This window comes from Phaseolus vulgaris, chromosome 10, assembly GCF_000499845.2.
Source record: "Phaseolus vulgaris cultivar G19833 chromosome 10, P. vulgaris v2.0, whole genome shotgun sequence".
Taxonomy (NCBI): Eukaryota; Viridiplantae; Streptophyta; class Magnoliopsida; order Fabales; family Fabaceae; genus Phaseolus; species Phaseolus vulgaris.
In genome coordinates this window covers 40,520,370-40,592,458 of record NC_023750.2, presented here as the reverse complement: position 1 = coordinate 40,592,458, position 72,089 = coordinate 40,520,370, and the positions used below count along the sequence as shown (strand labels likewise).

The 72,089-nt window shown below is 28.7% G+C and overlaps 7 protein-coding genes across 7 annotated transcripts in view; 2 read left to right on the top strand and 5 right to left on the bottom strand.

Annotated features, from left to right (window-relative positions):
* Window positions 1–235, bottom strand: part of LOC137818657 (GDSL esterase/lipase 5-like) — a 5,171-nt gene extending 4,936 nt beyond the window's left edge. The window contains exon 1 of the mRNA XM_068622205.1: window positions 1–235. This exon is cut by the window's left edge and continues 277 nt beyond it. The gene's annotated coding sequence lies outside the window, so the exon portion shown is untranslated.
* Window positions 236–1,570: 1,335 nt separating this feature from the next.
* Window positions 1,571–2,363, bottom strand: LOC137818063 (uncharacterized mitochondrial protein AtMg00810-like). The gene is made up of 2 exons (XM_068621285.1): window positions 2,294–2,363; window positions 1,571–2,154 (listed from the first exon to the last, which is right to left on the bottom strand). Exons 1-2 carry the CDS (start codon window positions 2,361–2,363, stop codon window positions 1,571–1,573), a joined length of 654 nt encoding a protein of 217 aa, XP_068477386.1.
* A 10,889-nt stretch (window positions 2,364–13,252) lies between these two features.
* LOC137818581 (ethylene-responsive transcription factor RAP2-12-like) lies at window positions 13,253–16,527 on the bottom strand. Its single transcript, XM_068622093.1, has 3 exons — window positions 15,846–16,527; window positions 13,623–14,542; window positions 13,253–13,506 (listed from the first exon to the last, which is right to left on the bottom strand). Exons 1-2 carry the CDS (start codon window positions 16,117–16,119, stop codon window positions 13,662–13,664), a joined length of 1,155 nt encoding a protein of 384 aa, XP_068478194.1. The 5' UTR covers window positions 16,120–16,527; the 3' UTR covers window positions 13,253–13,506; window positions 13,623–13,661.
* Window positions 16,528–30,454: 13,927 nt separating this feature from the next.
* On the top strand, window positions 30,455–31,480 carry LOC137818062 (uncharacterized). Its single transcript, XM_068621284.1, has 3 exons — window positions 30,455–30,664; window positions 30,786–31,030; window positions 31,243–31,480. Exons 1-3 carry the CDS (start codon window positions 30,455–30,457, stop codon window positions 31,478–31,480), a joined length of 693 nt encoding a protein of 230 aa, XP_068477385.1.
* A 7,758-nt stretch (window positions 31,481–39,238) lies between these two features.
* LOC137818061 (E3 ubiquitin-protein ligase RSL1-like) lies at window positions 39,239–46,007 on the top strand. Its single transcript, XM_068621283.1, has 2 exons — window positions 39,239–39,891; window positions 45,941–46,007. Exons 1-2 carry the CDS (start codon window positions 39,239–39,241, stop codon window positions 46,005–46,007), a joined length of 720 nt encoding a protein of 239 aa, XP_068477384.1.
* A 3,815-nt stretch (window positions 46,008–49,822) lies between these two features.
* On the bottom strand, window positions 49,823–52,800 carry LOC137818321 (subtilisin-like protease SBT1.5). Its single transcript, XM_068621666.1, has one exon. It carries the CDS (start codon window positions 52,521–52,523, stop codon window positions 50,178–50,180), a length of 2,346 nt encoding a protein of 781 aa, XP_068477767.1. The 5' UTR covers window positions 52,524–52,800; the 3' UTR covers window positions 49,823–50,177.
* Window positions 52,801–55,454: 2,654 nt separating this feature from the next.
* LOC137818060 (agamous-like MADS-box protein AGL29) lies at window positions 55,455–58,732 on the bottom strand. The gene is made up of 4 exons (XM_068621281.1): window positions 58,010–58,732; window positions 56,069–56,094; window positions 55,927–55,956; window positions 55,455–55,530 (listed from the first exon to the last, which is right to left on the bottom strand). The coding sequence occupies exons 1-4, from the start codon at window positions 58,556–58,558 to the stop codon at window positions 55,455–55,457; spliced, it is 681 nt and encodes a 226-aa protein (XP_068477382.1). The 5' UTR covers window positions 58,559–58,732.
* Window positions 58,733–72,089: the final 13,357 nt, after the last annotated feature.

The following is a 72,089-nucleotide window of genomic DNA, read 5'->3' as shown; positions in this document are numbered from 1 at the left end:
GTTGACAAGTATATATATAACTATGATGACTTGATCCAACACTGAAGGACAATGATTTTTGGTAGAGAACAAACATAACTTGAAATCTTTTTCTTAGTGTAAACAACTATTTTATGTGTACATGTTGTTGGATTTGGCTTGGTCAACGTATCTTGATGATGCTATCAAAATGAGAGACATAATATGAAGTTTCCACTTGCACACAAATTCCAGATTCAAATCCATTCCTTGTAAGCCGGCAAATAAAAAACATCTTGCTTATTCCATTATCACTTTAAATGAAAATTCAAAACGTCTTCTTATTTAAATAGAATCATTTTTTCTTTAAATTGTAAATTTTTTATAAAATTTTAAATTAAAACTAAAATGAAAGAAACACTAAATCCTCCGCAGAGAATATTGGTTCGATAGTTCTAATTATAGTAGACTTTAAATAACTCAAATTTAACTGTATATATCACTATATTTTCACCATTAATTAGAAACAATTTGTTTTATTGTAATTTTTTCTTAAATTCTTATCATCTAACTTAATTTTATAAAACTTGTTTATTCAATAAAATTTATATTTATTTATATATTATAAAATATTTTTATTTGATTGATTCATGAAATTTCTAATAAAAACACATTATATTTATTTTATTTGGAGAGTAGATAGAAAGTTGGAATGATTAAAATTTGAATATTAGATGGAGAGAGTGAGTGTTTGATGGCAGTGGCATTGCTATATTGTCACATCAGTGTCTTACATTTCTGACAAAAATGGTGCATCCATGATGAAGGTGGCGCCACCTTCTTGGACTCTAACTCTTCAGAGATGCTCAATCATTTCTTAGCTAACATTATTATACAACATGTCAAATCCACTCTCTAATGCCTTCACCATCTTCATCTTAATGTTAATGCCACATTCTAAAAACAACCAAATGCCAAAAGTTAATATACACTCTACTTTCTCTAAAGAATTTCTTTTCTTTCTTTCTTTGGTATATTTTATAAATAAGAGAGCATTCTATATATAGGCATAGGCATTATTACATATTTTTTAAACAAAAAATAATAAAATTTTATTATCATCTTAAAACTTCACTAACAACATAATAAAATCTCACTCATAATTTTTAGTCTTTCATCTATTCAAACTCTCATTATTTTATTTTTTATTAACTTTTAAATTTAAAAACCACAAAATAGCATTTAAAGTTTATTCAACAAAACTTTTCCATAAACTTAAATGTTTCTATCATTCATCATGTCAATCATCTTCTTGTATCTTTTGAAAAGTACTTTTGGTAGCGGTTTTGTGAAGATATATGTAACTTGATCGTGACTTATCACATGCACCAATTTCACACTTCCTTTCTTCACATGATTACGAATAAAGTGAAAACAAACGTGGATCTGTTTGCTTCTTTCATGGTTCGCCGAGTTCTTTGCTAACTCAATTGTTGATTTGTTGTCAACTTGAATCATGGTTGCACCTAGTTGCTTTAGCTCCATCTTGCTCAACAAGTTTCTAAGTCATATCGCATGACATACACACCAAGATGCTGCCACATATTCAACTTCACACATCGATAGCGTCACGATCGGTTGCTTCTTTAAGCCAAGAAAATGTTGTCTTGCCCATAAAGAATACATATCCCGATGTACTTTTCCGATCATCTATGTCTCCACGCCAATCGTTGTCAGAGTAATCAATCAACTTGTAGTCCTCTGCTTTCGAGTAGAACAAGTCGAGTGATACAGTACCTTGGATGTACTGTAAGACTCGTTTCAACGCCTTCCAATGTGAGTCAACTGGCTCCTCCATGAATCGATTTATAATGCCGACACTTAATGAAAGGTATGACCTTGTGCATGTGAGATAGCAGATGCTTCCTAACAAACTCTGGTATTTCCTCACATCAACACGTTCTCCTCCATCGAACTTCGAGAGTTTTGCACCTGGTTCCATTGATACTGGGTTGCAATTTGCCATCTTATACTTCTTCAAAATCTCTTTTGCATATGTCTCCTGTGATACAAAAATACCCGTCTCTTTTTGTCTAACCTCCAAACCAAGGAAAAACTTCATCAATCTAAAATCTGCCATCTCAAATTCTTGTTTCATTGTGTCCTTAAAATCATCAATATTCTCATTATTGTTACCTATAAAAATGAGATCATTAACATAAAGAGCAACAAATATCATGTTACCTCCACTCTTCTTTGCGTAAAAAGCATGCTTGTAAGGACATTGCTTGAACCCGTTCTCCTTGAAATATGTATTGATACGAGTATTCCATGCCCGCGGTGCTTGCTTCAACCCGAAGTGCCTTCTTCAATTTTAGCACCTTCTTCTCTTCTCCAATTTTCATGTACTTAGGTGGTTGTTGATGACTTTCTACGACAAGTGCATCGCGTTGTCCGAAGTAATAATTTGTCCCTAAGAACAGATATCGATCCCACAAGGAACAATTGACTATTCAAGTACAATATTCGCTAAATATAAAACAGAACAATAAAAAGTTGGTTTGAAGATTGTTATAATGGCAAGAATTAACAAGAAAACAAATCAAAGAGTAATTGCTTAAATTGGAAAATAAGGATTAAGTTTCATCAATTTTACTCTTATGTATTTTGATTAGCATGTTAACATTATGCTCTTTGATTGAAATTGATGTCCGTATAAAAGTCATTTACACTACAAGAAAATCATGAAATAGAAACCAATTTTAGATACAAAAAAATAATTAGTTGCTATAGTGACTAAATTAGAGACCATTATAGAGACTACAAAATTTTTGGTTTTCTAAATTAGTTTCTATTATTGTTAAATGGTTTTTAAATTGGTATCTAATTAACAACCAAGGTTTTTGCTACCAAATTTAAAAACTAAATAATTGGTAGTTAAAACCTTAGTAGATAATTAGATACCAATTTAGAAACCATTTAACAATAATAGAAACTAATTTAGAAACCAATTTTTTTTTAGTTTCTAAAATGATCTCTAATTTAGTTACTATAACAACTAATTATTTTTTGTCTCTAAAATTGGTTTCTATTTCATGTTTTTTTTTGTAGTGTTATATCGATTCCTCGCATATAAATTTTTTAAAAATGTTCCCTAAATATCGATCTTTCGCATATTTATAAGAACAACTTAGGATCAAGCTCAGACGTTAATAGCAATTAACATTTCAAGTCTATTTCTAACACTAAAATTATTTAAGTATTGTTGTTTAGGTAAAAACTCTAAAAATACTTCCTAGTCAGATTTAAGATCCTCAAACATGTCACAAATATTTAAAAACAAAACAACAATACCAATAATCAATCAAGAAGAACACCCAAAGAGTAGAATTAGCCACGCATACTTCTAGCACATTTCCATTCTCCCAATTGGTTACAATTCACTCAAATGGTGTTTTCCTCTCAATTTGGCAATTATTTTATATGTAAATTAACAATTAATACTCATAAGTGCCTTTATTTTAATATAAAATATTATGAAAATTAGGCACTTATCACTCTCCCCAACTTAGAGTCTTGTTTGTCCTCAAGCAAAGTAAATGAATATATTTGATTTTAAATAGCAAAACACTTAGTTCACTAAACAACATATCAGATTAGAAAAACTTATGATGCTTTCAAATTCAAATATAGAAAAATATAGACACAATCAACTTTCAGGATCAAATCAAAACAAATAAATGACAATTCATCAAGGAATTTCTTCTTATATGCTCAGAGGTAAGTGTTTCTCTTTATTTTCACTGAATCATAATAAACCACAGTTGCTTTTCATTTCATCTTCAAATCACAAACATATTAGAAACATGAATCTTGAGGTCTTTTCCAGTGTTGTAACGAGGTTGAACTTCCAAATTTTTTTTTTTTTTCACATAACAAAATGCACATATTAAAGAAGAAGAACATACATACAATCAAATTATAGAGAACATATATGTTATTTAATCACCATTTTCTTTTGAGTTCACACTTTTCCTCATTTTCTTTCTATCTTTTAATGATCAATATTTGTTTTTTTTTTTAATTAATAAGAATAGATTCTTCCTATTTTCAACTTTTTGAGCTTTCAAAATTAAAACCACTATTCTCTTCTCTATATTTATTGCACCTATGTTCTCCTTCTTTAAACATGCTAAAGGGTAGGAAAATATATCATCAAAGGTTAGGGTGAAATAATAACAAAAAATTATTGACTCAAAGGGATATATAACAATTTAAAGTCTAATAAAATAAAGGTTGGCTATTTGGCCCTGGGTTACTAATTAACACAAACAAATGAATGTCTCAATCATCTTCATGCTCTTTTATGATATAATAAAAATAAAAATTAAGCAACCACAACCATCAATTCATCATAAAAGGGATTTCATTTGAATGCTTCAGTTATCATATCAGGTCGCTTTCATTAACCGTGGTAACGATATTTGACCCGTCACATTTACCATTGACTCTTGATACCAAATTGTAAAAGCAATCAAATGCCAAAGTTAACACACATTTTGTTCTCTCTAAAGAATCCCTCTTATTCTCTTTCTCTATTGTATTTCTTTTTTGTGATACATCTTACAACTGAGAGAGCACCCTATATATAGGTATTAGCACGCTCTTCTAAAATAGAAAATAATAAAATCTTATTATGGCCTTAAAATCCCACTAACAACATAATAAAATCTCACCCATAACTCTTGGTCTTTCATCTATCCAAACTCTCATTCTTTTATTTTCCATTAACTTCTAAATTTAAAACCCACAAAATAACATTTATGGATTTTGGTTTAGTCTTCCATATTTACTTGTATTTCCTTTTTTTTTTCTTTAATAATTTTTTTTCATATAGTGACAGATGATTGTTGATACTTAAGGTATGAGTTTAGTCGAAATGTCAAATTTTATGAGTTTAGTCGAAATGTCAAATTTGATAATGATGTCTAACATGAGAATTTTATTATTTTTCTTAAGTTATCCTAATTTAAAAAAAAAATCCAATTAAATAGAAACAAATATGAATAAGTGTAATATAATTTTTTAAAATTTTATATATATATTCACATACTTATAATTGTTTTAAATTAATAAAACACTCATACTTAGGACCCACAAATTAATAAAGATTATTAACGATAGTATATAATAAAGAAAACTAACTACTATGATATCAGTGGTGACAACATTTATATAAAATATACATTTTCTAAAATAATAAAATATAATAGTGATAATATTAATTATAAGAGATATTTATAATTAAATTTTAATTTCAATAAGTTTTTTTTTTCTTTTATCTTAACATTAGTGTAAAAATGGGAAATAAATTATATTATATTAATGGTAGTGGAACCATGTTAAACATAAATAGTGATATTTTTTTCTTAATTATTTGGCATGCATATTACATGAGCTTTTGTTATCAATGTTGAATTAATATCCACTAGTTACTCATTTATTGTCAAGTTTATAAATTTTGTTTTTTACATTGTAATTATAGTTTTAGTAGTTATATTTTATAGTACTGAATAGAATTTTGATTGATATTATGCACATAATTTTTATTATAAATAAAATAATGCAAGTTTTATAATCACTTTATTTTAAAAAAATATAACGAAAAAACTTGAAAAAAATAATGATGTAAAAAAGACTTTGAGAAATTATTATTGGATTATATATCTCAGTATGGAAAAATTTGAGTGGGTCAATTAGTATTATGCAAGTGAGATTTAGGATAAATATTAAATAATATTATTTTATTAAAAAAACTTCGTGCATCAATTTTGGTCAACAATGTCCTCTTATTATGTATATCTCAATTCACAAGTGATATAGAAGATTGATTTTAAAATTTAATCAATATTATATGCAAGATATTTTATTCACAACTAATGTGGAAATTTTATATTTCTTTTTAAGTCAACTACGGAAGTTACGTTTCTGAAACCAATTTCCAATTATTTTTGTTTGTAGAGTTTTAAAAAATTCCAACTCGAATTCAAAAATGATTTTTTTTTCAAGTATTAAAGTAAGATGAAAGTAAAAATAACATCGAAATTCAGATTCAGTGCCTGAAAGACAACAAAAAATCTTTGACTAAGAAAAAAAAAATGCTTTATGACTAAATTTGTAATAACATGCATCCAAAATAACATCATTATTTTAATTTTAAAGTGAAAAAAAAAATGTATAGATGCGCAGGTAAAATGTCTTCAACAAATTGTATGTTTTTAATTTATGATTAATTTACTATTTAAATTAATTAAAAATAAAAATAGCACTACTTAAAAGTATACTATTTTTTATAAAATAAAAATATTATATAAACAAGTATATTTATTAAGTAAGGCTTGGATTAAAAATTATCTGTTCACCTTCGAAAGGGGTTAATTTTTTCTACAAATATTCGAACTAGGTTATAACTAATTGTTAAACGCATCCTAATAATTCACTAGGTGTACATTCTTTAGTATATTTAAATATATTTTTTAATTCTCATAAAATTAACATGTTTTGATTTTAGTTTTTATATTTTTCTATTACTTATTTCTCTAAAATTTTAACTTTTTATTTTCTTTAAAATCTGATTTTTTTAATTATTATTTTAACCTCTTCAAAGTATGCAATGATCACTTTTTATTTTGTGGGTTTCTTTTAAGGTAAACAAATAATATTTATTTTATAAATTTAAAAATAATTTAATATTAATATTGTATCATATATATATAACCTATGATAAAAAAAATACTATTTTTTATTTAAGGGATGGTTTTTGTTCGTTATGCTGAAGTGGTGAATCTCTTAAGAAAATCACTCTAATTCATGGCATGGGTTCTTCAAAATTAGATAGCCTTTTTCCGTTTATGTTCACCTCTTTAATGTTTGAAAATATTTTATCTTGAGTTGGTAGATATATTCGTTAAACTTTCTTAAGAATATTATTATTTTTATTTTCTAAAGAAAATGCTAAAAAAATATTTATTTTCGATTTAGTTTCATAAGCTATGAATATTCATGAAAATTATCTAAAAAGACCTTATAAGCCTATTTATAAATCTGATCCAACTAAGCTCATAGGCTGAAAGGTTACTCAACTAAGATAAGCCCATTTCTTATGTCCATTCACGACAAATTCTCCTTGCACCTCCATTGCTTCATCTTGCACTTCCATATAATTATTAATTATCAAATGTACCCTTTTTTTTAAAATGAATACTAGATTAGTCAATCCGAAAGTTCAAACTAGATCCAAGATTGTATACCGAATTGGTCAATCCAGTTTGTAAATTTAAAACACAAATCAAATTGTATAATATGACTACACAATCCTAAATTAAATTTGAGGTTCTGAATTGACCAATCCAGTATTCATTTAAAAATTATTCATGACGATCATCAAAAATTGATTAGCAATGGCATATATAGATGTATTTGTCATCCAAGGTATCGTGGGTTCCTCATTTGGTTTGTGAAGTTGATGTTGTTGGTGGTGTTGGCGTGTGGGGTTTCTTAGGAAGACTGGTCGAGGGGAAAGCAAAGATCGCCAACATGAAGATGAACAAGGACAAGTAAGATCTAGGGTGATTCTTGGGGAAGGATCATAATCGGAGGGTGAGGAAGGAGTGGAGAGAGGAGGAGGAGAAAGAGGTGGCGTTCGTGGAAATGGTGTAGGCGCAACAACAACTAGTGTATGGAATCAAGTACTACCTCAAGATATCAACAATGCAAAGTGATGGAAAACATTCAAGAACATTCAATTCTATTGTGGTCGTCAAGCCATGACTTCGATCCACACAACTTCTCAACTTTACTCGTTTCCCACCATAAAAAAAGGCGACTCCATCAACAATAAAACTTGTTAAATAAAAATACTATGTAGTATTAGCATACTTGTTTTAAATGAATACCGAATTAGCCAATTCAGAACCTTAAACCAAATTCACGAATTGTAGAGTACAATTTGTATTTTAAATTTATAAATCGGATTGTACAATTTAATAGGGATGATAATGCAGGTTGGTCCGTCCGCATAGAATAGACAGACTCATTTTATTGGCTTGTCCCGCATAAGGGTTGACCAACATAAAAAATACTTTTTTAAAAAAAATTAATAAAATATAAATTTTGAATAAATTTAATTTTTTTACTTAGATGAATTAGGTAAATGGTCTCACAATATTATTCTCACGATACGTGCATAATAAAATATGAGTAAAATTTTCAAAATGTGAAATTTAGAGACTCATAGAATTATAAAATCTCAAAGTTAAAATTTGTGTTTCAAATTGTACAATATTTCAGATTACACAATCAAAAATACAAATTTGTATTTTAGATCATAGAGTTTTAAATGAATAATTTTAGAATTTTTTAGAATATGAGTTTGCATGGAAAAAAAAACTTTTAACCCACCCTATCCCACACTTGACCTACTTAAACTACAAGTTATACAAGACAGACATAAGCGAATCAATGAATTAAAATAGACAACCTACCTCGCATTTTTCTCAATGAACCACATGCTGATTCACATTCCCTACTCTGCTTTGTCATCCCAACAATCTAATACACAATCCCAATTTCAGTTTAGGCCCAATTGATCATTTGAAAAATCAATTACATTTATTATTTAAAATTGATATGGAAGAACGATGAGGTGAAGGCAGAATTTGCCTCCATTCACTCATCCAAAATATTTAAACCTAAATAATTATGTTTGACCAAAAAATAAATAAAATATGAGTATAAGTTTCAAGCATGTCAGGATCAGGATCACATGCAATTTATTTTGAACACTTTTTTTTTTTTTAATTTTCAAGGGTTGAGGAAATTCAATCACTCTTGTCACTCTGATGTTTTCCAACGTCACTGTGATTTTATTTAAGGAATATTGTCATATTTGAACTTTGAACGTGACTTTCATGGCGTATAATTCAACGCATTCCAAACAGTGTGCAATTTTTCCCATTCTGAAAAATTACTAACATTATTATCAAACGTCATTATAGGGTTAATGTATTCTTTTATGCTATTTCTTTCTTTCTTTCTTATTTATCCAACATATACCTTTAAAGTAATACATTACTCGGTTAATTTGGTTTCAAGAATCTATCCCAAATACAATTATCTATTAAATCTTTGTTTGATCTATTAAATCTATAGAATTATGTATTAAATCTTCGTTTGACCTATTAAATCTTTGTTTGATAAAGAGTGAAAAAGAAAAGGAAAAAAAAGGAAGAGAAAGAAAGTGAGAATTTAAATTAGAAGAAAAAAAGAGTATTTTTTTAAATAATGATGATTGATTTAAAATAATAAAATATAATTTATAATTAAATATTTTAATTGATTACTGATGCATTGTTTCTTTAATACAAAAAATAACAGTTGTATCTTGGTCAAGCAAGATAGTTTTAGGAAATAAGATTAACTAAGGGAGAGAAAGTCATTTAAGAGAAATTTATTTGTATCTACAGGTACAGGTAGTGATGATGATTTATATGTTATTAATTATATGTTTAAAATATATAATTAATGTAATATTAGAATTTTAAGTATTAATTTGATTTCACATTAAGTAATAATGAGTCTAAAAGAAAAATATAAGAAAAAGAAGGCTCGCATACCTCTTTTGTTGATTTTGAGTTGAAGTAATGTGTTAACTTTCTTTTATAAAATATTTATGACTAAAATTTTTTGACATTTTTCATAAGGAAAACCTAATAAATAATGCAATGAATGTGGATTAAGCACGTGAGTGATAAAATTATATATTGTTAGAATTTATTGTATCTAAAGTTTTTTTTATAAGAAATTTTAGGTAAATGTGTTTAGTTATAATAAAAACGATGGTATAAAAATAATACCATTATTCCGTATGCTAATATAGTTCCACGTCGTTCAGGAATTGAGGCCAAACGCAGTTTATATATTTCCTCCTCCCTTCACCCTTTGAAGGGCTTTTTAAGGACAAAATTGTGACCTCCAAAACGGACAATACCTCAGATGAGATGATTGACCCTAACAATGTTGTCCAGTGGAAGTCAGAACAATGGCAATGTAGAAAATACATGTTTGGTAATGTATATTAATATATATATATATATATATATATATATATATATTACTACCTAATTCTGTAAATAATATGTGACGTTACACAAATCATCTTCTGTCTTTCTTCTACCATTATTAGATCATAAGTGGAAAAAAAATGAACATATTGAAATTCATATTTATAATAATATTATTATTATTAGATTTTTCATGGCTTGTAGCTATCCATGTTAGCTGGAGCAAGGTCATAGACCAGCTTCACAAACTTTTCAATGCTTTTCACCAAAACAACAAATTTCATAGCCGCCCTCAAACAAACTACCCAAATGGGGAAACACCTACTCCTAGCTGCAGGGTAAAACTGTAAATAAACCCCTACCACAAAACAGAAACAAAATAGTTGCAATTTTTACATGTAACCACTATAGTTCATTTTGTTAGTCATAAAATGTTTTCTGTAACCTTTTTGCATTCCATTTATTTATAGCTTAAAAATTAATTAATTTATTAAAATATTATATCTATATAACTCTCTGTCTTATATAAAACCTACCTTTTAATTTTAACAATCTCATTGTATCACATCAACACTTTTTAAATAAGAGTTTTTCTATAGATTTCTTTTAATTATATATTTTAAATATTAAATGAAGGATAATTTAAAAAATTTCAAAACTGAATTAGGTGCAAGTCACAATTGGTAAAGTGGAGAATAAATTTGCCTTAAAAAATAATAATTTTTGGAATAGTTAGTTTGATATAGTTGTAAATATTGTGATATATAAGAAAAAGATGTGGATATGAATCGTTTTATTGATTTTGGTGAGTTGACAGGTGTGTGAAGGAGGAGAAAGGGTCTGAAATTATATTGTGTTGGAAAGGCACACACATGAGTGACAAGAACATGGTGGTACGCAATCGAAGCATGATAGGTTCTGCAATCCCAAAATAACATGATGTCGTATTGTATGTGACCTAATCCCGGTAACACGAGTAAACATAATGTTGGCTTTCCGATCACTTTCTCACGTGCTCCCTGCAACTTTATCCACTAAGGATACATTATAAATTAAGAATTAATTTTTTTTTATAATATATGAAGTTCGAACAATTTTTTTAATGACATGTTCGTGTTGTATAGTGTATGTGTTATATAACTAATAATATAAAGTTAATTTTTTTATTTAAATTTTAAATTATTTAGATATAAATATTTGTAATAAAAAGGTTATAAAAATAAGTTTTATAAAATAATTGTTAGTTTTTTTAAATATTTTTTTTAAATAATTATTTTTTTATTATGGATGGATGAAATGAAATTTTAAATTGAATAAATTTTATATATAAAATACATTTTTATACTATAAATATTTAAATGATTTAAAAATTTTAAAAAATAAAATAATTTTTGTGTTATAGAATAAAGATGAAAAATATATTTATTCTTGAATTTCATTATTAATTTAATATAATATGTATCTCAATGCATAATACATCATGATATTATGTTATGAAAGAAAGGAACGGGAAAATATATTTTAAAAACTAATATGCTAATATTTTCTTTTTCATAGAAACAATACCTTATAAATAATGTGTCTATTTTAGATATTAAGTTGGATATTAATATTTAACATATATTTTTTTTATAAAAAAATAAATACTGATAAAATATTTGTCTCATTTTAAAATTAAAAGAAAACAAGAATCTAATTCATTAATGAAAAATTTAAATTAAAAAAAATACTATATTAACATTATAATAAAAATACTCACTTTACCAAATTTGTTTTTTTTAGGAAACACAGTTGAGTATCATAAATTAAGGAAAAAAATATGCCACGCTAATAAATTTAAGAAATTATCAGTACCATAACACTAAGCTACACCTGTAAATAATTTTAAAATAAAAATATTTAATAATTTAAAATTTAAATTACGAAATAATAATAATAAAATAACGTGACACAAGCTTAGAAAATTCGCTATTTTGATTTAAATTACTTAAAAAATACATAAACAGTAAAGTATAAAAATATATTCTATACAAACCATTGTAGAAGGAATATATAAAATACTTCTCACACATAAAAGAAATTATCAGGAATATATTAAAATATAAGTTATATTAATTAAACTATATGTTGAAAAGAAAGGAAATTTATTAAAAATATTAAAATAAGTAGTAAATGCAATGAAAAAATTAAAACAAATCATAAATGTCAAATGAGGGTATGGAAACAAATAATAAATGCTATGAAAATATTAAAACACTAAACAAATGCTGTGCACTTTTTAAAACAGAGAATAAACGCTGCAAATAACATTAAAAAATAATTTAATTTTCTCTATGCTTTACCAAGATAGAACAAACTTTGACTGATAAAAAGAAAAACCTTTGACTTGTGACAAATCTTAGTTTAAGTGCTTTCGGCTGCCAACCCTTTGACAGATGACAATGTTGAATAGATTAAAAAATAGTTTAGATTTATTTTCTTAAATATTTTTTTTTCAAAAAAACCTTCGAAATTTTAATTAAAGAATATGTATTTTTTTTTTTAATAATAATGACATTGTTGTTACTTGAGGTGTTAGTCTAGCTGAAATATGTAAAATTGCGATGCTTTGTTATTATTTGAAGTGTTAGTCTAGCAGAAATGTTAAGTTGCATAATGATACCTAACATAAAAATGCATAATGATGCCTAACATAAAAAATTTTATAAAAAAAAATTACATCTAAATTGTGCCCATTATTATTAAAATACAAATAAATTTTTAAACTGTGACCTCAAGAAAACATAGAAATTGCTCAAAAACTACTTGGCAATAGTCTTACACTTTGATATGAAATAATCAAAATTGAAGAAATTATTATATAAACAGTGTGATTTATGTAGACCAAGTTTGTAATTTGTGAATGTCAAAACTAATAGCTAAAAAACTTTGTTTCATTACAGATAATTACCCTGTTCAACTCAAATTACTGAATGTTCCAATGCAATTCTTAGATTCAAAAGATCTTTAGAAAATGGCAAGCCTAACACACTTGACCAGTAAAACTTTCTTCACACCTAACTTTTCAAAAAATTCCATAAAAAAATGTAACCAAACCAGAAAAGTAGAAAGATATGAAATCATCCACCAAACAAAGCAATGAAAAAAATGGTAGTCTGAAATCACAATCGAAGTGCCAGAATGAAACCAAGAAAGTTAATATAATAACTATATCAGCAGTCAAGATTGTATCCCAGGCCATATATAACATAAATCCTTATGGACATCAAGCAGAAAATCCCCAGAAAACGAGGTTTTTGAGTTCACAAAGGATACCTAAAAACCTATAGAGACCTATACTGCATTAGCTACAAGAGAATAAACGATACATGTCTTTAAGCAGGTTATACTTGCTGTGACTCCATCACCAACACCACGACCACGATTCCTGAAACCAATACACAATCAATAAAAATCAACATTCAGAAACATGCAGGGATGGTTCCACCAAGAGGGGAACAGAAACTACATTAAAAAAACCAGAGGCAGCATGAAAAAAACTACCTTGTAGCTTTATTTACATAATTGGAGAGACAATGTTGCTCAGAAAACACCTGCCATTGATGGCAGGTCGTCGAAGCTCCAAAGGTTCAAAGGGTTTCCAGCATCCTGAGTTGCATCAGTGCCGAGCAGAGATGCCAATGAAGCTTCAGTCCAGCTTCCATCAAACAAAGGGGTCTCAAAGAACTTCAACTGGGATTCGATGTCTGCAAGCTCCTCAGAAAGTGTCTTTGCAGAATCATCTTGGACAGATAGCATGTCCTGAGTGTCGTTCCTCTGAATCTGATCAGCACCCTGCACAAACTGAGATTCACCCTCCAGAGGAGCAGAAAGCATGGATGAGATTTCAGGAGTCTTTGAGACTTGTTCACCCCATCCAAGGTCAGAATAATCAAATGAGTTGCTCGAATGCTCGGAACTGAAATAAGCAATAACATCAGCAGATGGAGTAACAGGTGAGAGCTGAACTCCGTTTCCAGTGAATGGACCAGGGTTCACATACTGGTTTACCAGTGGCTTCTGTTCAACCTGATCCACAGAGCTGTAGTAGTCCTCCAGATAGTCACCAAAGTTGAACATCTGGTTCATTTTCGGCTTCACCGAGTTGAGTTTTCCCTTCAATGGCTGAGCCTCTGGATTCACCTTGAGGCGTTTTGAAGAAGCAGCTGAAGGCTCATCAGGGAAATTCACCTTGGCTTTCTTCCCACGAATCCTCCTTGCCTCAGTATCATAAGCTCTTGCAGCTTCTTCAGCAGTGCTGAAAGTTCCAAGCCAAACCCGGACCCCTTTTCTTGGGTCACGGATCTCAGCAGCCCATTTTCCCCATGGACGCTGGCGAATTCCTCTATATTGGTTCTTCCTCTTTCTCTTGGCACTCTCCTCAGCTTGCCCCTTTGATTCCACAGAATTTACAGTTGATGATGCTTCAATACAAATGCAAATAACATAAATAATACCGCAAACACAATAGATATGAAGTATCATTAGAAAAAATAGATCACATACCAAAAACACACATATACAAAGATTTGCATCTATTTTCCCATTTCTACCAAAACTATTCGGATCTATTAGACAACATCACAAGGTAAAATAATGGAGAAATCCTAACAAGGGCTACAACAAAGCAGAAGTATAAGAACTAGCAATACTAAATGAAATGCCAAAATTGGATCAACTGATGAACAATTAATGAAACAGATAGTAGCAGAATATCAGGATCCTCGATTTCTTTTTCTGATCGATATATAGACTTGTCTCCTTTAGATCAGACCTAACATTTAGAAATGCAGTAGGTTAGTGAAACAATTTTTCTCCATCCTATGCAAATTTATAGCACCCACACTAGGGTCAACCATATGTGTAGACGATTGTGCCCACAAAGAATAGTTGAATTTAAAGCATACTTTTCAAACACAAAATCAATCCCAAAGGCACTTGCAAATGAATTCCTGCACTGATCTAGTCAATGATCCTTAGCTATGCTTAAAAACACCTAGTCAAAGCCAAAGGAAACAATATTTTTCCTACATTTTTTATCATCCAGAAGAAAAACCCCCTAAAAGATAACTACCCAGCTCATAAAAGTTTTATAACAAGGTGGAGTGCAAAATTCAACTTCACCGAAATAACAAAATTATCATCAAGAGCCCTAAAGAAATTGCACCTTGGTATGATGAGATGATTAAACAAGCAACTGAAACCAACTCTAATTGGATCTCAACAATCATATCCCGATACATGCGGCTCTAAAGTCAATTGATGTAATCCCCAAATTTCATCCACAGTGCATAGACACAACAAGCCCCAAAATAATTACAAAGAATGTTCCCTTGATTTTTACAAATAAATTCCATAAAGCAAATGCATCTCTTCAACGCTTACAAGATCCAGAACGATTTCAATAAAATTCCCCATACCAGGTCAACTCCAAAAACAGAACTACCGGAAGAATAAAAACAAAACAGAAAATGACATCCCAGAAAACCATACATCAAAAGCATTTTTTATGTTAAAAAAAATCCATTTCTTCGACAGTTTTTTGTTTCAGAAACGGCACAAACATGAAAAACTCATAACTTTTCCATCACTCGACAACCAAAAGAAACCCAAAGCACCGAAGCAAGGAATGTATGTCAGAACCGAAACAACAACTCCAGATTAAAAATAAACAACAAAAAAAAAACACCACCAAAAACTCAAAGGATGATAATCAAGTAAAGTTACCACGAGAGAGAGACTTAGAAGTCTTGTTGGGGCGTGTAAAGCCAAAGGGCTTCTTCACACCAATCACCATCAAGTCCTCCTCGTCCTCATCATCATCATCCTCGATTTCAGAGTCATCCTTGAATTCTCTGAACCCCGCCTCAAAATCATCGTCCAGCAGCGGCTTCGAGAACCGCTTCCTCAAATTCGGCCACAGGATGTCGGCGGTGACGCGTCGGGACCGGCCGGCCGGCCCCGCCGGAATGAAGTCGGAGATAATCGCACCCCCACACATCTCAGATCCTTGCTCTTTCGGTGAAAGTTTGAGACTTTCTTGTACCCAATGGAAAATTATTCGAGAAAAGCCAAAGCTTTGGCTCAATCAATGGAAAGTAACAATGGTTGTTGTGTCTTTCTTCAGGGTCTTGTATAATTGAGTTTGGTGTGAGGTGGTGGGAGCTGTATAGTAGTATATATACACAAAAAAATATGATTTTTTTTCTGAGTTGTGGGCAGTGTGACCGTTTTGCCCTGACAGTGGTAGCAGGTGATTTCTCTTGTGTGGAAAGGTAAACGGTAAGGTTGATGTTTTTACTGGCAGTGCTGTCAGCATTGTTCACGCGCGTGGAGTACACGTGCCAGCACAAGTTCCTCTTGCAGTTTATTACATTAGGCCACGAGGAAGATGAAAAAATTGTAAAGTAAAAAACACAAATGGATTACTTATGATTACATGTTGCATAAGACTTTTTTTGGTAGTGAACAATTAGCAGTTACGTGTGCCCAATGCATGCTTGGGATAGGAAAATGGTTGGTGAGTGATGAAGAGAATTCTCGTGATATAGATAGAAGAGATATTATTTTGTATAGATATTAAATGCAAGCAGCTTATGGTGTAATAAATTTCATAAAGTTGTTAATTATATATTGAAATATCTATTAGATATTAGGATATTTTATATAATATAAATAGATGTAAAACTAAATTATATATTGATTTTATATGATTAAATTAGATTTAAAGTTATTTTTTAATATAAAGTTTATCTTAATAAGAGTTTATTGTTAGACTTATAAGGTCATCAACTGTTATTGGAACACCATAACATATAGTTTCACACACGAGTGTTGGTAAGTCTCGACGTGAGAGAAGTGCGTTGTCACATCAACTAGAAATAAAAATATTTTATAGTATATAAGTGAATGTATCTTATAAGCCGCTTTTATAAGGTTAAATTAGGTTTAATAAAGTCTACTTCTTAATATAATATACAGTCATTTAGAGTCTATCCTAATGAGATTTGATTAGACTTATCGTGTCATTCACTATCAGATCATCCATAATATAGTACGAGTTGACATGTCTCAGTGTAAGGGGTGTATTGAAAATCTTACATTAATTAATTAATGATAAAACATTTGACAACTATTCAAATTTTATAAACTATTTTGTAAAATTGAGTTACACTTAAAGTTTAGTTATCATCTATCCATATTAAATCATCTATCCATATTAAATGACTTTTACAAAATATAAATTGTAAATATTTTAACGTTTAAATTAATAAAGAAATGAAGTTGAAAGTGAAAATGAATAATATAGTTCTTATAAATCTATATCTTATTATGATCATCTAAATTTTCATGATGAAAAAAATGAAGACAATATATGCATTTATTGTGTCTATCGATTTATTGGTTTATTTGGGTATAGTTATTTATGATATTTAAATTTCAGTGGCGTGATAATCTTTACTTGGATTGTTTACACCTATCTAAATTCTCATTATAGCAAAATGATTAGAAATCATTTTATTTTGTAACTCCCTTTGTTGTTAAATAACCATTTCTAAGCTTGTTGTAATAATAAATTCGAATTTTATTATGTGTAGACATAACTATTTCCAAGGTTTTCAATCATATTATGCAATTTTTTATGACAGTAAATTGATTTGAAATAATTTTATTCTTTAATTCTCCGTTGACAATCTTGTGATGTCTTTTAGATAAATTCGGTTGAGAGTTGGTAACCATACATATCTTGTAATAATAACATGATTTAAATTATAGATTCCTTAGTGTGCTTTAAATTAGAACAAAAAAGTACATATATACATTATTAAAAAGGAATAATACAAAATTAAACAAGACTTTAATTTAATGAAGAGACTTGATCTACTACAATTCAAATTTTCCTTGCAAAAGTTGTTTATTAATGTCTCAAATAGAACTATATATCCGAAGAAATATGCATGTAAAAATATTTTAAAAATATCAAAATAATATGTGAGTAATACTTAAGAAGGTAAAATATTATAGAAAAACTTTGCAATATTTTTTTAAAAGTTTATGGGTCTCAATTTTATCGTTTCTTTGTTTTTTTTTCTTTTTCTTTTTTTAACAAACTGCCTCTTTCTCTTTTTTTATATATTTTTCTTTCTCAGTTTTTTTTTTCCTTTGAACTTGACAATGGTTTGAAAGGTGAAAATAAGTATGGTTAACTATTCTGAGTAATTTTTGTTTTTATTGAGTATAAAAATGTATTTTAAACTTTTTAGGAGGGTTGATTTGGTCAAAATTAGTTTTGGTTGAGTTTTAGAATTTTCTATAAAATTTGTTAATTTCTATATATCTCACTTGAGCATAGAGCTTTCGCTCAAGCAATGTTCAATTAATGGTTTTAACCTTTAGAGCAAAAGATTATCGTTTGATTGATCAGTTGAATGCATGAATGATAACTATTTCAATTAAGTTAGGAGCCAAAACTTAAGTGAGGGAGACACACTGGTTACCCTTTCTTATTTGGAAGCTCATCACTTAAGTGGTGGTTGATCACTCAAGTGGCAATTGATCATTAAAGTAATGAAGTTTTGTAGGTTTAGATGGGTCTTTAGTTTTTGTTTTCTAGAGTTATATAATTGTATATCGTTCAAGCATTACTTTGAAACTCAAACAATGTAAAATTTATCGCACTTTGTTTTAATTTAAATTACCATCTAAGTGTTGACAAGACGTTTCAAGCTTTTGCCCAATCAACATAACACAACTAGAGTGGGGAGACTTGAATGGCATATTTTCATGTGTTTTTTAGTAAGTCACTCAAACAACCTACCTTTGCTCCAATGACATTTTTATAGTCTATGAAATTATTTAGTTCAATATTATTCATCTAATATTATTATGATATATGATTGTTTTTTATGTTATATTGATGATTATGAATTCAGTTAAGATCATAAAGTTGTAATCATATGAGAACCATTATTTGAATGTGTGTATTAAGTACTAACACTCATGTTTAACAAATATATTTTGACTTCACCAAAAGTCTAAATCAAGTGGTGAGAAAGATAGAGAGTTTATCACACATCTATAATATATGTATGTATTTAGATATTATATATCTTAAACTTACTATAACTTATGAAGTCGAGATATGTAAATTTAAGAAACTTAGAATGACTCAAATGTTAACATAATTTTTTTAAAACATGTCATTTAAATTTCCTACTATATATTCCATCAACACTTGTATTTATATATTATTCTATTATTAAAGTTATGAAACAATATAATTAATGTATTATTATAGTTATATATATATATTTATATATTGATGAGATTAATTTATCAATAATTATCTTCTATTTAGTACTTTTTAATTTTCTTGTTTCATGTTTGAAAACTTTAATAAATATACTTAGTATATGATAATGCATATATAAGAGTGAAACCTAACATAAACTAGTATTAAAATATATAGTTATTCATAAATCAATGTACATATTTTATTTTAAAAATAAGATTAATTTTACGATATTTCGTCTTTGAGTAACACTATGTCATGATATATACATGATAATTATAGTTATATGAAGTATTAGCCTTGGTTCAAATTCTCTCATAATTGCATGTAAGGTTATAAATCTAATCAAATAAATAAAAAACACAAATCAATCCAAAAAAATTAAAAAGAAAAATTAAAAAGTTGAATTTGTATAAATTTGACAACATATGTCCATTATTAAGTGAAGTCTATAACTTGCAAATTCCTTTGTCTCTTATGGATGTGCTACACAAAATAAAGAAAGCTTAAAAAACTATTCATGAAAAAAAAGGGAATAAAAACCACATGCATGAATCTTGATAAAAAAAAAAATGAACCTACTTAGTTTGTCAATTATTAAATAACAATAATAAAAAAACTCATAAACTTCCAATAGGTGTTTAATCAGCTCAGCTACACAAACTGAACAATTATATCCAACATATATTTTATTGATATTTCAACTAAAGAGGGTAAGAATGAAATAAAAAATATCAAATTCTAATACATTCATAGAAATAATATACAAGTCACTAAAAAAATATGATAATTTTAAATTATATTTTATCTTATAAAAACAATTTTATTAAAGGATAATTAATTCAAACCGAACTGATTACAAATAAATGTAATGTTTGAGTTAAATATTTTTTTCCCTCAAATCAATATGGAAACACCTTTGCATGCATTGGGTAAAATATTTTTTATCGACGTGCTTTAAAATAATGTTATAAATAGAGATATTCTTATAATGGTTCATCTTTGACTATGTTGGAAAATGTTTATTTTCAGACATTATTTATTTAGGTGAATTTTAGGAGTTAAAATAATTAGTGGATTAAGGATTTTTTATATGAAATAATAAATTTATTAATAGGAAAAAATGAAAATACTCTCTCATGTAGATTAAAAATTAAATTATTTATATTTTAAATATAATTAATTTGTAAATATTCAAAATGTATTTTATTTTATATAATTAATTTTTTATCATAACATAATTATTATAATATAATGTATATTTAATTTTCTCACTTTTGTATTATAAAAAATTAAAAAAATGTACAAAAAAATTACAAAACGGCGTGATAAATTTTTTTGCATAAACATGCTTATAAGTTTTTCGGCTAGTTAAAAATAAAAAATAAATACAAATAATTAAAGTAAAAAGAAATAACTATTTTAATAAATTCATATTTTTAAAAATCTTTAGTAAACAAACAGTTAATAACACGGTTAAGATTAAGACCCTTGAGTTGAACGTGGTAGATTGGTTACCTACAACCTACTGTTTCGGTAAGAGACCAGTTTTACCTTTACCTAGTCATGTTGAAAAGAATAAAAATAATAAAAACGTTTAAAGGGCAATTTTGTAATTTAACCTTACAGTTATTACATCATAGGACCTTATAGTTGATCTATTGTTTTCTAGAAAGCCAATGCTTAAAGAAGTATGACTTTTAATATATAAATATTTTTATATTGTGTGAATTTATTAGAGGTATTATTTTAATACAATTACTATATAATTAATAAAGTACTTTTTCAGACACGCTTTAATTAATATTTCCATTTTTTATGCTATGACTTTATTACAAGTATTAATTTAATGTATAAATTTTATATAGTGAATTAATTACTATAATTTATTAGAGGTGTTATTTTAATATGGTCATTGTAAAATTAAATGCAGTACTACTTTTTAGTACATTATTAATAAATATTTCAATTTTTATAAAAAAAGTTAATTAATATTTAAGAACCGTGATAAATGTTTCGTTTATGTTCTTTTTTCGCACTCTGCACAATAAATGGTAAATGGTGTATTAAAAAAATGTATGCATTCTGTAATTGGTAATTTAAAATAATTTTAATGTTTTTTTACGTTCAATATTATCTCATGTTTAAGAGTGAGACAAAAGATAATTTATATATATCTTTCTTTTTAATCATCCGAGTTTGTTTATTTTTATGGATGTAGTATTCATAAGTAAAAATGTAAAAATATATCCATAATTTTGTAGAAAAGAGATGGAAAAAATATAAGTGTGAACAACAAATCTCTTCTTCTTTTAAAAAAGAAAACCAAAGAAAAAACATAATTGAATTTTTTTCAAATTTGCCCATTTTTATTTAGGATTGTACATTTGTTTTTTACATTTTTCATTAATAAAAAGTAGACTTCATTACAAATATTAGTTATTAAATAAGTTTAAAATATTTTAATAAAATGAAATAATAATAACTAATAATAAAATAAATTTGTAATAAAAAAATATATATTTATTTATAATAAATAAATTATATAATAATAATCATTATTGTAAATATAATAATACTATTTACATTTAATACAAAAGGATTTTTCAATTAGAATTTTTAAATTTATGAATATTTAAATTATTTATTTCTATATAACAACTTGCAATTTTTACATATATTCCAAATTTTACATGTAAAATATTTCTGGTCAAATAACTCGTATTTCATTCAAATTAATTTTTCAACTATATTAGAATATACTAGTAGTAAATTCATTTAAATTTAGACAAAAAAATACCTAATATTTGATTATTCTATTTTTTAAAAGATAAATTTGTAATTTTAAATTTTATATTATTAAAAAAAATAAAATACCTTCATAATCATCATATGACACAAATTCACTCTCACATATTCCAATCAAAACATACTAATTTTCTTCACATTTTCCTCTCAAATCTTCCCAAATTGACTTTCTCAAATTTCTCATACTTTCCTGTCTCAATTCAAACACAACCTTAAGAAGAGAATTGTGACAAAACTCCAAACACTAAAGCAATTAACAAATAATTTTTTCTTTTTCTAAAACTATATATAAAATAGAATATGAATAATAACATTTTTAATAATAAAAATACCAAATTTTCTCCTTTTCATTTAGGAAAAATATTACATATAATTCTTTAAGTACTTTTCTTAGTGTTATTCTTTAATTAAAATTATAGTTTTATGTTGACTTTTAATACAAATAGTCGAAAATTTAATTTCAATTACAATAAATCTTAAAAAAGCAATACAATAAAAATGTCCAGATTTTATCTTTCATTTAAGAGAAGAAAATAACATTCATTGAACTTGCCATAGACGGCTAGCTTCAATGTTGAGATTGTACTTTTGTATTTATAATTTTCTCATCTGTGTAATAGACATATGCTAAAAAAACATTCACTTTAATTTATTAAATACATTTAATCATTTTTAAAGATAAAAAGTTTTATCCTTCTTATATAATAAATATTTTTAGAAAAATAACTTTTTTATCTTTTTAAAAAGTCACTGTATATGCCAGTCGAAAAATAAATTATTTTATAGTTTAGGAATCTCACTCTTTCGTACAAATGTTTCATATTTACGTTGGAGAATATGGTATATATAAAATTGTAATGTAATTATTTTAAAAGTCAAATAAAAGATTAATTTTAATTAATTGATAGTTTAAATATTTATAGTAATTGTATATTTTCTTTGTACTCAAATATAATTTAAATTAACTAATTTTATGTCAAACAAAAAATTTAATTAATACTATTTAATTTTATTTAAAATATGTATGTTTCTTTAATGTTTTGTTTGAATTATAGAGTAGTTTTGAGGGAGAGAGAAATGACTGATTTGAGGGGAAAATAAGAGGAAAATAAAGTTATTTGAATTATGATAATTAAAATAAAAATGAAAGGAAATGAAAAGAAAATTTATGCAAGTCTGTGTGAGTGAGGTAATAAATATGATTAAAATTTTAATTTTATTAAATTAATTAAAAAAGTAAGATTAATTTTTTTTAATGTGTTTTAAAAATAATGGAAAAAGAAATAGATTCTTATTTCAATGTGATTTTACAAATTACAATTCAATGAGCATACACCATACACGTCTAAACAGAAATCAATAAATTATTGATTATTTTATACATTACACATAAATAATCTATTAACACATACATAAATAAGTCATAATCGATTATCCATGCATAATTATTACACATAAAATTTATGTATAATCAATTATTCTTTATGTAGCACAGACACTGACGCAGACACAGATATCGACACGGACACAAATACGCAGATACGTAAAATCTCTAAAATATAGGACATGGAGACACATATTTATATATTATATAATTATGAATTATATAAATTGACAATAAATATTGATGTGCACAAGTATATTTCAGATTATTTTTTGGAGCAGAAAGATGTTTTTTCATGACTGCTTCACAATGATTTGTTTTTTATTTTTATAATCATAATAACAATTTATACAATAAAATTTGAATTTTGTAAAAATTAATGTATTTTTCCTTTTTAAAATTGTGGTAGAACTATACTATAATTGTCAGAAATCTAACAAATATTTTTTAAATTAGACACTTCACAGATACGTGTCCTACAAGTGTCATACGAGTATCTGATACATTGAACACCAACACGTCATTTAAGAGGAGTGTCCGAACTTCCTAAATTATTCTTCTTACATATTTGATTGTGATTGTTTCACATTTTTTTTACCTTAAGTCACAGTCATATAACCAACAATATTTAAATGTTCGCTTAAATGTAAGTTTTATTTACCTTTGAATTAAAACATATATAAAAACATTACCTATTTGTTTTAAGAAGATTCTTTTAAAACATAAATATTTATAGGCAACGGTTAAAAAGTGTTGATGCTTTTAGACATTTTTTTTTTAAATTGTGGGTATTTTAAATAACATGTTATACTACATATGAAATTGTCGTCATCTTAAAAGTTATAGCACACATGGTGTTGACTCCCCCAAACCACAAAGAACTCAACCCTAACATACATGATAAACTGTTATACCATATTAAAATATAAATATAAATTTAATTAATTCTCACAAAATAAAAAAAAACCAACTTAATAAAAATGACCATATTTATATATTATAAATTAATCTAATATCCAAACTCAGTAAAATAAAGATATACAATGTTTACAAAATATAACAATGACCATGTTAATAAGTTAACAGTGGACTTAAAAGATAAGAATTAAAAAAAGAGAGTTAAAAGTATGAATTTTTTTATTGAGTATCGAGTTAAACAATCCGAATTTACTGGGCTTAAAATTTATTTAAATCATATTGTAGACTATGTTAAACTTTTAACAAAATAATGATGTGTGGTAGAAAAAATTTAAATCTAACAAAGTTAAAATGTATATTTTATAAAATTAGTATCAAAATAATGCTTTTTAACATGTTATTCCGTTAGAAACCAAAACTTACTCCATAAAAATTCGTGTATAACTAAATCGATTATTTAATAAAGTTATACATCCCATATTGGAATGGAACAACTCTAATTAAATTAAAGTAATGTCACAGCTTTCAAAATAAACGATAGTGTAGAAAAAAACTGTTTGGGTTTATATGGGCCCACCATATACGACGAGTACATGTATAATACATACGTATGGGAAATGGTGTAACTGGTGTGAGGTTAAGGTCGTACTCGTACACTCTACGATGCTGCTCATCATCTCCATCTTATGTACGTACACCTATACGTCGTTGTCGGACATCGTCATCTGTATAAATATATAGACACTATACGGATATTTGATATCCATGAATATAGAAATATGAATAATTTTAAAATGTAAAATATAAAAAACATATTTATATATTATATAATTATAAATTATATAAATTAAAATTTATGTATATAAATATGTATTTAGTTTTTTTAGTAAAATAATATTTTCATATTAGTTCAAAAAGATTTATTTTTTATTTTTAAAGTTATAATAAAAATTTATACAATAAAATTTAATTTTTAAAAAATTAATGTATTTTTCTTTTAAATTGTGTTATAATCGTGTTAGAATTGTCAGAAATCCAACAAATATTTTTTGAATTAGACATTTTACCGATACGTGTCTCACAAGTGTGTACGAGTATCAATGTCTCATACAGACACATTATTTAAGAAAAATGTCCGAATTTATAAATTATCCATATAGTTTTTTTCTTTTTCTGTTATGTCGGCTTCTCTCTTCCTGATATCTTTTTACACGAATAACTTAATTTTTAACCTAAACTTTTCTTATAAAGATAACTTAATTTAACAACATAACATATACAAAGAAGAACAAAAATACAATTCTTTTACGAAATGGTATCTTAGATCTAATTGTTTTTAATTTAACATTTAGCTAAATTAAAAAGTCTCTCAAATAATCTCTCTCACTATATTTATAAATTAACATAATTACGTTTGGAGTATATCTTTAAATTTAGATATTTTTAATTAATTTTAAGTAAGTTTGTTATATTTAAATATTTTTAAATCATTTTTTATTAAAATAATTATTTTATCAAGTATTTTAAAAAAATATATTTTATTTTTGAGTAAGTATTTTACTTGTTGTAATGAGATGATTTGAATGTTACTTTCAACTTTTCGTCTATAACTTCTCCGTAATTTTTTTTTCTTATTTTCTCTAACTCATGAATCAAATCGTTCTTAAAGAAAAAAAAATGTTTAAATTTGTTTTCAAAGAAAAATAAAATGTTTGACCAACTAGAGAAAAAAAAAGAAAAAGGATAAATACGTTAAAGACGTAAAAATGGAAGGATGATTAAAAAAAATAGAGACTAAATTGATTTAAGTCTAATATATTTTAATATACTTAATTTTTCAATGACCTATTACTCGTCAAATATATTTTAATACTATATAAAAAATGAAATAAGTCTAATTGAATTTATAAAAAATTATTGAGACATTACGTATATAAGTGAGGAGTCACAAGCACATGCAATTCCTGAATAGTGGGAACCATTTTATGAAAGTCTCCAGAAGAACTTGGTCAAAACAGTATGATATGTCATCATAACTCAGTTAATGTTTGTATCAGAGAAAATTTTGAAGTCAAATTGCCTATTAATTTATTCAAACTATAAAATTAAGTCAAATTGATGTTTTGAATTATTAAAATAGAAAACGATTATTATTTATATATTATTAATTAATTTCCTTTTTAGCATAAAAATAATAACCAGTCAATTTGACCTTTCAAATAAAGAAATATATAATATTAAAAAATTGGGTTTTCATTATAAATATTTAAATAAACTCTACGAAAACGCATGCAATCAGGATGCTGGTGTGTATCAACTATTTTGACTGTAATTAAAAATTAATTATTAGAGTAATGATGAAATTAAAAAATATTATTAAATTATTTATAATTACAAAAGTATATATATATATATATATATATATGATTACCATTATAATTATTTTTTTTTACATAAATTTCTTCATATTTTATTTTTATTAGTATTTATTTTATTAATTTATTTTAGTTATTTTGTAATTTTAACCGTTAATAAAACAATATTTTAATTTTAAAAAATTTATTATATTTATTGTTGTTTAACGATTATTAGATGCGGATCACGTTATTTTGAAAGAGTAGAAAAATTTATTTTTATTTTATGAATTCTTATTCTATTTTTATTAATATTTTATTTTATTAATTTATTTTGGTTATTATAAAGTTCTGAATTTATGAAATTTGTGATTAATTTTACATTAATATTTTTAATCTGATTGATTATGACATAATGTTTCTTATTACTTTTTTAATTTGTAATTTAATTAAAATTAATCACAAAAAGTTTGATCTTGAGTTTTAACCTGTTTGTGTGTGAAAACTGGGTTTTTATTTTAAAGTGATTTTCTTCTCTATTTTTATAATTAAAGATATTTATAAATTTATGCTACTCTAATATATTAGTTTACTTAGATAATTCACAATATATTAGTAGGTGTACTTAGATAATTCATGTGCTTTCTTAAAAATATTTATATTTATTAAAATATATTATAATTTTATATTGTTAATATAAATATATAAATAATAATATTATTTATTCAAATTTTAGTATTAAACATAAATATATATAAATGATAAAAAATAAAAAAATATAGATACAGACTTTCACGTGTGTTCTGCTAATAATAATAAAAGCATTACAAGAATATATACATAAAAAAAGTTACAAAATACAATATGAATCATATTTATAAAGATAAAAAGGATAAAATGATGTGTATACCAAAACATATATAGTATTTTTATGTATAGCTAGAAGAAGAAAGTTCAATTAAATATTTATAATGAAGGTTCTATTATTTTCATTATTACAATTTCAAAAACTAAACTGAATAATAATTTATAAACATAAGACCTTATCTGTTTTGTTGATTTCACTATGTTTGACCTTATCTGTTTGGACACGTGGTGTACACGGTTTTCTTTTTGATGTAAATTTATGATATTAAAAAAATGCAACATGATGATGATAACATATGCAATGTTAACAGTGTTGACTTTGTCACGTGTTGCTGACCTCCGATACGACTGAGACTTCAACGGCTGTGATGATTTCATCAGACCCCATACCCTTGAGGCTCACTGGGGCCCACTTAGTAGGTGTCTCTCAAATAAGGACAAGAAATGGATGGTCAAATTGGGTTGGATCAATTTAATATTATATTTAGTACATTAAAAAAAAAATTATCAAAAAAAATTAATTTTTAGATACTAAAAATAATTAGTTATAATAGTAATTAAATTAGATACTATTTTAAAAATTAAAAAAAATAGTTTTTAAATTAGTTTCTATTACTGTTAAATAGTTTTTAAATTAGTTTCTATTACTGTTAAATAGTTTTTAAATTGGTATTTAATTAACAATTAAGATTTTTCTATCAAATTTAGAAACTAAATGATTGGTAGTTAAAACCTTGGTTCTTAATTAGATATCAATTTAGAAACTATTTAATAATAATATAAACTAATTTAGAAACTATTTTTTTTTAATTTCTAAAATGGTCTCTAATTTAGTTACTATTGCAACTAATTATTTTAATTTCTAAAAATTAGTTTCTATTTCATGATTTTCTTAGTGATAGGTGAACTTAATTGTAAATGATGTGTAACAGGACATAAATAAAACCTAATAATTATCCGTATGAATATAAATTATCAAACCACGTTAAATTATGTGTTGTTTATTTTTTTATAGTTAATTCGTGATTACGTGTATTGTTTTCACGTGCGTTTTTTTCATGCCACTTCACTATATATTTGATTAGAAAGAGTGTTGTGTGATGACGTAGCCAAATTGGGAAAAAGATAAGATTCATTTATTAATGTTTTGTTGTTGAAGTGAGCTATATTTAACACACAATTATTAATTGCTTATAAGTTATTCACTACAATCCAAACAGTGAAGTTACATGTGAAAGAAGTTAACCAAGCACTCACAAGTAGTTTCATCTTTGTGATAAATTAGGTTTTGTTGTTAATATTTTTTAGGGAGTGCCTTATAGAAGAGGATATTGATGTGATTTGAAGTTTTAGGGAAAGGGTAAAACTAGGTAAAAGAGCTTTAATTTCTTTTTGCTAATAAGGTAGGTTAGGATAAGCTTTTCAAGAAAAAAAAATAATTTTACATTTTACCAAATTTATAATTTATCTCTATTTTTTTTCTTAATATTAATTGTTTGTACTTTTAATTTTTTAGTTTTTTTACACAATTTTTATTCTTTTATTTTTTTTTAATTTTAAATTTTATAATCAGATACCATTTTCAATCCTATAACTGCCATGTTCTTCAATCATATAAAAAAAACATGAAAACATCATACATATCCTTCATTTTCACTGTGTTATGTTCGAAGTAAAAAAAATAGGAAAAAAATCCAATTTTTGTAAAGTATAGAAATTGAAATTATAATCAAGTCAATACCTCTTAAAGAGAGAAAAAAAAAGTAAAGCTTTTCCACAAGTTATATATAAGTTAAAAATAAAATATAGAAAAATTATATGAAAATCTTTTAAAAAATAATTAATATACGAGTTAATTTTAATTTATAAAAAAAACTTGTTTCATTTTGCAATTTTATTTATATCTTAAGAGTATTCATAACGAAACTTGTCTAAATAGATTCTAATTACGAAAAAAGATTTCACTATTTTACTACATGCAAATAAAAGGAGTAAGGAAAAAAGAGAGTAGAAAGTGAGTTTTCAAAATGATGGAATATTTAAGTTCGTCACTTTGGGCAATAATTTTTTATAATTTATGGTATTTTTGGCTGGGTGTTTAAACAATTATGGTTAATCATTATTTAACTATAAATAGGGTTCATTATGAACAAAGGAAGCAATAATTTCCCTAATCGATATACATGTATAAGCATCCAATATTGCTGCATGTTTATAATCCTGACCATTTTTCGTCACAAGTAATCATATACTTTCATTTAACAAGAATTAAAAAAAAATAATATATTTTTCATCTTTCTGTCTAATGCAAAATTAAGTTTTTTATAAGTTTTTCTTTATTTTTGTTATTTTGTTTAAGAAAGTTTATATAAACTGTATTCTCTTCTCATTTATCAATATATGAAAATATAATACAATTATTTCTTCTTTCTTATACTTTTCACTCTCTCTTTTTTCTTATACTTTTCACTCTCTCTTTTCCACCGCATCATCTAATGTGTGTTATAGCATAACGTTGTTGTCCTTTGTCATAGAGATTAAGAAACACAAAGAAGGTTGCAATGTAGTGTGGGTCATGGAAACCAGAATGCTATATGGTATATTAGAGCGGGTTAAAGTCCTGCTCTGCTCTTTCCTCTGTTCTTATTTCTGGTTCTTGTGCCTTTCTTGTGTTTTCTTTACAATTTTCTTCTTGTAATATTTGTGATTCGTGATGGAGACTAACATTAAAAGTAGTAAAGATCCCACTCAGAATCCAAGCAGTAGTCAAGATCCCACTCAGAATCCAAGTAGTTCTTACTATCTGCATCCTAGAGAAAATCTAGGAACGGTTTTAATCAATCTTCAGCTTGATTGTAACAATTATCATCCATGGAGTAGGACTATATATGCGTCGTGCTCTTCTTTCAAAGAACAAGCACAAGTTCCTTGATGACACTCTCCCTGCTCGAAACTCAAGTACTTTTCTCCAAGAAATGTGAGAAAGGTGTAATATGATGGTTATATCATGGGTAACACGAACTCTCAATGCATAAATTGCACAGAGTGTGGTTTACATAGAGGATGCGAGGGAACTCTGGGAAGATTTACGTGAATGTTTTTCAAATGGAGATCTTTTCAGAATTTCAGATCTTCTTCAAGACATAAATTCCATGAGGCAAGGTGAACAGACAGTAACTGAATTCTATATTGATTTGAAGATCTTATGGGAAGAGCTTGAAGCACTACAACCAACTCCTGATTGTGAGTGCAAGATTAAATGCAATTGTGACATTAAGTACATCCAGAGGTACAAAGAATCTGAGTACGCCTTGTGTTTGTTAAAAGGTCTGAACGACACTATTGTTACTGTTAAGAGACAAATCTTGCTAATGGAGCCTTTACCTAATATAAATTGTATTTTTTCCCTCATCATCCAACAAGAACGACAACTGGCAAGCAATGATATGATGAATAAAGGTAATGTGATGATGAATAGCAAAATCTTGTTTAATTCTTCAGCCAATCAAGGAAACTAGAAGACGTTTCACGAAGCAGTGGTAGATCTCAAGGAAGAGGAAAAAACAAGTATCAAAACAATGGTAAGCAGTGTACACATTGTCACAGATTGAACCATACAGTAGATGAATGCTACTTCAAGTATGGGTTTCCTCCTTGGGATAAAAAGAAAGGCAAAAGAAATGAAAGAATTACAAACAGTGTTGTGATTGATAGGAATATGAAAGGTGAAAAAGAGTAAGAAGATAAGTCAGACGCACATAACGGGAATCAGCTTACACAAGGTCATGTATACCCAATCATAAAACTTATCCAAGAAACAAAGAAAGTTTCTACGCATAAGGTGAACAATTTTGTGAATGATTCTTCAAATAAGAACATTGTGAAAGGTAAGAAAAATGAAAACTCTTGGGTTTTAGATACGGGTACCACAAATCATGTCAATTTTTCTATAAATAACTTTGTGACTTTTTGCAAAATAAATCCTATTCATATCAGTTTACCAAATGGTTCACATGTTGTAGCTTACTAGGATGAAACAATAGCGTTATTTGATTTTTGTTCTCTTATATAACGTATTATATATACCATAATTTGCATTTAATCTTGTTTTTGTGCAAAAACTGGTTATAAATCATAATTGTAAACTCACTGTTACTCTTGATCTTGATGATCGGATGTGCTGCTATGAACAAAGATACACCAAAGCATGAAGTCACTATCAACACTATATGAAATTTGAAAGATTGAGGCCGAAGCATTACAAAAAAGATTTCCAAAATCCAAATAAAACTAAAAAAAAAAACAATTTCAAATAAAAATATAAAAAATATATATTTAACGTACATGAACTTCCTTGATACATAAACTGCACACATGGTCAACTTCTACTTTAAAACACACCACTGGGGTTAATTGATCAAGTTGATACTTTTAAAACCCATTTGTCATATATTATATAACAGCCACCTTAATTTTCAAGAAAATGTCACATAGGGAAGTTGAACTAATTATAGTTCTTTATGTATTATAATCATTTAATTATTGCTTTTTAAATTTGAATTGTATCAACCGAGTTTTTTAATATAAATATGTGTTTTTTTTTATAGTTTTAAATCTGTCAAATAAGACTATTACAATCATAAATGAATTATTATAATGTTTCCAAAAATTAGAGTTCAACATGTTAATAATTTGCTTCAGAAATTAAAATCACATCATTATAGTACTTAAGCAATTCATTTAAAATAAATATTACGATATAAATTTTTCTGCACTCAAACAGCTAAAATAAGTTGAAAAAAGTTTGTCATTTCTTTTTTATTAATTTTAAAATTTATACAACTAAAATAAAAGGTTTTAATGGTTGAAACCAAAATGTTGAAAATATAACTTCAGTCACTTATTAATTTTCTTTTCATTAGTTTAGTTACTTATGCCACTAAACTGATCAAATTCAATTCATGAGAAACATCTTAAGAAACTAAAATGTCACACTACAAGAAAATCATGAAATAGAAACCAATTTTAGACACAAAACATAATTAATTGTTATAATGACTAAATTAAAGATCATTTTAGAGACTAAAAAATATTAGTTTCTAAATTAATTTTATTATTGTTAAATAGTCTCTAAATTGATATCTAATTAGTCACCAAAAATTTTGCTATCAAATTTAGAATATAATTTAGTTATTATAACAACTAATTATTTTTATCTCTAACATTAATTTCTATTTCATGTTTTTCTCTCAGTAAATTAAAACGAAACAAAATGTTGAGACTATGAACAAAATAATATTTTAACAAAAGGTATATTCATTACAAAAGAAAGGGAGCAAGTAATATTCTTCTGAACATAAAAGAATTAGTAAGAAAAGTTAAGTTCACCTAGGAAAAGCAAAAAGAAAGATGCCCACAAGTTTAAACAAAGTTTCTTCAACAGTGATCATTGTTTATGAACAAATCCTGAATATTAAATTTGTACTTGTATACTTTAATCCATTTTGATGCCATTGGAGAAGTTTTTGATCAAGTTGATGTTTATTTAACCTAGTTGTCCCATTAGGCATAAGACCAAGTTCACTTAATCTAATTATAATTCTCTTCCAAACTCTTTGATTCCATTGGCACCAATTTTAATTCATATGTGCAACACTCATCTAGCACTTGTTGAAAGCTAAGTCATTCATTATTTCGACACTAAGCTTTTTAAAGTAAAATAAATGTTTTGTCCTTTTCAAAAGATGCAATTTGATGCAAACATCCAAATTGAGGTGGAACACCTCTTCCCTTGGCAAAATAAGCAACTCTTCTCCTATTTTTGTTGGTTCTACACGAATCTTCTAATCAAAATTGCTTATTGCACCACATCAATTTATTAACTATAAGACTTCCTCTCTAGGTTTTGAATAGGTATTCTCAAAATGTATCTCGGATTTGAGATTCTTAAATATATTTTTGGATTTGAATTTTCAGAATTTTTGTTCTAAAATATACTCTTTTTTTTTTATTTCAGAATGATATTTTACATTATATGAAAATTATTAAATAAAAATTAATTTTAGAGACCAAAATAATTAGTTATTATTATTGATTAAATAAATTAGAGACCATTTTATAAATTAAAATTTATTGGTATCTAAAATAATTTTTATTATTAATAAAAATTTATAAAGTAGTTTCTAAATTTGTATCTAACTATTAGCTACTAATATTTTAATTACTAACTATTTCTCTTTTAGAGACTAATTTAAAATCTAAAATGTTAGTAGCTAAAACGTTGGTAGCTGATTTAGATACCAATTTAGAAATTATTTTATAATATTTTATTAATAATAGAAATCACATTAGACATCAATAATTTTTTAGTCTCCAAATTAATATATAATTTAATCAATATAGTGATTAATTATTTTTGTTCTCTAAATTTTGTTAGTATTTAATAATTTTGTTGTAGTGTTAGTTTTTCAATTTTATTCTAAACTTTTATTTTGAAACAAAAAGATTTATTCTAGGTCTCGGTTTATTTTTTCAGAATGCATTTTTTAATTATGGATTTTCAATTATGAGATGATGATGAAGTTAAAATTTCTAGGTGTAGGTCTGGCACTGGGTGGAGGTAATTGCTTTTGTATGAAACTATTGGGTTGATGAAAGGAACCAGTTTGGGCTCATATATATGGGTTATAACTTTATCAAGGCAATTGCTTCCTGCACCACATCACTGCACCCAATCACAGCGGAAAAACCGAAAATACCTTTAAAAAAATGGGGTACATATAAAATTACATTCCAGACCCCTTTTCCAGAATACAATAATCTCTTTCGGATAATTTTTTCCAGAATATATTATTTTCAGTTCTGGATTTTTTTATCCAGAATGGGATTTTGATTTTTTTTCTTCTGGATTTTTATATCCTAGACACAAAAATCTCTTCCAGATTTATTTTTCCAGAATACATTATTTTCAATTCCAAATTTTTATTTCTGGAATAAAGAGTATTTTTGGAATTTTTGAAATTATGTTGGGTGCAGGTTCAAAAGTGTTGGGTGCAGGGAGCATTTGCCCTTTATGAAATCAAAGATAGAATTAATGTTCGGCTTCTTCTTCCTGCACCCCTACGCTTTTCTTCCTGCACTCCACAATTTTCTAAATTTCAAAACTGGCCTTGACCTTTTATTTGAAAAAGGGCACTGTGGTTATCGCAAATAGGGATCTGGGAGTATGCTACGGATTCATCAATCCGGAACTGAATCAATTTTTTTTTTTTGGATGAGGGGGTGTTCCGGAAGCAATTTTAGCATAAATTATTGATTTCCAGAATGCTTTTTCTTTTAATTATGGATTTCTAAATCCAAAATGCATATTTCTTTTATGGATTGGTGGATCCGGAATGTTGTTTTTGAATGTGAAATGTATATTTTAAATTACGGATTGGTGGATCCAAAATTTTACTAGAAGTGTCAATTCGAAATTTTTCCGGATTCCATAATCTAGAATGCAAAAAAAATAAATACAGTTCAAGTGCATTTTAGAGTTTTTAAAAATTACTAGGGACAGTTTGGTCTTTGCATACCATTATGGGGGTGCAGGAAGAAATATGTAGGGGTGCAGGAAGAAACTGCCTTGATATTTTTCACCTCTTGATTGCACCCTTTGAAGCACCAACAGATTTTTTCTTCCTGCATCTCCATATGTTCTTCTCTCAGCTCTATAAATTTTCGTATTTTTAAAAATATTCCTTTATAATATTTTTAATTACATAGTCTGAAAGTCTTTTTTTCAAATTTGTAATTAATTTTCGGATTAAATAATCTATAAGTTTCTATGTATGCAATTTAAAAAAAATTGTTTCTATAAACAAACATGTGCTTCGTGGGTGAATAGATGCAAATAGTTTCATTAATCATCTTAGGTATTTTAATTTTAGGGAAATTTTTTATTCTTAGATGTTCAATTTATAAGACAGAATCTTGTTTTATTTTATTATTAATAAGATGATTGTAAGAATAAAATTAAAAGGAACCAAAGCAAGTTACCTTTTATACAGTTAAGGTCTAAATATTAAATAATTAAATGCTAAAGTAATCAATAATTACAAACTCAGATAGTATAATTGCATGTTTACTCTCTTAATTTTACTACTCAAATTTTCATTGTTGGTCTTTCTATTTATTGACTTGGGAGACCAATGAAATTGTCTCATATTTTTAGGTAGCTATACGGTTAAACCATCCATTATTCATTACATGCATTATTCATTACATTTATTATTCACTACCACTACCACAAAGTAATAATATGAAGAAACATCCAAAATGTATTATTCACTACCACAAAGTAATATGAGGAAACATCCAAAATTTCACATAATGAAAAACCTTTTTAACAACAATCCGATCTTTAAAAAAGACCTACTCTCACCTACGGCCACGGCCACGACGGTGGCAACGATCTCTTCTTCTGCCATCATGCGATAACGAGAGGGAGGAAGAAAATGGAGTATCGTCGCCAGGAGGTCGTTCAAACTTTATATACCATTTTATTAAATAAAATAAAATAAAATTTTGATATTATAATTAAAATAAAATTTTTAACTATATATTTTTATTTCCAAAAATATTAATTATTATTTTAAAACCGAATTGATTGCAACCCAGTTAGAAACTTTAATTAAAAAATAACAAATTTAATTGATTGATGTTGTCTACACCTTGATAACTATGACCAAGAATTACCCATTTTTAAGTAAATATGAAAAAAAAAAACACATGGTAAAAAATCGTGAAATGTGCATCTTCCTGAAGTAAAATTTAAGACAAACCTGAACATGCAGCACCAAAATATCTCTCTAGTTTTCTAACAATATACCAAGTAAAGAAGTTTTGAAGGTTAAACTTATGATGACAATTAAAGAAGATACCATAGCATTCAATCACACCAATCATTAAAACCATCTAACATCCAAAATGAGACCACAAAGTAATGAGATGAAACATCCAAAATTTCACTGAAAAGCCATTTAACAACAATCAGGTTGTAACCTAATCTTCTTTAAAGAGACCTACGGCCACGGCGGTTGCGACGGCCTCTTCTTCTGACATCACTGCGATAACGAGAGGAAGAAGATGGAGTATCGTCGTCATCCGGAGGGCCAGGAGGTCGTTCAACATCATCATCAATGGAGTCAGAGAGAGTTGAAGAGCTAGAAGGAATCAGACATTCAACCGGAACAAGAATGTTGTATTGCTCAACTTGCGCTTCTTGAAGGGTCAACAAGGACACAACATTATGAAGCGGTGGAGGGTTATAACGTCCACGTATCACGGTGGCGCAATCGTTATACTGTTCCGGCAAGCCTTCCAAGATCACCTGAATGTGTTCTTTTTCAGTAAGAGGATCACCGGCTTCAGCCAAAGAGTCAACAATGGCTTGAATTCTCTCAAGATACTCTGCCAGATAGCCAGTTTTCTTTATGTTCTTGAGTTCTGCCCTAAGTTCTGCAGTCCGAAATTTCTCATGAGAAGCCATGTATTCGTTCAGTGTGTTCCAAACCTCCCATGAGTGTATGCAATTGGCTATTATCGGAACAAGGTCTTCGGATAAAGAAGATAAAAGCCAAGTGTACAACATTTGATCTTGAATAAGCCATTCTTGATACTCTTCGCTTATGATATCATTCTTGCGATCGCTTTCGCTTGCGTATTCGTAAGGAATAAGAAACTTTACGACGAACCGCTCCAAATTGTGCGAGACGATGACACTCCGAACTTGGTCTTTCCACCAACGATAGTTCTTCACCCCCTCCAGTTTCGCCGGTAGCACTTCTGGTAGTGTCACCGGCCACGGCGGAGATGATGGCAGTTCCGGCGCTGGTGAAGGTGACGGTGCAGAGGCAGATGTCAGTTTCGATGCCGTCGACGGCGAAGCTGAGGTTGAGGCTGTAGACGACTTTCCTTTTCGTCTCCCACGTTCTCGTCTTTTTGGCGCCATAAAATTGCAGAGATAAAAGATTCAATACCAGAGAGTTCTTTATGTTGACAAATTAGTCTTAATTTTGATATTTTGAACGTCAATGAGTAGTTATAGTGAACAGAATACGTTAACAACCCTAAAAATATTATACACGTCGAACAACAAATTTTAATAATAAATAAATTAAAAATATTATATTTTTAATTCTCAAATAAATGCATATCTTTTTTTTGTAGTATAAAAGTATTTTATCTTTTAGTAGTGTGAAAATATGGTGAATGAGGTTTGTAATATATATAGACTTACTCTAATAAAAATTACCAGTTTTAAAAATTTTCAAACTTCGTATCAAATTAATTTACATATATTGGAATTGTATTCTTCTAAAAGGTATAAATTTGAATTTAATTTTAATCTAATTTTTTGAATTATATTTTAAAATTATTTTTTTGTTTGAGTTTATATTTGAAAGAATTATTTTTAATATTGAATCCTTTATCTCTGCATTTTTATGGCGCAATTTGATGGGATCAAAGTGAAGATGAACCGAAGAAAAAAAATGCAATTGTACAATGCTTCCGAATAAAACTCATTTTATAATGTTTAGTTTTGAATTTAAAATAGTTTTATCTGTTCTATTAGTATCTCGTTGAGATATAAAATTTAAACGGTTCACAAAATGACAAATAAAATATAATAAAAATAAAATAAAATGATAGTTAGGAGGGAGTCCCTTTATATATAGGTGATATAAAATTTAAACGGTTTACAAAATGACAAATAAAATACAATTGAAAAAAATAAGATGAGAGTTAGGAGAGGAATTCCCTTTATATATAAGTATAGATTTATATATAGTATAGATTGTTTGTTTTAAATATTCCTTGTTTTTATTTAATTCATTGATAAACAAAAGATATTTCTTAAATAATTTTTTTTAATTTATTTTTACTGTACAATATGCTAATAATATCTAAAGCTTTTCAGACTGTAGATATATATTTTATTTTATTTTTCTGATCTTTTCTTGTTTCCTTCTTTTACATTAATTTAAAACACCTCAATTATTCTATTAAAAAGTTTAATGACCACTTCAAAAAAAGTGGATTTTATTTTCTTATTTATAATTTTTACACAAATTGAAATTTTCTTTTTTCATATATATATATATATTGATTTTCTGATTATATGAAAATTCAGTTTGATATTTTTTAATTTATTTTGTATTTAATATATGTATATATATGCATGATGTTTTATTGATTTTTAAAAATTATTTATGAAGTTTTGTTGCTATTTTTGTACATTCTACATTTACTTAAAAAACAAATTCCTTTACCGGATAATAATAAAAATATTCCAATAAAATCATCATAAATATCATAAAATATACAATCAACCAAATAAAAATATTTAACAAAAGATATATACAGAATATTTCACAATAAAAAATTTCAATCTAATCTCTTATAGACTCTCGTAGAAATAAACTATTAGAAAGTGTTTAGATCCTTCTCAAAAATGTATGCTGCAACACTTAAAAGACATGCATGCAGTGAGAGTGATAGTGAAGATGCACCTCTGAGAATTCTCAAGGGAAAACAGATAAAGACAGAAGAATCTTCCAATGTCTACTGTGCTATTTGCATGGATGAACAACCTGATGAAAAAATGTTCAAGAATCAACACTGTTCTCACATCTTTTGTAATGACTGCATCAGAAGACATGTTGCTGCAAAGATTGAAGAGAATAGATCAGTAGTAGAATGCCCACATCCGAGTTGCAAGCAGGTTCTAGAGCCTCATCAGTGTCGTTCAATTATACCAGAAGAACTGTTTGATAAATGGGGAAATGTTCTTTGTCAAAATTTGGTGCCTGAATCAGAGAAGTTTTACTGTCCTTTTAAGGATTGTTCTGCTATGATGATATGTGACTGCAATGAAGTTGTGAGTTCATGTGAGTGTCCACATTGCAATAGAATATTTTGTGCACAGTGCAAGGTTTCGTGGCATGCAGAAATAGGTTGTGAGGAGTTTCAGAAGTTGGAGGAGGCTAAGGTAGAGAAGGGAGACTCATTGGTGATGGAACTTGCAAAGAGTAAAAGTTGGAGGAGATGCCCAAAATGCAGTTTTTACGTAGAAAGAATTGAAGGGTGCTGTCGTATTGTTTGCAGGTTTGTTTTGTATTTCTAACTATTACTTTATAAAAAATGTTATTTCAACAATTTCACCTTAAAATACAACTCTTTATAACTATAATTTCATCCATATAATTTTAAAATTTTCCAACAAAAAATTATTTATTTTTTATAAGTTGTAATATCATACTAGTTGTCAACATATCATATTTTTATTTTACACTATATAAAAATATTATTAAATAAAAACTAATTTTAAATATTAAATTTATTATTATTTATATCAACTAAATTATATATTATTTTATAAACTAAAATATTATTAGTATCTAGAATAGTTTCTATTATTAACAAAAATTTATAAAATAGTTTCTAAATTGATATCTAATTATTAATTACTAAGATTTTATCTATTAACTATTTTATATTCTAAATTAGTCTACATTAATATTTTAAAAAATAATTTAGCTAAAGCAAAATTCTTGGTACTTAATTAGATATCAATTTAGAAATCATTTAACAATGATACAAACTAATTTAGAAACCAAGAGTTGTTTTAGTTTCTAAAATTATTTCTAATTTAGTCTCTATAGCAACTAATTATTTTTTTAATCTAAAATTAGTTTTTATTTCATTAATTTTCTTGTAGTGTATAAATTTTGTTTAATAATATAAACTACTATAAATTTCATCATTTCATTGTTTATTTTTTCTATTGATTCTAACCATGATAATTTCAAATGAATTGATTAGATTAATAGCATATTTAATTCAAATAGAACAAACTGATGACCATTTTTATTATGTGCTGGCTCACTTGTGTTTTGCAGATGTGGCCATAAATTTTGCTATGATTGTGGATTGTCTTGGAAGAGTAATTGATGGAGGAAGGCCCAAGCTCACCACACTATGAAAGCCAAGCTTCCAAGACCAAGACCGTCTAGCCTTTCAAAAGGAGCGTCTAGCCTCACAAGGAGCGTCTAGCCTCACAAAGGGAGCGTCTAGCCTCACAAAGGGAGCGTCTAGCCATGATGAGGAGCGTCTAGGCCAAGGCTACATGAGGAGCATCTATGAAGAGTCCTAGACCGTCTAGCTTCACACACACAAGGGCCAAAGCTACGGTTTGGGAGAGAAGAGGCTTTGTTGCATAAAAGGCCCATTAGGGGTACTTAGTAAGATAGGTAGTGTAGAAAGAACTTTGTGAAGGAAACCTTCTAGAACCTAGGGTTGTGTGGCCGGTCATTGCATGGCACATGGCTTAGGATTTAGATTTAATTTTGGTTTTCTTTTCCTTAGAAATGTAGCTTAACATTTAAGCCCAAATAGCCTATAAATAGGAAGGCTATCTCTTTGTATTGGACAAGTTTATTTGAGTATTGTTATGCTGCCCATTTTGTGCACTAGCTATACTTCTCCTAGAAATCTAGGCTATAAACTTCACTCCCTTCACCTTTCTTCATAGAGCTGGCCGAACCTCTCTAATTCATACTCATCATGCACCTTCAAAGCCATCACAACTCCTAGGAGGGCTTTGTTTCACTCACCCATTGCTTCCGCATCCATTTTACTACTTTGATTCAAGAAGAACACATGAAATGCCATCATTTGGTATCATGAGCTATTGGTTCTTCAAGATGAGTAGCTTGTCTTTTTAATTTCAGTTCTTCTTTATTTTCATCTTTGTCATTTCAATTCCTTACTTGTCTTGCTGTTTTTATATTTTTAATTTGTTCTTGGTGTGCTTTGTGGAAGATCCAACCCAAGCACTCTTGTTCATTTGATCTTGAACAAGTTCTTGTGCAATTTGTGATAGGATTCCATACACCTTTGTGTTGCTATTTTGTTTTAGGCTTTGAGTCTTTATTGCTTTCATTATTTTGCTTCATATTATGCCTTGAGTCTTTAAATTTCTGAATCTATACATGTTTTGTCAAGTCATGTTCATCCATATTGTCATCAATTCTTAGTAGTCCTATTTTTTTGGCTTGATTGTTTCTTGTTTTGGGTCTCTTTATATTGCTATAATCTGCTGTTATTTTGATCCTTTGATGCTTTTTATTTTTAGTTTGAGTTCATAATTGTGTCTTAGTTCATACACAATTTCCATTCTCACATTTTCCATTGTGTTAATTTGGTTATCTTGCTGTTTTCTTCCAGTTTTTCCAGTTTTCCCCTGTAACACCTCTCTGTTCTGGGCTGTTTTGTTTATAAAAATTTTTCCACCCATAGGAAAATTCTGAATTTCTGGAAAATGCAAGTTTAAGGTGTTATAGAAAAGACAAAAAAAGAATGAGGTCAAAAGGAGCAACAGAAAAAAAATGATAAATCTCACAAAATCAGAGTGCGAATCTTGAGCGTTACAGCTGGCCTAACTGCACACCAAATTTGCAAAAATTATTAAAAGAAAATGGTGCATGCGTTTTAGGTGATTCCAAAGCCAAAATTTAGCTAAGATCCTGAATTTTCTTGTATCCAAATTTCAGAAACAAATTTTACAATTACAGCTCAGCATAAATCGGGGAACAAAACTGTTTTCTGGCCCACAACATTTTCCAGTGGTGCTGTTTTTTTTATTTTGTCATCTAATCTAGTGCTTTTCTTTAGGAATTCCTTTTGTGTGCCAACTTTTATTGAGTACCTTTAATTGTTTGCTTTAATTTCTTGAATCTCTTTCTAAGTTGTCATATTATAAATCCTTTTGGTGGTACTGTTTTCTTTCAATTAAATTTGTTTCTTGCTTTTGTTTCTTGACCTCTCTTTTGTGGGTGCTGGAAATTAATTCTCTCTTGGTGCTTATGTGCATGGAAATTGACTTGGTTTAAGGTTAAGCCTTTGTGAATAGGTGCTGGAAATTGGAGAATTAAAGCCAACTTTCTAAGGAGGAGTCAAGCTAAGGCCGAAACAAGCTTCTTGAAACAAACACTACAAACACCTAGAAGATCAACAATCAAGACAACAAAGAAAGTGCACTAACCAAAAAGAGGAACAACAAAGGGGGTTTTCTTATCTCCTTTACAACTTGGATTATTGTTAATTACCTCTTTTAAATTACGTTTTAGACGGTGAGTGTGTCTTCAAGGGCTCAAAGTGTCCAAGAAGCCTCACCTAGGGCCGAATAGCATAGTTTTTTGGTTAGTAATTTGTTGCTTGTTTGAACTTGTATTTCTTTTGTTTTGGTAGAAACGTTTTGCATGTTTAGTATTGTTTAAATTTGTGCTATACCGACTAGTTTGCTGCATATCTAGCTTACATAAGTTTTCTTGCTTTTTGATTTCTCAACTTCTTGTGTTCTAAGTGTTCTACTAAGAGAAAATTTTGTGTGAAGTCATTGGAGGAAAAGTTTTTGGCAAGGAAAAGGCTTGGTACTTAAGAAGTCCATTGTGACTCACCTCCCTTACCTGGAAAACTCCCTTCTCTAACTTTCCTAAACTTTCTCCAAGTAAAACACCTATATACACAAAGTTTTAGCCATGTCTTCTTCTTCTCATTCTCCAAAGTCTATGGAAAGTGAAGTAAAATCTTTGAAAACCCTTTTAAAAGAGGTATCCCAAGCGGTACAAATAATCTCTTTTAGACAATTGGAGAATGAAAACAAAATTAATGAGTTGGCTAGAGCTCAAGAAGAGAAATCCCAAAAATCTCAAAAATCCAAAAAATCCAAAAAAACGCTTACTCATGCATCTCAAAGTATTGAGTCTCTAGGGGAGGGAAGCCGTAGAATCAATGATTATTACCAACCACCCCCTAGAAGAACTAGGCAAAGGGAACAAGAGGTGCCAAGGGAAACAAGAGTAGACCTACCTCATTTCCATGGAAAGGAAAATGTAGAAGTATATCTAGATTGGGAGATGAAGGTAGAGCAACTCTTTGCTTGCCATAGGGTAAGTGAGGAACGTAAGGTACCCTTAGCCACCCTTAGTTTCCAAGGAAATGCTATGTATTGGTGGACCTCTTTAGAGAGAGACCGACGTCTTCATAGGGAACCTCCCATAGAATATTGGAATGACCTTAGGGGAGCCCTAAGACGCCGACATATACCTTCTTACTACCATAGGGAGTTGATGGACAAGCTTCAAAGACTCCAACAAAAGAATATGAGCGTAGAAGAGTATAGACAAAAGATGGAGCTCTACATGATGAGAGCCTCCATTAGAGAAGAGGAGGAAACCACCATATCTAGGTTCCTTAGTGGCCTATCACTTGAGATAAGAGATAGAGTAGAACTATTACCCTATCAAGACTTGAATGATTTGGTTCAACTTTGCATTAAAGTTGAACAACAAAATTTGCGCAAAACTTCAAGTCAAAGGGTAGGTTCTTACTCCAACTCTTATCCCAGGAAAGACTTTAAAAGGGAGGGTAGTACACCTAGAGACGAATCCAAAGAGACTACCAAACCCTTAGTGAAAGATACCTCCACCCCATACATCCGTACTAGGGACACCAAATGTTTTAAATGTTTTGGAAGAGGGCATGTGCAAGCACAATGTCCAAACCAAAGAGTTTTGTTTTTAAAAGGAGAAAATGAATACACAAGTGGTGAAGATGAACCTAGTACCCAAGAAAAAGGGGAAGGAGAAAGGATAAATCCTTTGGAGGGAGACTTATTGATGATTCAAAGAATCCTCCACAATCAACCTAGTGCATCCATTGAAACACAACGAGAGAACATTTTTCATACTAGATGCAATGTTTTAGAAAATATATGCTCTCTTATTGTGGATGGTGGGTCATGTTGCAATTGTTGTAGCACTAGATTGATTGAAAAATTAAAACTACAAGTAGTTCCTCATCCAAAACCTTACAATTTACAATGGATCAATGAGGATGGAGAACTACGTGTAGACCAACAAGTGGAGATCGAGTTTTCTATAGGCAACTACAAAGACAATGTTTTATGTGATGTAGTACCTATGGAAGCTTGCCACATCTTATTAGGTAGACCATGGCAATTTGATAAGAAAACCACGCATAATGGTCTAACTAACGAGATTTCTTTCATCCACAAGCATAAAAGGTTTGTACTTAGCCCTTTACCACATTCCCAAGTGGTAAAAGACCAAATACAAATGAAACACAAAAGGGATGAAGAAAAAATAGAAAAAGAAAAAAATTTTGGAAAACAAAAGGCGTGGGAGAATAGTGTTCCTTCCCACAAGGTCATTCAACAAGTCAAGCATATTGAAAATACCTTTACAAACATGCTTCTTGTTGAACAACCTAGCCTTTCCTTTCGTAAAGGAACACTTGCAAGCATGAGCACAAAAGAAAAGTCCTTACAAGAAGCTTGCATAGACCAAGAAGGAGAACTCATGGGACAAAAGAAAGTTGATCAAACGCTAGAGCTTTTAAGGGGAAAACTTTTGTCACCCATGAGAAAAGAGGTTCAAAGACATTACTTTAAGTACAACTCATGTTTTCAAACTACACCTAAAGTAAAGTCTCATGAACTCTATACTCCTTCACCTTTTGCAAATGATCCTTGGGAAGATACAAATTTCATTTTCAAACTCCCTAGGACAACAAAAGGTTTTAATTCAATCTTCATGGTTATGGATAAACTCTTCTCTAAAGAAGTGATACATCTTCATGGTTTATTTTCAAGCATAGTATTGAATAGAGCTCCAACTTTCGCAAACCATGATTTGAGGATTTCCTTTGGACAACTTGCAACTAAGTTGCACACTTTAAATGCTTATCATCCTCAAACGCATGGTCAAAATATTTTTGAAAATATAGCTCTTTCTATTATGCCTAGAATAGTCATGAAGTGCACACACCATTTTAGAGATGAGCAAACATACCATCAAGTAGTTCACAAAACCACTTCTACTTTTAAAGTTATGTGTGTGCTCAATCATCTTTCTTCTTTTAAGTTGTTAACATCTCCTATAGGATTTATGCCTCAAGAGAAGGTAACCACAAATGACCATTTTAAAATACAAAAGATGATTAGAGGCCACACACAACCCTTAAAAGAGAAATCTTGTCCAAGGTTGCCAACACCAAAAGACAAACAACAATGGCAACCTAGTAAAATTAATTTGCAAACTAACACCTATGCTTTATTTGATTATTTCTATAGGTGGACGTTTGATCCAGGAGGACAAGCTTTGAAGACACAAGATGCTGCTATCCGAGATCAAGCCTGAAGATCTGAGGATAGATCTTCTCAAAAGAAGGAGGAGATGATGGACACCATCCAGCCACAACCATTCCCCTAAGCAAAAGCATTGGATTTGAGGACAAATCCTTTTCAAGAGGGAGGGGATGATGGAGGAAGGCCCAAGCTCACCACACTATGAAAGCCAAGCTTCCAAGACCAAGACCGTCTAGCCTTTCAAAAGGAGCGTCTAGCCTCACAAGGAGCGTCTAGCCTCACAAAGGGAGCGTCTAGCCTCACAAAGGGAGCGTCTAGCCATGATGAGGAGCGTCTAGGCCAAGGCTACATGAGGAGCATCTATGAAGAGTCCTAGACCGTCTAGCTTCACACACACAAGGGCCAAAGCTACGGTTTGGGAGAGAAGAGGCTTTGTTGCATAAAAGGCCCATTAGGGGTACTTAGTAAGATAGGTAGTGTAGAAAGAACTTTGTGAAGGAAACCTTCTAGAACCTAGGGTTGTGTGGCCGGTCATTGCATGGCACATGGCTTAGGATTTAGATTTAATTTTGGTTTTCTTTTCCTTAGAAATGTAGCTTAACATTTAAGCCCAAATAGCCTATAAATAGGAAGGCTATCTCTTTGTATTGGACAAGTTTATTTGAGTATTGTTATGCTGCCCATTTTGTGCACTAGCTATACTTCTCCTAGAAATCTAGGCTATAAACTTCACTCCCTTCACCTTTCTTCATAGAGCTGGCCGAACCTCTCTAATTCATACTCATCATGCACCTTCAAAGCCATCACAACTCCTAGGAGGGCTTTGTTTCACTCACTCATTGCTTCCGCATCCATTTTACTACTTTGATTCAAGAAGAACACATGAAATGCCATCAGTAATTATCACTATTTATGTCAAACTAATTAAGAAGTGTATTTGTACTTATATTTTATTTCCCTTTTAGTTAGTAGATTGGGCATTTGAGGTATTGGATGAAACTTTATGTCATTTCATATATTCCAATGTAGATTGGATTCACATCTAAATTTTTCTTTAGAACAAAATGCGTGTCTTTAATGTCTATTTTACTAGCTTTTATTTTTATAATAAGTATTTTTTTATTATATTTATATTATTTAATATAATAATTATATTGATAAAGTTCTTAAGTATAATTTTACATTTATTATTCATAATAATGAGACAAGATTTTTGTAATTTAATTAAAATTCTTATTGTTATAAAAAATTGTAATCTAAATATGTATTTATTTATATATATTTGTATAAACAAATACAATCATATGAAAAAAAATATATATTTTCTTTAAGCGAACAAATAATAATCTTAATTAAGAAGTTAATTCTTATAGTTTAATTTGAAAAAAAAATAATTTTCTCAAAATAATTTCACTTAAATTGTTTTAGCGCATTAACGTTACCCAAATATTAAATAGTTCACAAAACTAGGGATAAACTATACAAAAAATTAATAAAGGATCAAAATAGAACAATTATATATAAAAGTAAAGACTAAAAATTTAATTAATTTTATGAAAAATGAATAAAGAAAAGAGTCATATATTGATCTTAATAATAGAAATATTATATTATGTAAAAAAAATATAAGTTAACAAGTAGGAAAATTGGTAGTGTATTATCTTATCTTACTCCAGTTTCTTGACGAAGTATGGATACTTAAAGTATTGTACATAAGGTATTGTCCATAAGTGTAATTCATAATGTAAATCAAATTATACTGTAGTCAGTTATGAATTTTTTTTTAACCAAACTATTTGGAATATAAATAGAAAAAAAATGAAAAATAATTTTTTTAGATCTAAACTCTAAATCCTATAAAATTATTTGTATCTGATCACACAAGTGCATTGATATTATTTGGTGACTAATAATAAGATATTTCTTGAACTATTAAGATAAGATAATAATAATAAGATAAGATGTAGTAGTATGATATTTAGTTGAATCACATTTATTTAGATAAGGGAAACCTACAACAATAATAATTTTAGGTCAGATTCTATAGTTTCCTTCATATCTCTATAACCTTCAACTTTAAGTGTAATAAAGGATAACCTACCTATATTATTCTAGGTCACACACACTTTAGAGTTTTATTTTAATCTCTCCACCATCTGACTTTAAGACTAATTACATTTTTCCTAGCCCTTCAGAGTTTATATCCTTCATTTTAAGGGAACCCAATGCCTATTTCCATTTCTAACCAATTTTTTTTTTTACATCTTTTAATATTTTATTAATATTTTTGTTCCTATTAGGATGAGACCTAGAGAACTGTTGAAGTCTTCTTCTCCTTCCTTTGGTCGGTCAGGTGACTGGGTGATGAGCTAAGATTCTTCTCGTCCTCCTGCTTCTCCTTCGGCACTCGGTCTCGGCCAACACCGGATGGTGGGGGTACCTGCGAAGGCACTCTGACGCTAAAGTCAGTAAAGCGGGTGGTCAGCTCTCAGGTACGTGAACAGTAATAAATGACATACCTTACTCCTTGGGATGCGTGCTATTTATATTATTCTAATGGGCCTACCTTGTTGGGCCCGTTTATCGAGGTGGATACCGCTTAGGGTTGCATTACCTAATTCTTAATGATAGATTAACTTCACCGATCTTGGTTTGAGTGTTAACTGTGATAGGGGTCGGCCGTCGGAACAAATCATCATGGCTTGGGTCGGCCATCGGCCATATTCCAGTGGTCTCGATCGTCTCGGCCAAGTCTTCTAAGGTCTCAACCTCTCGGCCAAGTCTTCTAAGGTCTCAGCCAACTTCCCCTGATCTCGATCAAGTGGACTCGGCCTCAGGCAGCCAGGTAAGCCTCGGCCTCGCCCATCCCAATACAATTTTCATTAAAAACCAACCTATTCCCCCTTCTATTTGAATTGAAAAAGGCAAGGAAGGGTTGTTATTTCTGCATAGTACTTTTAGAGATTTTAAGAAGGAAAAAGCAAAAGACAAGAGGGAACCAACCTCATGATACACACGCGACAAACACCTTAAAAAGAATTCTCATGATGTTGGGCCACGGTTGGCAAACCAATTTCTTTTCGATTCACACTTTTTTTTTTTCCAGCTAAGAAGCTTTGTTGGAACGTCTAAATTAGCTTTTCAAATTTCATTTCAACCCTCATCATTTGAATGCAAAATGTCTTGCGTCATTGCATGACCAATTTCAGTTTTCATGCATCTGCCAATTTGAATTCCCAGTACCACCCAACCTTTTACATTTATTGGGAATCTTACAAGAACCAGGCCACCTAAATCTTTACATTAAAAACATAAGTTCAACGGTTTTTCACTTTCATGTTTGTTTTTCTGTCTTCTATCATAGTTCCAACTTTTACAGGAATTCAACACATAAGCTTTTACTATTTGTTTACAATAGTCACTAATATGCTAAGTTTTAGTATTTTCATGTTTTGGTTTCACTACTATGTAAATCTTAAAAGTTTGGCAGAATATGTGTTTCCCTTTTCCTAAATAAACATATTCTGCAGATTCTCATTTTAGATAATGCAAATCTATCCTGGTAGATCCTGCCATGGATTTATCCCACGATTGCAGTCACGTGAAAAATAGTACAGAAAAAGAAAGAAAATAAAAAACAGCCAAAAATATTTATTTGTCCTGTTGTCATGATCATAGCATCCAGGCTTCTGGGCAGCAGTTTTGGATTGTTTTACACCAAATTGAATGTTCTGTAATGGAAGATTTATTATTAAAATACACATTTCAATCATATTTTACAATTCAAAATTAGTTCTATCAAAATGAGCTCTTTTCCACTTTTAAACAAAAAACACTTGGTTTAAAATCTACCAGCTTCAACCAGCATTATAAAACACTACAGTTTATATCCACATGGGTTTATGAGATATTTGAATGAACAAGATATTAAAAAATTTGAGAGGATTCAACAACATCACTCAAAAAGGAAAGGATCTTTCCCATATAACTTATCCTCTTCTAAACACAACATTTTCTACAAACACTCTTAATTATACAGCATGAGAATATCCTTCATTTTTGTGCCTTCACTCTCTTTCTAAGGAACCATCCTTCCACCAGTTCTTACAATGGAACACCTTCACAAAAACACATACCACTATTAAGCATATAGAGGTAAATTTGAACAAGATATCCGAGATGGATAAAATCCCAAATTTTCTACACCCAGAAACCTCAGACACTAATCCAGAGGTTGCTGCATCGTCACAACCAAAGGGCTTGTGACTGTATGTTTCCCATCAGACCAAACTATGGAACCACTCTTCACACTTGAACCTCCAGCTGAAAGCTTAACAGCCCTAGTTTGTACCCTAACAAGAAAGTTCAACTTCTGACCCATCTTCCTGAAAGTCAGGGTGTCTGGCTTCACTGTCACCACCATCCCACCTGGTGGCTTGATGGTGACCTTGTACACTGAATTAGGGTCTCCAACATTGGTCACAGTCCTGATAAAATGTGTGGACATTCTCTTCTTTCCATATTGTTGAAACACTGCAGACAATGAAGGGTAATTCAGGTTCCCAGAATGTCCTGCCCTTTTAGCCCCACTGCAATCTGCACTCTTCCTTGTGATCACATGGATACTGTTGGTGGTGTAATTGGAATTGCACAAGAAATTCACATAATCAGAAGGGGAGATGTCATAAACCAACCCAGGGTTCATGGCCTTAACTGGATGAACATGGCCAGCACCATAATCAAACACAGAGGAAACATTCCCAGTGGACTCATCCAACATGGGATCACCCTTGTTGTCCACAGTGTAAGCAGTGGTCATCAGGGCTGATCTAATGGCAGCAGGACTCCAATCAGGATGTGCTGCTTTCAACAAAGCAGCCAAACCAGAAACATGAGGACAAGCCATGGAAGTCCCAGAGAGTATGTTAAACTCTGTCCTACGCCCATCAGAGGGAACCCCAGAAGGTCCTACATGATCAGGCCAAGCTGCAAGAATGTTCAACCCTGGAGCTATAACATCAGGCTTCAAAATCTCAGGAGACACAGGGTTAGGCCCTCTGGCTGAAAATGATGCCACCACAGGAGCTGGCCTCACCCCAAGCCTTGTTCCCTTGAACACAATTGTGGCGGTTGCCGGTGACCTTGAATTACCAATGTAATTCCGGATTTCGTCGCCGGCATTGGCACCAACCGCCGTGGCAGGCAACACGTGGCAATCGGCCACCAACCCTTCACCATCAAACACACCGTTGGCTAAAATCATGCCAACCCCTCCATTTTTTTTCACTTCTTCACCTTTAGCAGCCCTTGAATTAATACCTCTATCACACACAACAATTTTTCCTTTCACAGTCTTGGGATCCAAGGAACCATCCAAACAGAGTGAAGATGAATAGCCATCGCCTCCACCACCACCGCCACCACCAAATTGTCCAATACCCGCATACACAATCGGGTACATCCGACCCGGAGTTAAACCCGGTCCACCATAAATACTAATCCCGGGGACAATTTTTCCGTTTCCAAGCTTAACATTCGCCGGAAAATCTCTGTCTATAGTTCCAGCACCTACAGTGGTCACCCACGGCGCCACGTTCGTCACCGTGAGGCCACCGGGACCGCCATTGCCAGCTGAGGAGGAAACAAAAACGCCAGCTGAGGCGGCGCCGAAGGCGCCAATCGCAATCACGTCGAGGTGGTACGGCACCACCACTCCTCCAACGCTGAGCGACACCACGTCGACGCCGTCGGCCACGGCAGAGTCGAACGCGGCGAGGATGTCGGAGTCGTAGCACCCGCCGTTCCAGCAGACTTTATACACCGCGAGCCGCGCTTTCGGCGCCATGCCGGCAGCGACTCCCTTCGCGTAACCTAAAGTTGACGCCGGCGACACGTATCTTCCAGCGGCGATGGACGCCGTGTGCGTGCCGTGCCCGTCGGAGTCTCTTGCCGAGCGGAACTCCGTGGTCTCGTTCATCTTCCCGATGGTGGCCTCGTACCCGCCGGAGAAGTATCTGGCTCCAATGAGTTTCCGGTTGCATGAGGTGGCCGGGAAGTCCTTCCCGGCGATGCACTGGCCCTTCCACTTGGCGGGAACGGGCCCCAGGTCGCGACCGTTGAAGCTCTGGCGCTCCGGCCAGATTCCAGTGTCGATTACGCCTATGACAAGATCCGAGCCGAAATCGGTCTCGTGGAGCAGCCCGGTGCGATCGGCGGTGGTGAGCCCGAGGAACTGAGGGGAGCGAGTGGTGTGAAGCTGCCGAACCTGTTCGGGTACGAGAGTGATGACGTGGCTGAGCGCCTGCAGCTTCTGTGCCTCAGAAGGCGAGAGCTTAGCAGAGAAGCCATGGAAAACGGTGTCGTAGGTGTGGATGACAGAAGCAGTGTTGGAAATGGAAGCAAGTGAGGACTGATACCAGTGTCTGTGGGTGGGGAAAACGGAAGGCTTTGTTTGGTGATGAACTTGGACTATGAAAGTCTTTTTGTTTTCTTGGTCGGAAGAAAAAGCAAGTGATGTTAGTGTTCCCAGGAGAAAGAGGAAAAGTAGGAAGGTGGAAAATGCAGCCATTGAAGTGTGTAGTGAAGTGAAGTGAAGTGAATGGGGAAAATTTAAAGGGAAAAAAAGTGTGTGGTGGAAGAAGAAGAAGAAGAAGAAGAAGAAAAAAGGGTATTTTAATTATTTGTATTGTATTGTAGTGTAGGGTAGCAGTAGCATGGTACTATTGTTGAGAGAAGAAGAACAGTGGGTGGAGTGTTGTGCCATGTGGACTTCAAATTCAAATTGAAACTGCAACTTTTGTAGCTATCTTCATCAACTCTTGAATGTTTTCTCTTATTTCACACACAAAGTAGAAAACAGCTGTTCAGATTACGTTTACCCATACATTTTAGGAAAACTTTTTTTAATCAAACAACTCCTGTCAGTAACTGCAAAACCATCAGTGTTTTTCAGACACTTTAACAATGTTTTTTATTTGCAAAATTAACATTATTAAATAATTATAATTGTGTAACAATTGTTTTGGTCCAACCAGCCTTGCCAATTAATACCCCAATAAACGAGTGTGGGCCAGAAATTGGGCCCATCAATTACGTTAACCTACCCTAGCAGAGGACTCCACCAAGTCCAAAGGACCCATTTATAAGCACTCAGGTACCCTCTACCCCATCACACCAAGGTCAAATTTATGTTCAAAATCAGCTCTCACCTAAACATAAGGTCCACCTTTGCATGCATTACCTTTTCTACCAAGCATATTTTTATTTTCGTCTTAATAAACGTTTTTCTAATTTTTACCTCACGAAATTTTTATTTTTATTTTGATCTTTATTATTTATTCACATTTATTAAACAATTAGTTATCCGTTGAGTAACTTTAGAGGAAAATAATTAATCAACTTTATATAAGCAATATAATTTCTCTCCACTTAGATTTTGTATCACTTATTTCTTTTACTAAAACAAAAAAAAAGATCAATATGTACACAATTTTTAGAATAACTTTTTAAAAAAGAATGCCAAGTTTAACTAAAAAGAAACATTACTATTTATATTACTGATTAAGTTTTATTTTAAAAATAATTTAGAAATTCTATTTAATCACTAATATAGTTATTTAGAGAATAATTTATTTTTTATAAACATTAAGAAATAATAAATACCAAAATATAAATAAAAAGTCGTGAAAATCAAAATGAATTCTTTTTTATTAGAAACTAAACTAAAATAAATATATGTTTTAGTTTTGCTCAACTGTTGACTTGTTACTTAATAAAAATGACATACTAATTACAAACTAAAATAAGAATAAAAATAAATTAAAACTAAAATAAATAAAGAAATTAAAACAAGAATAATATAAAAAAAATCCACATGTTTACCACTTACACTATTTGAGCCTGTGGATTCACACAAGTGAATAAGGTTTTTTTTTATATAAGCTTTTTGCATTTTCTGCTAGTGTCAATTTGAATGCCTCTAATGGTAGTATTGGGTATCTGTTTCTTTTATCACTTATTTTTTTTAAATAGATAAATTTAAAAATTATATTGTGTTATACCTTAATAATAAATTAATGTCTTTCACTATACGATTGTTAAAATAATATATTTTTTAAAATTATACATACAAATCTAAGGCTTTTTTAATCTAAATTTACAAATAAAAACGATTAAAATGATCATAAATTATGTAATATATTGACACTTTAGTGTTTTTTTCGACAGACAGTTTAGTTAATTAGTTAGTGATATGGTGATAGTACATTAATGAGTTTAGTAGGTGATGATAACTGACAGATACGACAGTTTCAAAAGGAATACATGTTCAAATCTTGTGACCTTTGTTGCAGGCCCATCCATGCGCAATATCTGGAAGCAAAATCAAAACGTGGAAAAGAAAAGGAAAAAATGTTTTTTTTTTTTCATTTTCAAATGAATTGAGGTGAGAAAAAAAAAGCGTATATATGATTGCGACATAATGAAAATAGAAAATGATGTTAAAAAAACATTTACTATCTGCTTAGTTTTTTTTTTTCATTTGACCTTAATTATGAAAAATAATTAATCACTTTTAATTATGTTTCCCTCTTGTTCCTTATTTTTTGAAAAACTCTTACCTTGTTGAGATCAAAGGGGCAACACGTCATCGATTACGAGGGATTAACCGACAGTACGATCATGAAAGACACTGGTTGCAGGAGTTCTTGGACGGGTTTGGGATGCCATTATGGAATTTGGATTTTTGTGTGTAAGGTCTTTAAATTACATTAATTTTTATTTTTAAATATATTAAAATTAGTATTATTTGGATACTTCCAATATATTGTTACTTTGTTTAGAAATTGAAGTGAAAGAGAATTTAAATAATTTTTTTAATTCAAAATATTTTTTAAAGATAAATCGAATTGAAGATCTCTCATCGACTATAAATGAAAATATTTCATTGTATATAAGTGAATGTAAATTTTATTTTATAAACCATTTTTATAAGGTTGAGTTAGACTTTAAAGTATATTTTCTAATATGGTATCAGAGTTATTTCAAACATTTTTTTTGTGAGAATTTATTAGACTTATTATATCATCTGCTATCAGACCGTTATCGGATCGCTCATAATATATTGTGAGGAGAGTGAGTGATAACATGAGGGGAGTGTGTTAGAAATCCTGACTAAAGATAAGATTAAGTTAAGATCAAAGTATATTACTTCTTAATTTAGATAATCTGAATTATTAGTATATATGATAAGTTGCTAAATCAGTTTTAAAATTTTTCATCAATATAAAAATTCATCAAGAATTGTTAGTGATTTTTTACAGATATTAATTAAAATACTTGACACAATTAATATGATTAAAAAATACTCCAGAAATTATTATATTGAGTCAAAATACTAAATAAATTTTCAGTAATAATTAGGTGGATCCCAGAAAAAAAGTTGAAGCTTGGCATGCATATTGATCCATTGGGGTCTCTCAGCAAATGTCATAATGGACATCTAGGAAGTGAAACCTGCAAGAGTGGACCTTATTATGTCATGTATTAAAATCTCAAAAACATTAGACTCGTAGTCCCTATCATGCATTAAATATATTATATGGTCCTTAATATTTAATTTATAAGATTATTACTTATCTCCTACTCACTAATTATCCATTATATTAATTTATAAGATTAAATTAGATTTAAATTTATGTGAGTTAGAACAGTTTACAATGATGGTGAAGCATAATAGGTGGGGTTGTGTTTCCAAAACAATGCGCACAAACTTTTTCTAGAAATAAACGATTTAACACAATGATCTTCTTCGTTGAATCGGGGTGATGGTGACACCTTCTTGGCAAAGTGATGGTTTTTCTTTGGTGTCTAATCTTTGTTGATCAAAACTAAAGTGATCATGTGGTGGGGACCTAAAATTAAACAACCTTCTTTTTCTTTTTCTTTTGCATTTCAATTTCAAACACTTGGACACAAGAACATCCAAATTCAACTCTCTTTGTCTAAACAGTGAAAGGAGAATTTGGATTTTATATTACCCTATTTGCAGTAAAAAGGGTTAATCGAGGGGAAAAGGCCAAAATGTGTTATCATGCATGCACACAGGAAAGTGACCTGAGTTCAACTCTCTTTGCTTCTCTCTACAGTGAAAGCAGAAATTTTATTTTATTATATCACTCTTTGGGGAATGGATTCATTAGTTGGACAAATCAAAGCAAAAATATATCACCATGTAGGATCAAAGTTATCCATGTCTCGCAAGAGAGAAAGAGAAAGTTTTTAAATTTATAAGAGGAAAGCATGAAGAAGAGGTAAAAAGCAATCGCCAAAATAGGTAAACCAGAAAGAGAAAGATGGTAAAAATACAATATTGGGGATCAAATCAGATAAAAACATGTGGGGTTTGCAAATATTGCAGTGCTTGTAATTATTATAAATCTTGTAATTATGTATGATGAGTACATGTCGAAGAGTGAAGTTTAATTTGAACCATTTTGCTAAGCTTGAGTTTTAAATTAAATAAGGCTAAAACCATCGAATCTTTAGGAATTGAAACAATATTTATTATTTTAAAATTAGTGCTATATTTTCTTTTAGAGTTAAATATGTTTTCGTCTATATACTCTTTTACAAAATTGATTTTTCTCATAGTTTAAACTCTAAATTGTCTAAATACTTGTACTAATGAAATTATTAGAATGAGTCTTTGTCAAATAAAATTTTACATTATAAGTAAAAATTAAAATGTTAAAATATTTTATGTGTTATATCTTAAAAATTCATTTACATTCAAAAATATTGGTAAATATTCATTTTTAGAAGGTATAAAGTTTAGACTAAAAAGAAAAATCAATTTTACTTTACCATTCAAATACGAAAATATTTAACCTAATTTTTTAAATCCACAATACAATTCTTGAAATATATTTTTCTAGTTAGTATTATCTTAATTTTAGTTAAAAACAATTATATATATACATATATGTGTGCGCTTTTCTTTAATAACTGTCATAGAACCTATCTTTTGTGCAGGTTTTTGTTGTTTTTATATCCTCATCGCATGGTCGGTTTAATGAGTTTGACGCTTGGGTGTTTAGTTTATTTCTATTTGTTGACAATGACTGAATTTAGTTGTTGGACTTTTATGTTTGTCTTAAGAATGTATTCTTTTTTAGGATTAATGTAATTGTATCTTGATATGTACTCTTGCTATAATATGTTAATGTGGCTGATGTGTTTTAGTGTGTGTGAAATTTCCAACTGGATGGAGGATAAGAAGCTTGTATTGAAATTATTTATATAAAGGTTGGGATACCCTGAAATACCTCATTTTATTTTATTTATTTATTATTAATAAAATAAAAAATAAAAAAATCTTAATTTCAATATAACTATATTTATGTATGTGTTTTTCTTTAATAAGTGTCATAGAACAGCCTGTTAAAATGAAGGTTCTTGGCTCTTATTCTTTATATTGTTTAATGGTACCATCAATTATTGGCTTGTAATCTTTTACTAACTTGTGCCAATCAACCACACGTTTTAAGAGTCATCATGGCAAAGTTATCGGTGAAAAAAGATGAGTTGTTTCTTGAATGAGTGAGACAAATATTCATATATAAACCAACCTTTTGCATCATTCAAAATGTAGTACAGTAAAATATTAGTTAGGTGTGAGAGCCATACCTGCATATTCAATCACTTTTATCACTGTCTCCACAAAAACAATTAATACCCCACTAAACGGAGGACACAACTGTTCAAAATATTAATCATTATTTCAAGACTACCACCAAGTAAGATTACTAATTAGGTCTACTATGTGTTGTTATGTGAATAAAAGTTACTATAACTGTTTGTATCAAGAAAATGAACTTCAAGAACACATCATACAAAAAAAACTGCTATTGTAAAACATTTATACAGTACACAGAAACTGGTTTACACTTTATAAACAAACGATTCTTTTCAATCTCAAACAACTGGTATGAAATATACACTTAAATGGCCAAAATTTTCACTTGGAACCCTAGAACATGGCACCGGTGGATCTTAATGCAGGTTCTGCAACTTCTTCTCTTGCAACGTTGTGATGAGGTTAACCTTCAAATTTTCCAAAGAGGTCTTGAACTGTTCAAGATCCTCCAAACCCATATCCTCAGTGGAGAGATTCCACCAAGGAGGAAAGCAAGAACTGTTCTTTTCTGCCCCTTTCATCTCTTTCAACTGTTTCTGTTTTTCCTTCAACTTATCCTGCACACTCTCGTATTCCAGCCGCTGCTTTTCAAGAAACTTCTCCTTCTCCTTCTCCTTCTCGCTTGTGCCGCTGCAATGCTGAGACGGCCCTCCGGTGATGTAGCGGTGGAGGACGGCGTCGGTGTTGGGGTAGCCACAGGAATAGACTTTGCCGTTTTGGGAGGTGATGATCAAAGCGAGTTCCGCTTTGCATAGAAGAGAAAGTTCTGTGAGTTTGTTGAAAAGCCCCAACTTGCGTTTGGAAAAGGTGACGCATCGCCTCTTTCTCTGTTCATCTTCTTTCATTTCAATCTTTCCCTTTCTCGAGTTTGGTGTTGTTCCATTGTTTGCTTTAGAAGAAGGAGCCATTGTAGGATTCTGCAGAACACAAAAACAAAACTCAAAGAATGAAAATTACTCAAAAACATGAATCACACAATGTTTTGGCGGGAGTCCACTTTTATAATGTTCTAATGTGGCAACAGTGTCTTTTCATTTGATTATTTTTTATTGACAAAGAATAATGTGGAATTATACGTTTGATGTGATATAATATTTTATATTTTTTTATAAAGGTTGGAATATCTTTTATATATTTTAATTTATTTTTTGATAAATAAAATGAAAGAATATCTAATCAAATATATATATATATATATATCACAAATTTTAAATAAAATTATTTTAAAAGTATTTTTGAAATTTAAATTAAACGAAAATTAATTCTTATAATATGAATCAAATAATAAAATTGTATGATAAAACATTAACGCAAATAAAATTAGTCTTTTTGAAAAATAAGTTTAAATAAGTTGTTTCAATCAATATAAATTTAGATATAAATATTTGTTCAAGATTATCAAATAAGATTACAAGATTACTCAAGGGTGATATATTTTTATTTTGTTATCTTTTTGTTATGTTATGCAACGGTGTGGTGCAATTAGATGTATTTTAGAGTTTTCAATATCTTGTTTTTCTTCTTAGAAGATTCTTCAAGATGAATTTTAAATTTTCTTGTATTAATTACATAGGTGTTATTGTAAACGAATAATTCAAGAAAATATAATAGAATAATCTAATTAAAAATTTTAACATTAAATTGGGTGTAGATTCTTATTGAATTGAACCAGTCTGACATTTTTTTTTATCTTGATTTATTTTATTTCATTGTAATCATTAATATTGTTTATCTTATCCTCTTTCAAGCTTTCTTCCAAGAAGACAATTTTGTAAGTACAAGAGTTCATTCTTTTACTATTTCACCCTTCTTAGTTGTGATTTAAGCCATATTCTCTTTTTCACTTCATCGTGCTTCAAATAAATTAACACTTCTAGTTACAATCCTAATAGAGTGGGAGATCAGGTCAGATATAAACACTATGACTTGTCGGATATCAAAACTAATAATTATAGGTGGTTAATTTCAACAATTTTTACTTGAATAAATCATTGTTTGTATTAATGTCACTAACATTGATTTAAAAGATTAATTTCTTTTACACAATATTATATGTTATTAGTAAAATTAGTATAAGTTAGAGGGTGTTGGAAAATAATTTAGCTACTAAGGTCAACTTGAAGAGAAGTGGGGTTGAATTAGAAAGTACTTTATTGTCTGTATGATTGAATTAGAAAGTATTTTATTGTCTATGTGGGGCAGATGAGGAAATAACAAGTCATTTGTTCTTTGACTGTAGAATTACTTGGCTAGTTTGGAACCTTTGCTTCGAGTGGTTAGGACTAAGTTTGGTTATTCACACACTTCTATCTTACATTTTTTGTAGTTTAATATACATGAAGCACCTGCTTCTATTAGATTAATTTTGAAAAGTGTCTAGATTAATTGCAGTGGTAAGTGAGATTTGGAGACATAAGAATTAACACATATTTAAAGATGCAGTGATTGATCATTCTGAAATTTTCTCCATATCTCAACTAAAGGTACCACCATATTATATTGGTTAAACATGATAGCCTATTTAATGTGTTATTTAAAAAGATGCCACCTTCTCTTTAGTATATTATGTAATTTTGTATTTTAAAGCAATCATATATTTAGAAAAACATTATCGTATCTCATTAAAGATATATTACTTTATCACCATTATAAATATTAGGTTTAATTAAGATTTAAGTATATTATAAATTTGAATATCTTTGAATGTTCAAAATATTTTTTATTTTCATATAACTACTATCACCATTAGAAAATCACTAAGTAAAAACTAATTCTATATTAACTAAATTAAATACTAAATAAATTATTAATATTTGAATTAATTTATATTATTGATAAATTATTATCTCGTTATCTACTAACTGAATTCTAAATAGGATGATATATAAGTTGAAAAAAACATAATCAAAGGATAACAAATAGCTGTAACTATTTTTTCTATCTTTTTGTCTCTAACTCGACTCGAATCACTTCTAATGGTTGCGTCACTCGTAGCTTCTCTTTCCAAGAAGTACAAATTGAAGAAGATTAAAAAGATAATGTGTTGATTAACAAATTAAAATCGAAAAAAAGAAAATAACAACAGCCTCATTTTGTTATCGCAAAATCACAACAAAATATTTAGACAAAAATAAAAAATTACTTTAAGGAAAAATTATTTAAAAATATTAAATTTGTAATTTGCTTAAAGTTTCATCAAACCTGAATAATATATCACTAAAATATATGTAATAATAATTATGTTTGGAAGAAATAAAATCTAATCGCACATTCCAACACAACGTCCTGTATCCCTTCACGAAAGAAATACTAAATGTATGGTAAAATAAGTTTTTAATCTCAATAAAATATTTAAAGTTTTTTTCAAAGTTTTTGAAGTCTCTAAAATGTAAATGTTATAACAAAAGTTAAGAAAAAATGAGAAAAAGAATTAAAAATCTTTCACGATTATATAAAATCAAGTTAATGAGAAAATTTACTAAAATTAAAGTAAAATTAAGAAGTATTCAATTTCAGTATTATAGATAACGTACATTTATCTAGGGTTTGAACTTCTTTTTATAGATTTTTTTTTCATGAGAATTTAATCTCAATCGAAAACATATGTAATAGAAAAACATTATGTTTATTGACACCTTCACTCATGTCAACAACTTTATCTTTTTCACTATGCATGTAACTTAACCGACACACTGATTAAAATATATTATACTAATAACTTTATATTAGCATTTAATAAAAAATATTATCTTAATTATTCTGTAAGAGACTTATTAATATAATTGGACCAAAATTCATGATCCACCCATGAACCCAACTATTGAGACCACCTACTCACACTTGCTTCTAGGAAGCACTAGTAGAAATTCTAAAACAATTCTTTCATGGTAAATGTTGGTTTTAACAACTTTTAGGTAACTTTTAATTCTAAAAAAATTATTCAAATAAAAATCACTGTAACTGAAATTTTTAAATAAGGACACTCTGGTTATTACATTGTCCCATAAACAATGACTATGATTTTTTTTATCATTCCTATCTCAAATTATACAAAAAAAAATAAAATATTTGTTAATGTTTGAAGTCGCATCAAATATTTAATTTTATAGAAAAAAAAATTAAAAGATTAAGAAATAGAAAATATTAGTTTGGACCTTCTCCGATACACAAATATTTTCAAATTTCACTACTTATTTGGTCAGCCTAGGTTTCGATATAATATTAACTGTCAATGGACAACTATAATGCTCTTTTGAAAAAAAAAATTAACGTAAATTTTTTATTCATGGATGACATACAAACTATATAATGATATACAATATATAAATTACATAATGATAAATATTAATTATTTGTATTTTGAAAATGTAATTTCATTTTTTTTAAATTGATAACTCAAATTAATAAAAAAAATTATTAAGTTAATTATTTACAATTAAAAGAATCCAAAAATAAAGAATATGTTTTTTTCTTCTAAAGTTAAATCAATTGAGTCTTACTTTGAATGGTAGAACAAAAGAAAAAATTGTATTGCAGAAATGGAAACAATAAATTCTAGATATTTAAAGGATAAATCTAACTTCTTCCATATAAAATTTATGGGTACGGAGAACGTAATCAAAATTTGAACATCCTCAAATAGTAATCCAAAACTCAAATGTCCTAAACCATAAATTGCAAAATTCATGAAACTACATATCAAAAGTTTTAATAAAGTATTGTCATTCAGAAAGTCTTGTTTCCTAACAACTTACATGAATAAATGATAATGCTGCGATCTTCTTCTTCAAATAGAAGAATAAAAATGGTGTGATATTCTCTTCAAATAGTTCTTCAAATTCTGCAAAAAAAAAAAAATTATTTTTTTGTTGAAATGTAAACTCTAATATTAAAAGACGAATCAATTTTCATATTTGTAAAATATTGTCTTTCTACCTTTCCTTCATCAATTTAGTCTCCTCGGTATAGAGCTATTCGTAGTTCCTTCATCCAATTTATTTTCGGAGATGGAGTAGGAGTAGATCTACATGAATAATGTTTATTACTCCAAGCCATTCCACAAGCATAGCAAAATTCATTGCCACATCTGCAAAATAATGTTAGAATTCATAGAAAAAATGAAACAATTATATATTAAAAACAATATATATTAAAAATGCAAAAGAAAATTCCCAAAATTCTAACACATTATTATTAAGAAGTAGATTTTAAGACTAACTCAATCTCATAAAACTGGCTCATGGGGTGAGGTTTGTACCCACTTATATACTATGAAAGATTCTAATCTCTAGTTGATGTAGGATGACAACACACTCCTCACGCCGAGACTGACAACAAAGAATAATCTATTATGGTGATCCAATAATGGCCCATTCGCTAGAATATACTCAAAATGATTCTGATACCATATTACGAAGTGAACTTTTAAGTCTAACTCAACCCCAAGATCGACTCATGGTGTTCTCACTTATATACTATTAAAGAACTTAATCTCTAACTCATATCAAATTTTTTTCAACCATAATAAATAAAATAAAATAATGGATACACACTTAATAACTGATGTCTCAAAATCAGATACGGGATGTTTAATCTACTCAATAACAAAGAGTATGTTTTATCAAACATCTATGTAACACTGACAAAAATGTTGTATAGTTTCACAAGATTGGTTATAACACAAACCTGCATGAAATATAACACTGTGACAAAAATGTTCTATACTTTCACAAGATTGGTTATAATAAAAACCTGCATGAAATACGTGTACATCCATCAATTCTTTCTACGTAGAAATTGCATTTTGGGCATCTTTTCCAGCTTTTAGACTTTGCAAGTTTCATCACCGTTTGATCTTCCGTCTCTCCTTCGAAACCAATCTTAAACTCATTACAATTAGCTCCTGGGTGCCACGGAACCTTGCACTGTGCACAAAAGAGTCTATTGCAATGTGGACACTCTGATATAGTCACAGCTTTCTTTGAATCACCTGAATCACGTATCATCATAGCTGAACAATCCTTAAAAGGACAGTAAAACTTCTGTGATGCATTCACCACATTCTCACAAAGAGCATCTTCCCATCTATCCAACACTTCTTTAGGGATAATTGAACGACAGTTCTGAGACTCTATAACCCCTTTGCATTTTGGTTCAGGACATTTCACCGTTAATATATTCTCCTGAATCTTTGCAGCAACATGTCTTCCAATGCAATCATTACAATAGAGGTGAGAACAGTTTTGGTTCCTGAACATTTTTCCTTCACTCTTCTCATCCATGCAAATACCACAGTAGTAGGTAAGGGTGTGGGAAGTTTCATCGATCACTTTCTGTTTACCCTTGGCTAGGTCACCCCTGATCACTTTCTGTTTACCCTTGAGGGCTCTCAAAGCTAGGTCATCCTCATCATTTTTACCGATCACTTTCTGTTTACCCTTGAGGGTTCTCAAAGCTAGGTCACCCTCATCATTTTTACCGATCACTTTCTGTTTACCCTTAAGGGTTCTCAAAGCTAGGTCACCCTCATCCTTTTTAAGGATCACTCTCTGTGTAGAATAGGTTTTCACAACTAGGTTACCCTCATCATTTTTACGGATCACTCTCGGTTTAAAAAGGGTTCTCAAAATTAGGTTACCCTCATCATTTTTAGGGATCACTTTCTGTTTACCCTTGAGGGTCCTCAAAGCTAGGTCACCCTCATCATTTTTAGGGATCACTTTCTGTTTACCCTTGAGGGTCCTCAAAGCTAGGTCACCCTCATCATTTTTAGGGATCACTTTCTGTTTACCCTTGAGGGCTCTCAAAGCTAGGTCACCCTCAACATCCACACGAAGAACTTCCTTTACAACCCTAGCACTTGACATTGGCAACATTTCTTCACCCTCGTCTGCTGAAAAGTAGAACTCGTCAACTTCGTGAACAGTTGAGGGAAAATTCATAGAGGAAGAAGATGCGGATGAAGTTTCCGATTCAGATCTGTGGAAAGAGAAGCATTGAGAATGCAAAAAGTTAAAGTAGAGAATGCAGAAAGGTAAACTTCTTAACAGTATCATCTTAATATGCTAATGAATGTTACGTGGATACACAAATATAAAGCAAAAGATCCTCTTTCTGTTTCGGAAAAAAATCCGATACTCTATATTCTTTTGAATAAAGTTTGTTTCACATTACTAAAAATAACTACTTTACAACTGATCTTGGAAATAAAAAATATTATATTATAATAAAATAATAAAATAATAATTTATTTATGAGATAGCTTCTTCTCACCTAGCCTTTGGATCATGATGATGCATATACTATTAGTCAGAGTCCTTTATCTAGGACTGTTCAAAGAGTTGCTTTTAAGTGTGGGTGTTTCAAAGAATTCATAAATCAGTTTCGTGCATTAGGTTATTGTATGTTTTTTTTTTAAAAACAAAAGCAATATACAGTTTTCCAGATTTGCATACTAATATTAATATTTCTAAATCTTTTATTCTCAGTGACAATAAATAATAAATGTGTCTGCACTAAAGAATCTCACGTTTCATAAGAGGAGGAAATATATTAAAAATGATTTTCATTTCATTCAGACTAATCTTAAATAAAGTTTCATTTATTTACTTCCAGTTTATCCAAGGTGAACATGATATATGCTTCAGTTTGTGGGATGCTATTACATGATAAAAAATGATCTCATAATATTTATACTTCAGATTTTTAGTTATAACTACCTTATCAGTTGTAACTCTTCTACAACTACCTTTATCAATAGAGTAATAATTATTAATTAATAAAATATATCATTTTCTTTCCTCTTTTTCTTCAAGTTTATCCTAACGAGTGTTTGCTAAGCTTATACTGTTATCTGATCGTGAATCACCCATCATATGTTATATGTTATCCCACGAGCTGTCACTCTCGACGTAAGGAGTGTGTTGGATATTTTACATCGAATAGAGAGTGGAACAATTCATTCTTTATAAATGGTGCAAACCTCATCTTATAAGCTGATTTTATGAGATTTAGTTAAGTTTAAAGTTCACTTCTTAATATAGAATAAAATAATATTTTAATTATATTTATTTTATTTTCTAATTTAAAATAATATTATATCATTAAAATGGATTGTCAAAGGAGTGTTATTACTATTCATAGGGTAAAGGAACTTTTTTTTCTTTAAATATAAAAAATGACTTAAATAAATTGTTTTTTAATATTAGATAACAAATTATAAAATTTTTGTTTAATTTTCTTGAAATGGGTTTTTATTTATAATTTTATTATTAAAGTATTTTTATATTTTTCTTTTAGATATAATTTTCAAATTTGACCTAGTATTTTCGTCTAAAATTCAGGAGTAATTTCCAATCTTAGTAATCGATTATGGGGGGTTCCTTTTCCTATGGCTATTGAACCACCTTTCTTTTCCAAACTACTTTTTTCCTCTCATTAATATTCATATATAATAATATCACCTCTATTAATTTAATTCTTTTAAAATTAATTAAATGTCAAGTCTATATCAATATACATATTTTTTTTCCTCATCCGAATTCATTCTAATCATAAAAAAAAAAAAAATCAAATTTAGAGAGAAAATAAGTAGTCTACATTACATAATATTTTAGAAACTGAAAATTTAATAATATTTAAAGTTATTTCTATTATTAATAAAAAAATAAAAAAAATAAATTTTAAATTAGTATCTAAATTCATAATTACCAAAATTTTAATTATTAGTATTTTAAATTTTAAATTAATTTTAAAAAAACTAATTTAGGATATATTAGAATGTAGTTAGTAACTACAACCCAACCCGATAGTTAATAGTTAATGGTTAGATACTTTATATACCAATAATTTTGTTAGTTTATAAAATGCTCAGATCTAGTTAAATTTAAAATTATTTTTTATTTAATAATTTTATTGTAGTATTTTTATTATAAATTGATGTGAACTATTTTAAATTTTAACCTTAAATAAGCTTCAAGTATAATATATAATTAATTTTTATATTCAATACTTAATACAATTTAAAAAAATTAAACATCTAATAAATTTAATATTTTTGTTTAGTTCGTAAATGAAATATCTATTTAATATTTCTTTTTACTTCAATCCTTAAATAATTTTATATTTTTTTATAAATATGTTATCTATTTATCACAATAATCAATACATTTTGTTATCCTAGTATATCAATGTTATTATATAATGGTATATCATGTCAATATAAAAAAATAGAAGTAATCTAATATTGATTATTTATTCCACACTAAAATCATATTTTACATTTTTTGTTGTAATTTCACAACTAACTATCTATTTTTTTTTCCAACCTCAAAATATGAAATAACTATAATACTCAACTTTAAACTTTGATTATTCATCATCATGTAATTAAAAAAGGCGTTTTATATAGGTTAAAGAAGAAGATTGGTAATGTAGATAAAAAATGTGAAACGTTTTTTAATACAATAGTAATTTCCTTGAAACTTAGGGTTTAAATCACTACAAGAAAATCATGAAATAGAAACCAACTTTTAGATACCAAAATAATTAGTTACAATAGGAACTAAAATAGATACCATTTTAGAAACTAAAAAAAAAATTCTATTATTTTCTATTATTGTTAAATAGTTTCTAAATTGGTATCTAATTAGCAACTAAGGTTTTAACTACCAATTATTTAGTTTCTAAATTTGGTCTATAAAACCTTGGTTGCTAATTAGATACCAATTTAGAAACTATTTAGCAATAATAGAAAATAATAGAAACTAATTTAGAAACCAAATTTCTTTTCAGTTTCTAAAATGGTCTCTAATTTAGTTACTATTGCAACTAATTATTTTGATTTCTACAAATTGGTTTCTATTTCATGATTTTCTTGTAATGAATGTAGTCACCTGTATAACTTTAGTCATTTTTTTAATATAAGTATGACATAAAAAAATAATAATTGGTTTGTTAATATTCTCGCATATATATGGTATTGCCCATATTTATTTCCTAAATCTACAACGCTAAATAAAAATATTTTAAAATACACATTAACAAGAACATTGATTTGTATATAATTCAAATCACTAACCTATACTATACATAAACTAATTTAGAAATAGAAGAAAAAGCAAGAGATACAGCTGTTGTTGAAATTAAATTACTTAATATCTTTTAAACACATTTAGTATGAGAAAATACAAAATTAATTACCCATAAAATGTGACAGCAGTAAAAGAAAGTTAATAGCGTCAGTCAAACCATCATCAATTACAAGATAGATAAAAAGTAAAAAATAAGATGAATCTAAATGACGTAAAGTCTATACTAAATATTTTATAAAAAAATAGAGTAGGTTGCATTCACGGTAAGAAAAACATGATTTAGCGTGAGTCAAAAACAGAATGTTTATACGTTGGTTATAGTTGGATAAAAAAACTTTGAAAACAATAGCGTGGGCTAGTGAGTTGAACGCAAGTTGTGTGACCAAGCCTACGGAAAATGGACGACACGTATGCATAGGTTTATGCGTGGGTCAAGACCAACGACCCACAAAGGGAAGAAAAAATAAATTTTTATATTTAATGCAGATTTTATTTTTAATTATTATTTTCATCTTTTTTTATTTATTTTTTATTATTATCTATATGAACCCAAGTCTTTCCGGCAAGAAATAAACTTTAACCACTACACAAAACAAGTTCTTTTGTCATATTATGATTTTTATTATACTTATTATTAATGTGCGGCACGTGAAAATTTTCTTAAATATGTAGCTTAAATATAATTTAATAAAAATTATATTAAAACTTTCAAAAATTCAATTTATTTTAAAATTTATACAATAAATAAATAAATTTAATGTATAAAAAACTGTATTTAATTTATACAAAACAATTAAATTCAATTTATACAACAAAAATAATTCATTTCATTTATACAACAAAAAGTTATTTTAAAATATATAACAAATAATAATCTATATTGTTTAATTTATATATGACAATATATAAATAAAATAAATTTAAAATAAATAATCTTTAAAATAATAAAATATTTTATATAACATTTAAATAATTTAAATACATCTTTTCTTTTAGTCAATTAATTTTAAATCAAACACTTAATTAATTTTATAAATTTAATTTAACTAATTTATATTAAAATTTGATAAATTAAATAATTTATTATAATATTAAAGAAATAATTTTAAAATATATACAATAAAGAATTAAATATTAAAATATTTGTTATACATTAAATAAATTCAAATAAATAATTTTAAAATCCTAAAATATAAACATGCGTGGATCGTGGCGGACGCATATGCGTGGGCTGTGGCCGACGCAAGCCGACGCATATGCGTGGGCCATGACCGACGCAGACTGGACTTTTAAAAAAAAATTAAATTCATAAGTGCGTCTGTTTTGTCTACTGTCATTGTTGCGTGGGTTTTGCACCATTTTGGCCGACGATAGTAGCATCCGTAAATGGCCCATGTAAAAATTTGGAAGCTAATTGTTTGTTTTCGTGTAGTGATTAACGTAAAGTTCACATTACAATTTTAAATAAAAAATAAAATAATAATAAATATTTATACTAAAAATATAAATAACAAAAATATATTAAAGTTTCGAAGGTTTGACTCTCTCAATGTTAAATATATTTTCAGAATTAAATTTAAATTTATAACAAATATTGGAAGGTTTAATCGCAAGTAAATAATTTTTTATTTTCATTGTGCATAGGTTTTGAAGTGCCAAACACTTTTTTTTCATTATCTACGAGCCAAAACTGAATCATTGATTGTTTTTTTTTTTCCATTCAATTTAATTAATTATGTTATAAAAAAATTATTAAATAAAAATTAATTTTAGAGACAAATAATTAGTTGCGGTAGTGACTAAATTTAAATTAGAGACTATTTTAGAGATTAAATAAATTTTTAGTAAATTTTATGATCAATTGGTAGTTAAAATCTTGGTAGCTAATTAGATACTAATTTAGAAACTATTTAACAATAATAGAAATTAATTTAAAAACCAAAAATTTATTTAGTCTATTAAATGATCTCTAATTTACTCACTATTGCAACTATGTATCTAAAAATTAGTTTTTATTTAATGATTGCATTGTATGTTACCCAGACTCCCTTAGTCCTCTCTATTCGTTAATAGTTCCATTTTTAGCTAATTTTTGTTTGTTTTACATGTATTTTCTTCATCGCTTATATTTTAATTCTTATTGTATTTCCATGACTGGTTCACAATGATTTGTTTTTTAATTTTATAATCATAATAACAATTTATACAATAAAGTTTGAATTTTAAGAAAATTAATATATTTTTTCTTTTTAAAATTGTCTTAGAACCGTACTAGAATTATCAGAAATCTAACAAATAATTTTTGAATTAGACACTTCACGGATACGTATCCTATAAGTATCATAGGAGTGTCGATGTCCGATATTATCGAACATCGACATGCCATTTAAAATAAGTGAATGAGTTTCATAGGTTGTAAGATTGTTATTAAGTAATTCGTGACATTTGGAAGCTTCGTTCCAGGATCACAACTACAAGTTATTCCATATCGATTTCTTTGTTTATGTGTTTTCTTGCATTAGATCTTCACCATAATATTTCGACTAGTTTAAAAGTACATACATGTAAAAGTATTACGCTTATATAGTTTTTTAATCATATTGGACTAGTTTAAATTATGTGTATTTACACATTGAATCATTAGTTAATTGATTTCTAACCGAGTTTTAATATTATTTTACTTGTATTAGTTTTTTTATTTGTTCATTTATATTCCATTTTCACTATAAATTTAAATAATCAAATTAATTGAAACAATTTAATATTATTTAATTTATGTTTACTTTTTGCTACATATTGCACTACAGGCATTGAAAATATATATTTAAAACAAATAAATGTTGTGACAATATGTTTAAATTATTGATGTAATTAATTCTAAAGGAAATATATTTTAACTTCTAAAAATATAAGGAAATAATCTGAATGTAATTTAAAAAAGAAGGACGATTTGGGCGTATTGGTGTTAAGCAACATTAAAATAAAATATCAGACTAAACAACATGCTTTCTTAACAATTGTTTATGAAAATAATTGATATTTTTCTTATCATTTATCATAAATAATACTAAACATTATTTTTCTCTAATCTTTGTAGACTAATTCATCATAGTGATAATATCAATTTTTTTTATTAATGGCATGTTTATTTGTTAAAATTAATAAAAACAAATTATTATATTTTTTTTTCAAAAACTAACACTACTACTAGAAAATCATTAAATAAAAACTAATTTAAATTGATAAAATTTTCACTATTAAATAAAAACTAATTTTAAAAAGAAGAAAAAAATTTATAATATATTCTAAATTAGATACTATTTTTATAAACTAAAAAATTATTTTACAAATAATTTTTTAAGTCTATTAATAGTATTTCTAACTAATTATTTTTTATTTCTAAAATTAGTTTTTTATTTAATGATTTTTTTTAATGTAATCAATTATAGATAAAAATATTAAACTTCGAAAAATCCTAAAATAGATTGATGTATTTAACAAATTACTTAATTTGATTCAAAAATTAAAGTTGTTTTGGAAAAAAAACTAATTATCCTAAATAAATTCTAGATATTTAAAGGATCAATCTAACTTCTTCCATATAAAATTTAGTGGATTAAGTATAATGGTAAGGAGAACCTAATCCAAATTTGAACATTCTCAAATAGTAATCCAAAATCTCAAATGTCCTAAACCATAAATTGCAAAGTTCATGAAACTACATATCAAAAGTGTTAATAAAGTATTGTCATTCAGAAAGTCTTGTTTCCTAACAACTTACATGGATAAATGATAATGCTGCGATCTTCTTCTCCAAACAGAAGAATAATAATGGTGTGATATTCTCTTCAAATTCTTCTTAAAATTCTGCAAAAAAAAATATTTTTTTTGTTGAAATGTAAACTCTAATATTAAAAGATGAATCAATTTTCATATCTGTAAAATATTGTCTTCTACCTTTCCTCTTCCAATACTCTTAAAGATGTACATAAATAATGTTTATTACTCCAAGCCATTCCACAAGCATAGCAAAATTCATTGCCACATCTGCAAAACAAGTGAGCCAGCAGCATGTCATAGAAAAATAACATGGAATCCATAGAAAAAGATGAAACAATTATTAACTCAAAAGTAAAACAATATATATTAAAAATGTAAAAGAAAATTCCCATGAGTAATATAACTTGCAAAATCCAACAATATCCTTATATAAAAAAAAACATCATTCTCATATCCTACTATTCTCATATCCTACTACAAAAATAATAGATCAATCACACAACATAGACTATTAAAATACAGCTCCAAAACCTAAAAAAAAAACATCACAACAATGTTATAAACAATC

What these genes read in the sequence shown, in the direction of transcription:
- LOC137818063 (XM_068621285.1), bottom strand. Translation starts at nt 2,363, where the DNA reads ATGAAAATTGGAGAAGAGAAGAAGGTGCTAAAATTGAAGAAGGCACTT. An exon ending in GGTTGAAGCAAGCACCGCGG is followed by an intron (nt 2,155 to 2,293) that starts GCATGGAATACT and finishes TCATTTTTATAG; the next exon opens with GTAACAATAATGAGAATATT.
- LOC137818581 (XM_068622093.1), bottom strand. Translation starts at nt 16,119, where the DNA reads ATGTGTGGGGGTGCGATTATCTCCGACTTCATTCCGGCGGGGCCGGCC. An exon ending in TTCTAAGTCTCTCTCTCGTG is followed by an intron (nt 14,543 to 15,845) that starts GTAACTTTACTT and finishes TTTGTATTGAAG; the next exon opens with CATCATCAACTGTAAATTCT.
- LOC137818062 (XM_068621284.1), top strand. Translation starts at nt 30,455, where the DNA reads ATGGAGACTAACATTAAAAGTAGTAAAGATCCCACTCAGAATCCAAGC. An exon ending in CTTTCAAAGAACAAGCACAA is followed by an intron (nt 30,665 to 30,785) that starts GTTCCTTGATGA and finishes TAAATTGCACAG; the next exon opens with AGTGTGGTTTACATAGAGGA. An exon ending in GACATTAAGTACATCCAGAG is followed by an intron (nt 31,031 to 31,242) that starts GTACAAAGAATC and finishes TTAATTCTTCAG; the next exon opens with CCAATCAAGGAAACTAGAAG.
- LOC137818061 (XM_068621283.1), top strand. Translation starts at nt 39,239, where the DNA reads ATGTATGCTGCAACACTTAAAAGACATGCATGCAGTGAGAGTGATAGT. An exon ending in TGCTGTCGTATTGTTTGCAG is followed by an intron (nt 39,892 to 45,940) that starts GTTTGTTTTGTA and finishes TTATTTCTATAG; the next exon opens with GTGGACGTTTGATCCAGGAG.
- LOC137818321 (XM_068621666.1), bottom strand. Translation starts at nt 52,523, where the DNA reads ATGGCTGCATTTTCCACCTTCCTACTTTTCCTCTTTCTCCTGGGAACA.
- LOC137818060 (XM_068621281.1), bottom strand. Translation starts at nt 58,558, where the DNA reads ATGGCTCCTTCTTCTAAAGCAAACAATGGAACAACACCAAACTCGAGA. An exon ending in AGAAGTTGCAGAACCTGCAT is followed by an intron (nt 56,095 to 58,009) that starts TAAGATCCACCG and finishes CTTTCACTGTAG; the next exon opens with AGAGAAGCAAAGAGAGTTGA. An exon ending in GCAAAGAGAGTTGAACTCAG is followed by an intron (nt 55,957 to 56,068) that starts GTCACTTTCCTG and finishes TTCACTGTTTAG; the next exon opens with ACAAAGAGAGTTGAATTTGG.